Source organism: Megalops cyprinoides, chromosome 24, assembly GCF_013368585.1.
Source record: "Megalops cyprinoides isolate fMegCyp1 chromosome 24, fMegCyp1.pri, whole genome shotgun sequence".
NCBI classification, from domain to species: domain Eukaryota; kingdom Metazoa; phylum Chordata; class Actinopteri; order Elopiformes; family Megalopidae; genus Megalops; species Megalops cyprinoides.
Genome location: NC_050606.1, coordinates 1,568,048 through 1,638,854, shown reverse-complemented (window position 1 = coordinate 1,638,854; position 70,807 = coordinate 1,568,048). Strand labels below are relative to the sequence as shown.

The 70,807-nt window shown below is 46.7% G+C and overlaps 4 protein-coding genes across 6 annotated transcripts; 2 read left to right on the top strand and 2 right to left on the bottom strand.

The window, feature by feature from the left end:
- Window positions 1-16,794: 16,794 nt before the first annotated feature.
- On the top strand, window positions 16,795-24,870 carry c24h5orf22 (chromosome 24 C5orf22 homolog). Of its 3 annotated transcripts, none has more exons than XM_036518926.1 (9): window positions 16,795-16,918; window positions 17,399-17,544; window positions 17,941-18,090; window positions 18,931-19,360; window positions 20,756-20,818; window positions 21,263-21,384; window positions 22,626-22,692; window positions 23,127-23,266; window positions 23,976-24,870. In XM_036518926.1, exons 1-9 carry the CDS (start codon window positions 16,850-16,852, stop codon window positions 24,115-24,117), a joined length of 1,329 nt encoding a protein of 442 aa, XP_036374819.1. In that variant the 5' UTR covers window positions 16,795-16,849; the 3' UTR covers window positions 24,118-24,870. The 3 variants fall into 3 exon arrangements, with proteins under 3 accessions (XP_036374819.1, XP_036374822.1, XP_036374821.1); XM_036518928.1 differs by having other exon boundaries at window positions 16,852-16,922; XM_036518929.1 differs by lacking the exon at window positions 17,399-17,544 and having other exon boundaries at window positions 16,851-16,918.
- A 9,023-nt stretch (window positions 24,871-33,893) lies between these two features.
- LOC118771070 (melanocortin receptor 4-like) lies at window positions 33,894-38,336 on the bottom strand. Its single transcript, XM_036518943.1, has 3 exons — window positions 38,294-38,336; window positions 35,531-35,628; window positions 33,894-34,978 (listed from the first exon to the last, which is right to left on the bottom strand). Exon 3 carries the CDS (start codon window positions 34,887-34,889, stop codon window positions 33,894-33,896), a length of 996 nt encoding a protein of 331 aa, XP_036374836.1. The 5' UTR covers window positions 34,890-34,978; window positions 35,531-35,628; window positions 38,294-38,336.
- Window positions 38,337-44,035: 5,699 nt separating this feature from the next.
- gad3 (glutamate decarboxylase 3) lies at window positions 44,036-54,509 on the top strand. The gene is made up of 15 exons (XM_036518888.1): window positions 44,036-44,152; window positions 44,573-44,713; window positions 45,892-46,131; window positions 47,406-47,496; window positions 47,730-47,842; window positions 48,389-48,504; window positions 48,606-48,685; window positions 48,948-49,002; window positions 49,642-49,758; window positions 51,893-51,957; window positions 52,216-52,294; window positions 52,418-52,567; window positions 52,806-52,913; window positions 53,136-53,225; window positions 53,504-54,509. The coding sequence occupies exons 1-15, from the start codon at window positions 44,128-44,130 to the stop codon at window positions 53,675-53,677; spliced, it is 1,644 nt and encodes a 547-aa protein (XP_036374781.1). The 5' UTR covers window positions 44,036-44,127; the 3' UTR covers window positions 53,678-54,509.
- Window positions 54,510-61,357: 6,848 nt separating this feature from the next.
- On the bottom strand, window positions 61,358-64,612 carry LOC118771092 (E3 ubiquitin-protein ligase RNF152-like). The gene is made up of 2 exons (XM_036518971.1): window positions 64,502-64,612; window positions 61,358-62,649 (listed from the first exon to the last, which is right to left on the bottom strand). The coding sequence occupies exon 2, from the start codon at window positions 62,493-62,495 to the stop codon at window positions 61,956-61,958; it is 540 nt and encodes a 179-aa protein (XP_036374864.1). The 5' UTR covers window positions 62,496-62,649; window positions 64,502-64,612; the 3' UTR covers window positions 61,358-61,955.
- Between the last annotated feature and the right edge of the window lie 6,195 nt (window positions 64,613-70,807).

Genomic DNA, 70,807 nt, shown 5'->3' with positions numbered 1-70,807 from the left:
AACGATTCTGTGTTAGCCCGCTTAGCACAATCAGGCTGCAGTAACCGTTTGCCTTGTCCAGCCACGCAGTCTGGCATGAAAGCTACGGTCACCCATGAATCTGCCATGACGCGTGTGGGACGCTTCAGAGATTTCCAGGCAGGATGTGCCTCAAGGTTCCCAGAATGCAGTTTGTTTATTTTCAGAAAAGCAACAAGCACACACCCCAGATCCATTCCAAATGAGAACATCGACACTGTGACAAACAAGTCCACGAGAGACGTCTCTCCTGTGCTCACACAGGGCGCGGTCACATAAAAGACACTCACAGAGCGAGCGCCAGAAAATCAATCAGCACTCAATATTAAACACAGAAAAAAAACGATCCATGTTAGACATCGACCCGCAGTTAAGAGGCACGGCGATTCTACCGTCAACCGTTAGCGTGGGGCTCGTCCTTTTTCCCCCTCTATCAGAAGAATCGATGAGCTTTTGCTGTAATTATCGAGGAAAAAAAAATCCTTTCAAACTTTGTGTCCCGGATACGAGGACGTCTACAGCTCTCCTCCTCCTCTCAGGCCAGCGTGCTCCAGGGGAAATCCACTTTGTAGAAAATTAATGGGAACAGACAGTTTTAGACGTGAAGTCCTGGTTTTATACGCAGGCTGTTTTCCTCCCCTCCTAATGGAGTGTGCTTTTACCAGTCCCATCGGAAAGCGGGGGCAGGAGATACACGGGCAGGTGGGCGGGGGTTGCCCCTCCCCACCCCACCCCCCAGCACTGTGACGGGAGGGGGGGTGCGGCTGCGTCCTGGGCGACCTGACACTGCTGATCATCACCGTGCCTGAGAGAGACGGGGGTTTGCGGTTCTGATTTCACATGGAGATGAAAAAGCCGCCCTTTCTCCCTTTGCATCTGAATAATGTATCCGAGCGTCAGAGCCGGCCCCAAGGGTGACCCTGCACTGCTGCGCCGCTTTGACCTTGAGGAACCTGGAGGCCGCTCCCGTGCACACCCGAGGTCTGCGGAGGGATAATTATTATTTCCCATAATCTTCACATTTACATCCCCCCCTCCCCTCCTGTGGACTGAGGCGTTAAGGCCCGGCGGCAGAGGCTGGATTTCTGGATTACAGGGGTTGGGGTGATGATGAGAAATAAAATGAAATTGAAGAGTACACTGTGAGACTGTTTTTTTTTTTTTTGTCGTTAATCCCAATAGTTATTTTTGTTTCTTTTTTTTTGTCACACTAACCTTGAGGCCGACATTGCTGTGGCTGTCTGCGTCATATCGGGTAATGCTTTCAAGCGATATCTGCCACCGAAAAATAATGAAACTCTTTAAAATGAGTTTTTTATTTTTTTTGCAGTGGGATTAAAAAGTTTGAAAAGCAGGTTTCATGCATTTATTTTCACAGCTCTCCACCCCCGAATGGAAAGGGACCTCTACCCAATTCAAATTCATGCCGTATACAGTCTAGCCCACGTAGATCAGATTATATCGGATCAGATTAGATTGGATTTCTCTATTGTCCTCGCATGAAGGCATTGTTGGCGTGGCTCATGCACTCAGACGGTAAGGAGGCGAATCAGGGCATGGAGCTGGAGCACAGTGGTGCGGTGCCCTCAGCAGCACACCGCGGTACTGACCGAAAGCCACGCTGTTCTTCTCAGCCACCGGAATATAACTGACTGAATAACTCCTCACACTGCGGAAGGTGCTTGAAAAGGTCTTTAAACAAAGATGGGCACCACTTTGAGCAGTTGCCTCTTTAGGTAGTGCTCTGTACCGGAGGTGCTTAGATCCATTAACCTGCACTCAGAGTTGTCTGCTGCCTCTTATTGCAGACCGAGTGGCACGTCCTTCCACTGAAGAGGAGTGAAGTGTGGAGATGCGAGTGTGTGTGTGTATGTGTTTGTGTGGAGAAGTGTGTTTGGAGAAAGAGCTGTATGGAGAGGTGTGTGTGTAAAGAGGTGTGTGAATGTGGAGGTGTGTTTGGAGAGAGGGATGTGTTTTGAGAGAGGTGTGTGTGTGAAGGTGTGTTTGGAGAGAGGGATGTGTTTTGAGAGAGGTGTGTGTGTGAAGGTGTGTTTGGAGAGAGGGATGTGTTTAGAGAGAGGTGTGTGTGTGTGAAGGTGTGTTTGGAGAGAGGGATGTGTTTAGAGAGAGGTGTGTGTGTGAAGGTGTGTTTGAACAAAGAGATGCATGAGGGGAGGGATGTGCGGATAAAGAAGTGCATTGATCGGGATTTGAACCCATGACCTTCCGGTGTGGACGCAGTGCCCTAAGAAAAACCTCAGTCCCCCATGTGCTCTGCAGCTCTGACCTACTCACAGAGGCAGGCTCTCAGAAACAACACAGAGAAACAACCATGCGCTTAACGCAACAACACGCTCGCACCACTTACATTTTACATATAAACTATTCATAAAGCTGTGATTCAGTTTGGTCTGTGCTGGTGTTTAATTCTCCAGCAGCAGCTGAAACCTGCGGGTTTGTGATTTGCCCATCTGGCCCTGCCACTCCCATCTCTCACTGCCAGTGTCCTCAGAGCCCCTGACATCACAGCCACAGGGGATGCGATATGGGTGGAAAGGCTCCAAGCTTAATGTGTGCTTTTAGTGTGGTGGAAATGCACAAACAGCTGATAATAGCCCATATCCAACCCCCCACAGAGGCCCTGTGGGTCACACACAATCATTTCCATCCTTAGGCCGTGTGTGTGTGTGTGTCTGTGTGTGTGCGTGTGTGTGTGTGTGTGTGTGTGCGTGTGTGTGCGTGTGTGTGTGTGTGTGTGTGCATGTGTGTGTGTGTGCATGTGTGTGTGTGTGTGTGTGTGTGTGTGTGTGTGCATGTGTCTGGCTGTCTGTCTGATTCGCCTCCTTCTTTCCTTCTTACTGACTGACTGCAAAAAGCGCAAGCAACATAGCTAACTGTAGCTGAAAAGCTGCAGGAGGAGTTAAAATCGGATGCAATAAGAAGAAATATTTTCAGAACAGCAAGTTGGCTTTTTCAAGCCAACTTATTAATAAAACAAGGAAACTGTAAGTAATGCTAATGTGCCAATTCACGCATTAATCAGTTTCACTCCAATGTAACTGATTAAAATGAACTTCACTGAATGGGAGGAAATTATATTTCTATTTTCAAACATTTCAAACATGATAAAGCATAACAATAACAAGTCAATAACAAAGCAAAACACCTGCACTGTACCTTATACCTACAATAGCTGCACATAGTTAGCTTCGATAGAATGATGTCACATTCTGTAGGAAAGCATATGAGGTGTGCTGAGTTGAATTGTGCTTTGTGTTTAACTTACACACATGCCAAAAACTCCCATTCTAAATGAAACTGAGAGAGAGGAATTTTTCTGTTTCAATGCCTCAGAGCGAAACCAGGAAAAAAGAAACAAATATACAAAGCAATATATAATAACCTCTGTTACAATATTAGTAAAAAAATAATCCAACAAATGACTCTGAATGCAGCTCTCGTGCTGCCTGTTTAGAAAGATCCTGTATTTGTATACAGCTGATGATAATCCTGTTGCTTTCCAAAGGCCATCTCAAACTGCAGGAGATGGAATAGAAAGCTGTTCGGTACATGGCCCACATTTCAGACACTCCAAGAGCTCAGCTTTGTAAATATTGTATGCATTATGCTTTCTGTAGCAGAGAATGCATTTGAAAGCATTTCTCTAATCCTCACTGTCCGGGTGCCTTGTTCGTGGCACATGTACAGTAGACCGGAGGCTCTGCATGTGTTAAACGCACGTCCTCCGTTCTCTTATAAACGGAGCGTCCAGCTAACTGTAACGAGCTTAGTGCAGAACGCACTTGAAAAATGCACCGCTCAGTGAAAACCGGCTCATTAAACTACCCAAGTGTAGTCCTGAATTATTGATTTATTCATTTATGCGATGCCCCTCCCTGTTTTAATATTGGTAATGTTTCCATTTAAATACAAATCAGTGGAGCAGAGACCCTGGCACAAGGGGACCCAGCAGCCAGCCTGGAGAAGATGCTAGAAGCTAATTTGTTTGAGGGGTTCTTTAGCATGAGGTCAATTGGGCATTGTTAAATGTGTTTTGAGATGAAATGGGCAGAGAATTTTGATGTATTTTGCAAGGACTCCCATCTTAATCATTTTTATTTTCATGTATGAAGCATTTAGAAGATGTACTGTCCACTATGTTACAGTAATAATGCCATATTTTGAGGCTGAAGAGTATGTCAAATGAAAAGGTTTGACAGTTGGATTGAGGGGTTGAGATTTTACTTTATTCTCACAATCATTTTTAACCTGCAGAAAATTAAGTTGCCCACAGAACTGCATTCTTGAATCATGAATTCTGTTTCATTGCAGCTTCTGTTTTTAAGACTGGCCTTATGATGATCACATCAAACAATCAGACTTTACTGGTCAGTGTCTGTTCTGAAACCGTTTGTTTTTAAAAACGGAAGCATTCTTTCCGTCCATTAGAGGAGACGCAGCAAAGCCTGGCCGTGTCGATCGGGATAATGAAGAAAAAGAAAACAATGAGAACAGCTTCAAACGGCACCCACAGTCTATTCATTAGAACGGAGCCATGCTCTCAGCTTCACTCATAAATACCCACCATCTTCACTTGCTATTCTCCACCTCCAAGTGCTCATTGATTCAACAGAAGAGCACTTCTCACAGGAAGCGACTACCTGTTGAGTAAATGACCTCCAAACGAGGGAAGGACCAAATGCTCACGAGCACTTCAGCTGCCAAGTGGAGGGTGCGAAACGGAGAGAGTAGTCAGCTGCTTGGGGAAATGAGGGAGGAGTCCACGCTTGATTAAAGAAGATGGCCGGGAGTGCGTTTTGATCCTTCAGCAGAAATTCAGGTGTAAAGATAATGCGTTGACACAAAGCATTTCAAACTGATTTCTTTCACACAAAACAAATGCAGATAGATGTTGAAACGGATAGTGGTCTGGGTGTCCTACCACGGTTCAGGACACTGACCATCTTCTGCCGCAGACTAAAGACCCACCTGCTCAGGTGGGTCTTACCTTCCCACGGGCTAGCACACTCGTTGCTTTTTAGCACTGTACCACAGTGTCAAAGCCTCAGACACGTGGGTAAAATCTTTCTTTTAATGCATGCTACTTCGGTTACCACAGTGATGAATTATGCATGAACACTTTTGCGCAAAATGTGACATAGATACAGAAACAGTGACACGTTTGGACTCCAGCGTCACATTTGCCATATTATATGCACTGCTTGCTTCCTCAGAGGCTCGGAATAAGAGCATCTGCTAAATGACTGAATGTAAATGCAGAAACAGCTCCTCTCCCCCCAGGTGTGATGTACCTGTGATCCTCCAGCCTGGAGGAGCTCAGTTTTTCAGGATACTTCAGTCGTTTTTTTTTTATTAAATGATATATGGCTGACATGCAGTTACCCCGTTTTTGATCGTCCTGCATTTTTGGCTCAGTATCAGGGGGTTTCAGCTACTTAATCCGTTACTCACAAATGATAACCATTTTTTTTTTTGCTTTTCTCTTCATTTGTTCAGTGTTTCGTGTATTTCTGATTTTCAGACCTCTGCAGGACACAGTTCTAACAAAAATGCTGATAAGTTTGTTCCTTTCGAGTGTTGGTCCTGGTTCTGTTCACTGAGTAGTTCTGACTTCAGGCAATCTTTCTGGTATGTCTAGCAGGACTTACATATTGGCAATGCCCAAAGACTTTAGCTAGAGACTAGAGAACATAGTCTGGTAAACTTTCACCAGAACACACCTGTGACTACCCAACCAATGAACAACCAATGAACACACCTGAACCTGGAGAAAAACACACCTTTACCTGCAGAAAAACAGATGTCATTACAGGCTAACTGAAAGACATTTTCTCCACCACAGGCAGTTTCAGCCCAAACATCATGAACCAGGGTTGACCCTTCACAGGATCTGGAATGAAAGTGCTGACATACTGAAGACATGATAGTTCAGCTCATCCTTAAAGTTAAATGGTATCCTCTTTCAAAGGCTGAGCACTCTCTTCTGTGTGACCCCGTAAAGTTTTTCTTCTCACTTGGAAATGTTTTGGAAAAGCAGCAGAATATAGCCTTATTTAGAGCTGGTGGCAGGAGGGCCACACTCTTCAGAGATCTCTCTCAAAAGGCTTTCAGCGTTCTGCATCCCAGACTCTCCAGCGGCTGTCTTCCTTTCTGAGTGTGCACCACGGCATTGTGGGAAACACACACTCCAGCTCTCCCTGGCGACACAACACTTCAGAAACATTGTGTCTCACTCCACTTCCATCTCAAAGTCCCTAAGAGCACCACATAATAAGTTCAAGTCATAGGTGGGGCACAGCTGTATAAAAAGCTAATGGGCGAAAAGGAGAGAATCTGTGAGAGACATCAGATACAATCATCTTCTTAGCACAAAGTAATGAACACAAATTAATGGGTATGCACAGAACCAGGACTTCCAAAAACAGGCACCTTAGATGCATGCAGTGTATTTGCTGTGTTCAGTTTTCAATGGAATCATCGAGAAAGAACATTCCGTAATTCCGCAGGGCGGCAGAAGTGAGAAAGATGTTGGCTGGCAGGCCCCGCAGGACGTCAGAGGAGTCGAGCAAAGCGCCGGCAGCTGGCTGCACTGGGGGTGGGCGTACCGTGAGGCCGGATCCAAAGCCTTTATCCCGGGCTGCCTTTGATATGAAACGCCCCCTGCGGGGTGTCCTTGGACGCCCAATCACGGGGGCAGCAGGATCTGTTTGCTTTGCCACGATCGCTCGTTTTCCAGCTCCCTCTGCAAGCTCCATCCACTAGAGAAAATACAGAACCTTTTCCCTCCTGTCTTTCACCGGCACAGCATGGGCCTGGTCTGGGATGTGTATTACACAGCACAGCGCCCTCTGAATTCAGGGGTATCAGTTACACAGGCCTCAAACCCCAAAAACAACCCGCTAACAGTGGGAGAACAAGGGGTGAGGATTCACTCAGGAGACGTGCTGATGTCACTGAAGACGTGCTGATGTCACTGAAGACGTGCTGATGTCACTGAAGATGTGCTGACGCCATTGAAGGTGTGCTGATCTCACTGAAGACATGCTGACGCCATTGAAGGTGATGCGTATTTCAGTGCCACTGCTGACCGCATGGACAGTGTTACTCTTATTCATGTGCACAGCGTATCCAAACATATGAAAGTGTTCAAAATAAAGATGCGGGTTTACCAGTGTTTCTCACAATGGCACGATAGTGCAAGGATGACTAACAATAGAGGATCTGTTCAGCTACTTGCCCAAATCCACTGATGCACTTAGCAAGTCGCAGCAGATAAAAAGATGGCTGCTAAATGAATAAATGTAAATGTAAGTACAGAAAGCTTTAGCGATGTGCCCAGAGCACCTTTGAAATGCAATACTCCTATACTCGCCTTCTCTGTCCACAGTTACCAAAGGCACTAATAAGATCACCGAGTCAGTGATTCTCAGAGATGAAGGCAGTTGGTCGTTTGACTCTGAGTCGGAAACGGGCCATAATCCGGTTTCCTGGTGCAGGTCTGTGTTCGGGTCCTCATGTGACGTTTCAGCTGAAATCCTTTTACAGAAGCTTTGATCTGAGACTCCAGGTCTAAAACTCAATTATTCTGTGGATTGCAGGGGTGTCTACATAAGCAACTCATGCACGGTGAGGGTGAGAAAGGAGGAGAAAGAGAAAGAGAGAGATAGTGTGTGAGAGAGAGAGAAGGAGAAAGAGAGAGAGTGGGGAGAGAGGAGAGAGAGAAATAGTGAAAGAGATAGAAAAGGAGAGACTGGAGAAGAGAGAGAGAAGGAGAGAGATGGAGAAAGAGATAAAAAAGGAGAGAGGTAGATAGCGGAGAAGAGAGAGAAGGAGAGAGAGAAATAGTGGAAGAGGGATAGATTATTTTTTTTCCACAGAAGCTAACAGCACCACCCTCACAGCATGAAGGACAGATTGAACTGCATTCTCCCCAGTTCCCAGCCTGCAAGCTTCCCTTAAAGTCACTGCCGCCAAGTCGATGCAATTAACACCACATTGAGTGTGACTGGCTGAGTCTTTTTTTAAAGTATCTGCATGTTGATTACTACCTGCAGCAAAGAGCTGAGTAATGCGTATGAATCACTGCTGGGTCCATATTCATCATGCTGCCCTCAGCTCATTGGCCCACACTGACCTTTTGACCTGAGGGTCATGGGTCAGGCCGTGGCAGGGGGCGGCGTTGAAGCTGGTCACCCCAGCCACGCCCACACCACGTCACTCTGAGAACAGGCATCAGGTGCAATGGCAAAGGAGGAGGCGCCAAGTAAGCTATACACCCGCCAGCAGGGGGTGCTAAAGCACACTCAGACTCATTTCTGTGCTCTTATTCAGAAGATGAAACGCCAGAAGATGAGCTGGTCAGCCTCCTGTTCTGATAAAAGGCCGTGCTTATTGGCATTAAAGATGTGCCGGGGTGGGGTGGGCAGCTGCCAGAGAGGAGCACCCATCAGTCCATCATAAGCTGCTCTTCTTCTTTTCTGACAGAGGGGTACAGCTTTCATCTGCTCGCTGTCCGTCTCACCCTTCCTGCTCGTTATCTCGCACTCCCTCACCCCGGCTCATCAAAGCTGGGGCGGGGTCTCTGGAGCTGGCTGTGTGATGAGGTGGAAGATCAGGTCTCTGTCAGAAAGCTGCCAGCAACACAAACTGGCTGACTGTCAGACGGGCTGTCTCTCTGTTCTTACAGAAGGCAGACGTGTGGATCTGAGGCCTACAATCCCAGGAAACGCATTCTGGCCATGCTGTAGCTACAGTGACACAGATGCACCCTTATAAACACTCACATAAACACACACACACAGACACACACACACACACTCACACACACACAGACACACACACACAAACACACACACACACACTAACACGCACACACAAAATGGGAGGCATTTTGTCACCTGTGATGCAGAGCAAAGTGTCTGTTCAAACTCCAGCTCTGGTGAACATTACGAGGCAGTCTGCATGCTAAGCTAGCAGCTTGTGATGCATATGCCAGCCCTCATGTTATTCAAACAGCACATCCCAGAATGTAGCCTTAGCACTCTCTGCTAACCTGCTGCGTAGTGCTGCTTTTGGATGTGTGTGTGTGAGCATGTGTTGTGTGTGTGTGTGTGTGTGTGTGTGTGTGTGTGTGTGTGTGTGTGTGTGTGTGTGTGTGAGTGTGTGTTATCAATGTGCTGCTCTGAGTGTGCTTAGGTGCTGCTGGGTGGTGAGATAGTACACACCGCGGGGGTGGGAGGGGATCCTCACGGCGACCAGATGGAAGGGGCAGCTGGGACCAAGTGCAGAAAGCAAAAAAAAAGAAAATAGTATTTCACTGCCCGAGGTTTTAATCAGCACTGTTGTCACAGCAACCGGTAAACAGGACAGGCTGGCCTTGTGGTGGCCACTGAGTGTATCATTACTGTTATTAGAATGTGACACGTGCACACACACACACACACTCACACACACACACACCTACACACACATGCCCACACAAACACATATACACGCACTCACACACACACACATGCATGCACACACATGCCCACACAAACACATATACACGCACTCACACACACACACACACACACATGCACACGCAGGCACAGGCACACACACACACACACACACCTTTCAGCATTTAACACAGGTTAGCAGGAGAGAGGGCCACAAAGAGAGGATTACAGTCATCTTTAAATAAAAAGCAATGCTTAATCTCACAGCGTACCCAGATCTCGGATAATCTGTCTGTGGGAACGTGCTCAGAGGTTTCCCATAATGCCACGCTTTGTCATATCTGGGTTTTTCTGTTTTCGGAGGCACAGACACTTAGGCTTGCTGCTACACTCACTCCCCGTCCCATGCACCACACCAGAAAGGTGCAGTGTCCTTGTGCCTTGTGCTTTTAGTGGCAGCAGTAGAGGCAGTGGGTGGGGTTGCAGTGGTAGTGTTTGTAGTAGCAGTAGTAGTAGTAGCAGCAGCAGCAGTACCAGTAATTATAGTGGTTGTAGTTTGCTGTGACGGTGCTGCTCAGCCCTTCAATAAGTCATTTGCATTGTGTCTGTAAATATCAAGCTGTAAACTGGCGTGTAAGAGAAAACATCAGGGGTAAGTACTCAGTACTGAACAACATAAATACGAGAGCGCCGTTTGACGGGAAATTGGCCGCAGCAAGGGTCCTCTCCACTGATGTGACAAATCAGACCTCCTTCCAGCCAAATCAGTTCTGCTATCCTCGCCGTATGGTTCTGGACTAACTTTGCAAAAAAGAAGTGTGGAACAATATGTTTCAATTGCTGTTTCAACACCACGGCTATCACATTAAAATGCTGGCCCTTAGAATTTGGTCTTTAGTTATTTTTCAGATAAAGCTCTCGTAAGTGACATTAAAATAATAGCGATATGTGGAACACATTTCAAAACACTGTTGTAGTGTAAGAGCTAAAGGCGCGCTTCTAGCGCACTGTTTCAGGAATCCGCAAATAGGAGCGCAACGCTCACGCAATGAATAAACAGTATTGTAAAATTTGATATGCATTGAATCAAAGATAATCCCCTCTCTGACCTCTTTAATAGGAGGGTATACAGTGGCAGACAACGCTCGACCATCTGCTTCGCTGCTGCAGACCGTAATCCGGAGATAACGCGCACATGGAAATTAGCGGCGTAATGCCTTGGCGAAATATTGGCCTGCGTTATTATCATTATATTTCCCCTTTTCATATTTAATAAAAATGGAAATAACGATCTTAACGGTGGGATGCATCGCCTTAATCGAACACACGTGCGCGCGCACACACTCAGCTGTAAAACCGCGGATGTTGTGCGTCTGCTCTCATCCTCGGTCATCTGTTTCCTTCAACCCAAAACGAAGGCTTGGGTGGAAACTGAGTGTTTTGCACTCTCTCTCTCCCTCTCTCTCTCTCTCTCTCTCCCTCTCTCTCTCTCTCTCTCCCTCTCTCTCTCTCTCTCTCTCTCTCTCTCTCTCTCTCCCTCTCTCTCTCTCTCTCTCTCTCCCTCTCTCTCTCTCTCTCTCTCTCTCTCTCTCTCTCTCTCTCTCTCTTTCTCTCTCTCTCTCTCTCTCTCTCTCTCTCTCCTTCTCTCTTGTGTGTGTGTGTGTGTGTGTGTTAAATATATGCATGGATGAAGACACGGGCAAATATGAAACATTAACACAGCAATCTTTACACTCCTTCCCTAAGACAATAAGATATTTACTTTTTAAATATCTTAACGTTTTCTTTAAAAGCACATCAGTAATTGTGTTTTACATGTGCTCTTTACTATGACAAGGCTCCAGTTGAGGGCTAAGCAGATGCACTTATTCAGAGCAGCATACATACTGTCATCTTACAGTCTGTGCTTACTAGGATGGATATCATACAGAGACAGAACAGAAACAAACACAGAATTCTAACACAGTCAGAAAACCGAGACAACACAGACACACATTACAGTGATGGAACAAAGAGAGACAATGCAGACGGAACATGTCCACAGAGATGGAACAGAGACAGAACACAGAACACAGACATTAAACACAGAGATGAAACAGAGACAGAACACAGAACACAGACATTAAACACAGAGATGGAACAGAGACAGAACACAGAAATGGAACACTACAGAACGCAGGGATGATGCACTGTGACAGAGTTCAGAGAGGGAACACAGAGATTTAATACTGCGAAAGCACACAGAGACAGAACACCGGGGGAAGGTGGGGCTGAGCTCTGGAGAGGGTGATTATTCACTGAGCACAGCTGTGGCAGAGGGACAGAGGCAGTAATGCAGAGTGATTCAGTGTCGGGGGCCAAAGAAAGGCAATGTGATCCACAGCAGATGGGCACAGACACGGCGGAGATTTAGAGAAGAGCTGTCTCTCTGACTCTCCCTCTCCCTCTCTCCCTCTCCCTCTTTCTCTGTCTCTCTCTCTCTTTCCCTCCTCCACGGCACTCAAAGTTTGGAGCCGAGATCCGCCGACCTGAGGAATAATTCAACACAGAATCCTCAGCGGTCTGCCCAGCTCGTGCGAGGGCTTTCAAACTCCCCCAGAGAAGCCCACACGAGCCCTGCCTCACCCAGCCAGAAAGACAAGCTCCAGCCAGGCATTGATGTGCGAGGGAGAGTCACTGCGTGCACAGCAGGTAAGGCACCTGCAGACTCCTGAAGCCCAGGGCACTGCTCTGCATTTGATTATCTGTCCTAACTATAACAGGCCTGTGCATTCCTGCAGCACTCACTTTAGCAGGCTTTCTGGTGTTGAATGGGCTGCTCCAAGTACACAGCTCTGGCCTCGGCACACTCTGAGGTAATCAGGGCTTGGAGTTAGCTGGCCTCCATTTTCCCACACGGGGGGGGGGGGGGGGGGGGGGAAATGCCTGGTGTTTACTTACAGCAGCATGCAGGGGCAGAATACACAGTTAGAAATACATACAAAAAATCTGCTCAGTAATAGATGACTGTTAGAGACTCACTTCGGCTCATGCTACGCCACAAAGGGAGGAGAAAAGATGCTGCTGGCACAGCTCAGCCAGCTTCAGTTATTACACTCAAAGCGGTCACAGTGCCTTCACCTTCACAATCTGCTCCTTTTCCAAGCACCTGAAAAAGGCTGGCTTAAACGCACGTTTCTACCGCCGCGGGGGGGGGGGAGGCCCAAGAGGATGTCACGCCTCTGCGCAGCGGCAGGAAGGTGAGCCGCGTGCGGGAGGGGAGGGATCAGGGATCGGCACGTGCGACACCAGCGCTGTGCCACAGCAGCTCATTACCGCTGCTAATGTGTCAGAGAGTAACAGATGAGCCCCATTTGCAGACAACGCAGTAACAACGCAGGCTGTGTTCTGTGCTTCCCGCACGCCTCCAGCAGCACACCTTTTGTACGCTAAGCTCCCGGCAGGCTGCTGACAAAAGGATCATCGAGCGGCGGCGTTCAGCCAAAACATCAATGGGGTGGAAGTCCCAGAGTTCCGCTGGGGGAACGCCAGCGCTGGCAGCAGGAGGCACACACGGGGAGCCCTCCCCTCTCAGGCCGAACCAGCGGCACACCCACGAACGCGCAGCCACCTCTAACGGGCCCAAGGGGAAACCATGAGGAGAATCATTCAGAGCGGCGGCGATGTTGTCCGGACCGTTTGCTGAATTAATCTCCCCGGTCCTGCTAATCTCCGCAGCAGCTTAATTATACATGATCCATCTAACGCAGTAATTGTGACACACAGCGGGAATGATAACAACAATAGGGGGGAAAAAACACATAAATAAATAATGGCCACACCACTTTGAACCTGGCATCAAAGCGAGCGGGAACGCTTCCGCACACTGTGAGAGGTGTCTGGCAGCATCCAGCAAACGTGACTTTTTATGCTCGGAATGGACACTTTCATTCACACAGCCAACCTTTCCCGTGTCCTGCTCACCTTTTTACTGAGGCGGTTCCTGGGAATCGAACCTGGAACCCTTTCATCCCGTGACAGGTGATCGAGCGAGCCAGGGGGTCTCTCTGTCGCTCAGAGTCTCTCAGCTCGACAGGTGTTCCCTTCATCAGTTTTACAGGTTCATCCTCCAAGTGCACGAGTAAACATTCGCATGGATGTCTGCCAGTGAAAGTGGCAGTGAAAGAGATCTACTGATTTCCTGTGAACGAGGATGCTCAAACGGCTCCATATTAAAACAAGCAAAATACTGTAGCATTTCTAAACTGCATTCACAGGACAGTATCTTTGCACCCTGTGAGCTCAGTTATGACTGTTTCTGGTCATTTGTTGAGTATGTACAAACATAATAAATTATAAGTACAAAGAACACCACCCGGATCTAACCTAGTGATTCAGCTGCCTTCATTGCAGGTAAAAGCCGAAGGTGCTGCTACTCCTCCCTTTAATATCAGACCTCCACAAAGAGACCGAAGCCCCATGTCCTGGAGAATCTATCGAACCCTTCACCTGTGGCAGTAAAAGGATTTTCTTTCCATCACATTTAAACTGTAATGGAATGGTAAGAAAACAAGCCTTATTTTGAGTCCCTTGGTCTACAACATACAGTTCTTAATATTTAATCTGTTTTCCTAGCTATCTAGGCTTTTTCGCATTGATAAAAAAATTTTCAAAGGCATTGGATTGGACCTTGGATCCATTACCTTGGATTAATTTACTAGTGGATGCCTTCGTCTGATCTACAGACACCTGCAGCTGACAATATCTGCAGTACACCTTTATTGCTGGCATCTGTAATACAACAGAAGATATCTGTTGCATTCAGTATAAATATATCCAAGTATTAGCAGAAATGACAGATATTTTAAATTGTTTGTAATAACTGCAGATATTAAAACAAAAAGGCCATTGTGAATGACAGATCATTTGAAGCGTTTAATCTGTTTTTGATAATTGATTAATTAAAATTAATTAATTAAATAATTGATAATTCAACTGCAGATGGCAACCCAATTATTCCAGAATATATATAAAAATATATATATATATATATATATATATATATCCAAAATTCAAAATTCAATTCCGAATATTTACAGTACAGACTCGGTTGCAGGCATCTTTATATGAGCTGCAAAGATTTGCAACAGATTGCGGGTTATCTCCAGCTGTTTAATTGGCTCATCGATGTGAATATTTAAATGGCATATCGACTTGTTTTACCTTTGCTGTTTTGGTCAGCAGATGGCGCTATTTCACTGAACTCCGCTAGTACTTCTCAGCCAATAAATACTGTAACGCTACGGTGAGTTTTTCAGAGCAACACATCAATATTTCATCCTCACTCACCGTTATTAAACAACATAATTTATTGGTACCCCCAGGCTATTATTCAGTTGGTTTTCTCTCCGCGGCCTGGGATCGCTCTATTTTTTCTGCTCTGCCAACTTGGCAGGCGAGAGACAGCCGGTGCGGGCAGCTTATCAACACCGGCTGCTCTGTCACCGCGCTACGGACAGGCGCACTTTAGTCATGAGAGGTAAAAAATCAATTCTTTATATTTCCTGCGTTCCTTCTCATCCACCTCTCCCCCCACCCCAGCTGTTTTTGGGAAGTGTAAAAAGCCCTTGGCAGACCAAAATTAAAATATTATTACCGTGATTGTTATTATTGCAATTGTTATTGTTACCGTGATATCTATTTCATCCTCACATCAGGATGTTACGAATGCAGATAGAGTGATATAGTGCATCTGAGTATATTTCTCTAACCATCGGAACCATCGGACTATGTAGCTGTCAAACAGTAACTCCTCTGTGTCCGTGTTGTACACGGTACCTCTGTTGGGCGCAGCGGTGTGGCCTCCCTGGCACCGTAATTAGTTTAATTACAGCTTTCTGCCTCAGAAACGGACTGTGGCCTGTTCGTTAATAAGGTCCCTGTTCGTCCATGAAAGTGTTGTAACATGACAGGCGGGACTGCTCGGAGCTGTGACGTCAAGCAGCGGGGCAGAGCGCGCACTCGCCGCAGGACGGCACCATTCCCATAGCAACAGGTCTGGCGTGTGAATATTGGTGGAGTGGCATGATGTTCCTTCCCGTAGGGGTAATAAACCTCCTCACCAAGACTGCTGCTCTGAACATTGGAGACGCAAACACACACACACACGCACGCACACGCACACGCACACACACACACACACACGCAGGAATGAGATCTCTACAGTGTATGAATGAATTATGTGGTTGATGTTGGCATAAGAGATAAATGAGGGTAAGACTCAAGGGTGCAGAATTTACGATTTTTTTTTTCCTTTTTAGATATTGGTTTGTAATCCTAGCAAAGTTTTGGTCAGGTGTGCAGAGATTTTCCTTTTTTGTGAGGTCTTGGTTTGAAAATGTCCCCTTTCTTGGTAGCAGACCCCATCCAGTATGATCCGTTATCTAGCAGAACGTTCCGTCATGACTTACAAATGATCTGAGAAACAATGATGCAGCTATCATTTTTCACCACGAGAGGGAGTGTAATACTCTTTAAAATGAAAAAAGACACGACTGTATTTATTGTCCATTCACTTTTAAAGATGTGGTACATGTAAAGCATCTAATATCTATTCTTTAAATATTGAAATTGTCTAAAACAGCGTTTCCCAAACCTCTCCTGGAGGACCCCTTGTCCTGCATGTTTTAGATCTCTCCCTGCTCCAAAACAGCTGATTCAAATGACCAACTCGTTATGAACTCGTTATGAATAAATGTAAACTCCTGAAGCTGCTTAATAACAAACTGATCATTTGAATCAGCTGTGTTTGAGCGGGGAGAGGTCTAAAACATGCAGTACAAGGGGTCCTCCAGGAGAGGTTTGGGAAACGCTGGTCGAAAAAGATGTTGAGAGCCTGACAGAGGTTATAATAATATAATAATACCTCTGCGTATAATGTAGATCAAACATCGAAGTGGGAACGTCTTTTTGAAGGCAACTGGTTAGAAATTACTGCTCAGGTACGGACTTTAGTGATGACACATTGACAGGAGCAACAGTTAACCATAAAAATTCTATAATATTTACACTTTTCAGTTATGTCTTAATAGGGATTTTCATAATATACATAATATTCATTTCATAGTATACATATTTCATAGATAAATAGTATTTATGCACTTTGATGTACCTGCCTAAAAATCTCCCACACAAAGACAAAAAATACATAAGCGTGGGTTTCCAGCCGGAAAACTAAAATATGATGGACGCGACTAAACCAATCACAAACTAGAGAGATCATAGCGAGCCAATGGAAGCTCAGTATCTTTGTGTGTCAGAGAAAATGTGTCCTCAACAGATGTTTGAAAGATGAAACTCATCCGGCATCTTAATTAAAACACAAAATAAAAATGAACAGTCAAGGATCGAAAAGGATATACGCGAAGTTACCTGTATGGATTGTAGAAGACCACAACGATGTAGGTACAGTGCAACCAAGCGGTATGAAGCAGGACATTTAAGATAACAAACGTAGTTGCCTTGTTGGCTACACAGCTAGACGAACTAACGGGCTAACTTGCTTAATAAAATGTGTATCTATTTGCAAAAATGTGTGATATTCGAAGAAGACATTAGCTAAAATGGGAAAAGTTTATTTAAAATGTAACGAACAAGTATGTGTCGGGTAGCTTTCATCGATTATTGCGTATGTTCTTGGGGAAAAAAACACTAACTGCCCTCTGTGTTTAGTCAGCAATCTAAATTTAGCTGACGTTTTAGTCGACAAAAGATGGATAGCAGGCAATGTAAGCATTACAAATTATTTTCAAAATCTGAAATGGAAGGATCGTGCGATTTTCTTGCAATGCGAACCACGTGCTGGTATGTGTTAGACTGATCCCAAAAAATGCAAGCAAAACAGCTTAATAAACTTGTTTTCGGTTCGTTTCTTCTTCTAGGTCGTGCCCTACATATATCGTGCAATAGCTTCCAGACATCTTCCGATGAAGAATATAAAAATGGTCCACCTGGACTCGCACCCCGATCTCTTGATCGCTGTTAACATGCCAGCGGACACCGTGTTTGATAAAGAAGCATTGTTCAGGTGAAGTAAGATGAGCCCAAGTTCACATTTTTGTGGGATGTTTGAAACTCAAAAATGAACTTCGATTAAAGTATTCTAGCAAACATGTGTGGCGGCTCTTTTAAAGGGTTTTTGTATTTAGCTATGAAGAACGAGATAGTGCCTGACGTTGTTAAAGGAGAAGACTGGATCTGGAAAATATTTTTCACTTGTTATATGCCACAGGATATGAGCTGTACCCACTGAGACATGACAAAGCTGTGCCTTAGTAACGCAAGTGAAGAGGCTTGTTTTGCCTTTGAGTTTCAGTCACTGTCATATTTATTGAAATCATTTTAAAACGGTATTCTGTCGGGGTCGGGGGACAGCCTTGGTTTATAAAAGTTGTTTGTTTTGTGATTTTTGTTATTTTCGCAGTGAGCTCAGCATTGAAAATTGGATCATGCCCATGGTTTACGCTGGACACGTCTCCCACGTCATGTGGCTCCACCCCTACTGGGCTCAGCAAATCAGGGAGGGGGAGCACAGCATGTGTGTCGGGAGAGACGCCTCCACAACCACGATCAGGTAATTAGACCCTCGCGGGCAGCGTGATGCAGCAGCGACTCTGCCGTATTTCACCTGATCAGTGGGCTAACATAGCTCAACTAATCCGTTCTTAGGTCCCAGCATACTCCAAATCAGAAGATTCATTTTAACAAACACTGCTTTGCTGGATGGCTTTCTTTATCACAAGCTGTCCCAGGTTGGCAGGATGGATGTGTCTCAGTTTGCAGCCTTTTGGTAAATTTGGGTCTGTGTCTTTTAGCAGTTTAAGGCAGCCACTGTGCTTTAACATACCTAGAGCCAGAAACTGGTCATGAGCTCAGCAAAGGGCCACATATATACACGATATAGGATTTTGTGAAATAATTTTTAGAAGTGAGTTTGGGTTACTGTAGTTTGTGCAGTCTATTATTGAGAATAATATTAATTTGAGTGACTTATAGTTTACAAAAAATTATTAACAAGGCAAAATTTAAGTGGGACATTAAACCATTAAACATGTAATATTTCTTAATTCTGCACCTATAATGATTATACTTTTTTGTCCCAGTGGGACTTATTGCAGTGTTTTCCACCAACACTCTTCTCCGGCTTGTGTTCAGTTTAGACCAGTGGAAGTAATCTCTTCAGGTGTGTTTTGGTATTTCTCTGTGCCACGTAGCCAAAGTGAATTCTGTCTCTCTCTGTCTCTGTCTGTCTGTCTGTGTCTCTCTCTCTCTCTCTGTCTGTCTGTCTGTCTGTCTGTCTCTCTCTCTCTCTCTCTCTCTCTCTCTCTCTCTCTCTCTCTCTCTCTCTCTCTCTCTCTCTCCCTCTCCCTCTCTCTCTCTCTCTCTCTCTCTCTCTCTCTCTCCTGTGTGTCAGGGTTACGAGCACGGACGATTACTTCCTCAGCGACGGGCTGTATGTGCCCAGCGATCAGCTGGAGGAGCCCAAACCCCTGCGTCTGAGCGTCATCCGGGTGACCCCGGCGGAAGAAGAGTGCGGGAGGGGGGAGGAGACGCAGGAGCGGCCAACTAAACGCCCGCGAACGCAGACCGTGAAGGCAGAGGAAGACGGTGCTGCTGGGAGCAGCCAGGCCGCCTGCGATTGCAGACTCCAGCCACCAGGTGGCAGCAGAACCTCAGCTAGCAATGGCTTTGGAAGCGGAGAGAAGCTGCAGACGCAGGCAGACTCAACCACAAAAGCTGTGGCCGGCCTCAGCTCTGCGATCGAGCCGACCGACTCCTTCATCCTAGACATCGACCTGGACTTCTTTTCCTGCAAAAACCCGTTCAAGGAGATGTACTCTCAGGTAGTCAGGAGGAGGGGTTAGGGGGCTGGGCCTCTTGCTTCGTTGACAGCCGAGTTAGTTGGCTCGGCAGAAAAGCTCTGTAATGTATGGGAGGTGTGCTTCCTGGTTGACCAGCTGTGATTCTGCAATAAATTTTAAGTTTAAATTTAGTGTCATATATTTGAAGTCAAATGGCTGGCATAAGAAGATAAGTGTATTGATGTGAAAAGGCCATCCAGCCCAACGAGGCTGGAGCCCAACTAGCCCAAATGCCCACAGGCTAGAGCAGCGTTTCCCAACCCTGCTCCTGAAGGCACACCGTCCTGCATATCTTCTATCTATCCCTGCTCTACCTACCTGACTGAACTCATCAGTGAGACTTTTGATTAGCTGAGCACACCTGATTTAGTCAAGCAGGAAGGATACATAGAAGATATGCAGGACAGTGTGCCTCCAGGAGCAGGGTTGGGAAACACGGGGCTAGAGAGTATGTAGCACTCTGTGAAGCCTGGTCTGAATCACTCTAAATCTCTTCTTCCTCCACTTATTCCGCTAAGCCATTCCATGAACTTATAATTCTCAGAGTGAAGAAAAGAGGCTCTGTAGAAACCTCTACTCATTCTTCCATGCTTTTGTAACTCTCTGAGTGAAGAAGAGAATGCTTCCTAATGTCAGTGGAAAATTTACCTTTAGTTTCCACCCTTGTCCTCTTGCCCTGCTGACAGAACTGTGCTTGAAACAGCTTCTGCAGCCCTCTTTCCTGGTCCCCTTTAAACACTGAAATACCTCAGTGCAATCCCCACAGAGTCTCGTTTTCAGGGGCTGTGAGAGAGAAATGAATCACTAACCTGACTGAACAGACATTATCAATCAACCGCAGAGACAGGGCCTGAATGGACCTGAGGATATTGATTAGGGGTGACTCAGTGGTGTATCCCCGTGAGATTTCCTCACGTGTGTCTGCCGGTGGGCTGAAGTCTCACTGGCTTAGTGTTGAAAGGTGTGAGAGCCTTGATGTTTACCCTCAAAAGGCCACACAGTTGTTAGAGGTGAACAAAGATGGTGTACCCAGGCATTGACCCAAGATCACTTTAGTCTTTTTCTTCCCGTAATGGTATAGGTGAGAGTTAGAGCTAGCCGAGACCAGCTGTACTGAATGTTAGGGGCAGAAAGGTGCAGTCAGATGTGGTCTTCACCACAGTCATTTCACACACCTCCCTTCTCACTTTCTTCATCTTTTCTACACAGTTCTCTTTGGCTCTCTTTAGCCACACTCCCTCACAAAGGGCTACTTTTTTACTTTTTTTGTTGCTATTGAATGAGGAGTGTGTTGGAGAGAGAGGGGTGTGGGCAAAGGAATCCTCTTTCTCTGTGCAGAATGTGTGAGAAAGTCTGTCTCTTCTGTTTGCCTTTCAGGAGGAGTACGCTATTCTACAGGAGCTCTACAGCTTCCAGAAACCCAGCGAAAACGCAGATGAGGTATCGTGTGTCGTGTGTGTGTGTGTGTGTGTGTGTGTAGATATAGTCCAATGGCTGAGGTCAGTTGAGTAAATGGCATCTTAATGTATTGTTGGTGATTAGAAATGCAGTCACTCATGAGGAGTATGACCAGTGCTGTGACTGGCTGTTGCTGTTATAGTACTGATGACAAAAAACCTTTTTGTGTAAAGTAAACTTTCAGAAACCAGCTCTGAACACCAGCATAATTCTGTTTGATTGATTGAGTGTTGAATGAGAGAAGGTCTTTGGGATATGTTCATGTTTGTGTGTGTGTGTGTGTGTGTGTGTGTGTGTGTGTGTGTGTGTGTGTGTGTGTGTGTGTGTGCGCGTTTTTGATTGATGCAGTATTGTTAATGTCTGGTCTCCAGCAGCATGTTATGAGCGTGTGTGTGTGTGTTGTAAGCGGTTTGCGTGTTTCCTCAGGACGAGTTGTCAGACTGTGTGGAGAGACGCGTTCGCCAGCTGGAGGACCTGGAGGCGGCTTTTGCCGACCTGGTCGAAGACGACGGTGAAGAAACGGTCAATCGATGGTCAGCCAACCCAGGGTGAGAGAGAGGCCACAGCCAGACATGGCCCCACACAAAGCTCTGATGAAAACAGGCAGTGTGCAGCCGGCCCCGTGGGGTGCGTCACTCCACAGAAGGGACAGTCGCTGGGGACCCCTGGGCCCCTAGGCCTGCAGTCACACGTTGTCTCAGACAGCCAGTGCCGGCGTGGAGACACAGTGCTTATTACTGTCTCATACACGGTCCTGGAACAGCCCTGCTTTTCAAAAAGCTGCCCTCTGATGCAGTGTAAAGTTTCTGGCAGGGACTGGGTGTCAGGGACGGGACGAGCAGACTTTATTTATTTATTTGCTCCCTGCATTACGGTGAGGAGTGCAGGAGCCCAGGGGCTGGCTGAGGTGGAAATCTGTGCAGGGATGCTGAAGCACTCGGCCTTGTGTGACGGGCTGCCGACGTGCTGCCAAACGCTGACATCCACAGTGTGGAGGGCTACCGGTGACCTCATTGTTTTTTTCGTTTGGTCATTGTGAGCACTATTCCTGTACTAAATTGACAGAAGGTGATCAATTTTCAAGAAAGAACCTAAGTTGCCTTCATAAAATTCCTGTTTCATTTGATGTTATTATTTTTCTCTCCTAAAAGTGTGCATGAATGCAGATCTCCTCTCAGCAGCAAATTATTAATATTTTGTCTTGGCAACCACAAAATATTTGACTGTCAGATTATTGGAAATGTACTTCCATTGCCCAGATCTAGCTCCTGGGCTCCCAGTGTCCTCCACACAGAACTGAATATGTGTGAGTCACGCTTTGGTATGTGGAAGTGTGATCGCTATGCAGAGACTACAGTACTTTTTAATCAAAATTTAGACACAGATAATATGATGATGTGACTGTGGAAACATTATATGCCTTATATTTTAATTCAGATTGATTGATTCAATTTTGATATAAAAATATAATAGTCAGATGCAATTTAAACATGAATCCCTGTAATGACATTAAAACTGCAGTTTATTTTGGTAAAAAAAGATGTGATTTACTGGGGTACCTTTGACACTTGGCCTGGACACTTTCTCATGATTTTTGAGTGTATTTAGACCGCAGTCTTTAGATGACAGTCTTAGTGCTGAGCTGAAATTCCTGCTGTCACCAGCAAACCCCATGTAGAAAGAAAGGACACGTCAGTCTTTCCCTGCTCTGCTGTTGGGCCTTGGGGAGTGCGTTCTGTGCTCTCCGCACTGCTGTGGTCACAGAGGCTTATGGTTGTGTGTTTTTTAGGATGAAATCCCTGGCCGGACTGGTGCAAAGCCTGAGGAGTCGAACAGAGTCTCCTGACTACGGGATGGTAAACAAACTTCATCATCATCGTCGTCATCATCTACACTATTACATTTGTAGACAAAGATTTGCAATCTCATTCTAAAAATATGAATTCTACCTGGATAGCATAAAAGATTGTGCATGTGCATTCCCTGTCTCTGTGTTCTCTGACTCTGTGTTTGAGTCTCTGTGTTTGAGCCTCTGTGTTTGAGCCTCTGTGTTTGAGCCTCTGTGTTTGAGCCTCTGTGTTCTCTGACTCTGTGTTTGAGTCTCTGCAGTCGCTCGCTCTGTACTGCAGGTGTGTGGGTGTGTGTGTGTGTGTGTGTGAGTCTCTGTGTTTGAGTGTGTGCGTGCGTGCGTGTGTGTGTGTGAGAGCGTGCGTGCATGCGCGTGTGAGAGAGAGAGTCTGCGCTCTCTGTCTCTGCTTGAGTCTCTGCGCTCCCTCGCTCTGTACTGCAGGTGCATCAGGCCGGGCTGACGTGTGACTACTCGGAGCTGCCCCATCACGTGAGCAGCGAGGGGGAGATCCAGCGGCTGGTGAAGGCGGTGCATCTCATCCTGCAGGCTCTGCCCAAACCCACGCTGGTCACCATATCCAGGTACCCCACTGCAGCTCCTCCCAATCCAGCGCCTGTTCTGATCCTAACCCACTCAGTGATAGTAGCGCCTTCGCTCTTGTGTGATTGTGTATGTGTGTATGCGTGTGTACATACCTGTGTAGGTACATATGTGTGTGGGCATGCTTGCATCTTTGTGTGTGTGTGTGTGTGTGTGTGTGTGTGAGAGAGAGAGACTGTGTGTGTGTGTGTGTGTGTGTGTGCACGCGCGCGCGCATGTGCACATTATATGTGTGTGTATGCGCGTGTATGTGTTTGTACACACACGTATACGGCAGTTTGGAACTGCAGAGCTGTTTCCATGATGCTCCGCTGTGATGGAAGTGAGCCCACGCTCCCCTCCCGTATCTCTCCAATATTCCAGCGCTAATTGGACACAGAATGGACAGATTGACTGCACTTTATGCTAAGCACGTTGACTGAGCGCTAATTCTGCTGATATTTTTACACAGCTTGCTCAGTTCTCTCCATCACTCCTGTCCTTATATTAGCTAAACCCTTATTTCCCGTTTGACGTAAGGTGTTTTACCAGGTCTAGGAAAACATATATATATATATATATTTTTTTTTATATAATTTTCGAATCTGTTCCTTTAGTGATGACCCTGTTCTTAAATGCAAAACTCTGCTCGTGTGTCATGGGTCTGAAGCCAATGGGTTTTTGAACTTTTGTGTTGATTTGCTTTGGTAGATCCAGCTTGGATGAGTACTGTCCGGCCGAGCAAGTGGACTCGATCCAGCACCAGGTTCTGGTCATCCTGGAGACACTGTACGGCTCACTGGATGTCCACAGAGAGTACGCGGGGGCGGAGTCTTTGGTCACTTCCTCCTGAGAGGGGATGGGTGTCCTCCCACGGGAAAATGTAATGCTCTTTAAAACACACAAAAGACATTTTTAACTAAACTCTCTCGGTGAGAACCACTTTCAAATATATGTATATTTTGCATATATTTTAAAACACTGCAAAATGATGTATGATGTATACTATGTAAGATATGCCTGAAAGTGCAGACATGAACTCTTCAGTAATTGGTGCATCTTGACCTATATTGAAATATAAACCCTTTATATTTTGAAATTGGTATTTTACTGTATTATGATTGCTATGGAGATGACCCTGGCTGGTTTCTGTCTGCATTTGCCCGGAGCAGAGGCCTAAATGTAGCACAGAGGACACTTTCTTTCAAATGCATCTTCACTGGAGACTCAGTGGAACTCTGTCCGAAGCTGCGCATTCTAGAACCCACCCTGGGAACAGAGGCTATCGCCGCGGAACGGCAGAGTCCCGGAGCGGTGTGGGGTTCGAGACTATCGCCATGGTGATGACGGAGCCCAGAGTTCCTGTTGTCTCCCTGGCCTTGCTGCCGTTCCTGTCTGAAAGCGTTCTGCCTGGGGCTGCGTGCTGGTTTTCAAAGGGCTTCTTAAACAAGACAGTGGGCTCCCCGCCCCGAGGGAACGGGTTTTAATTAAACACACAAGCGCGGCTTCATCAGGCCCTTAATGAAATCATTTTGCAAAGCCTTACCCTGCTGTTCAGCTCTCAGCGGTGTGGAGAAAGCAAACTTCCCCTGAAAGGATACACATCCTGGCCCTCAGCTTCAGAGTCGTCCTTGACACGGGGAAAGAGTGAAACCTCTGCCTGTTGGGTTTTTTTTTTTTTGTGAATTGCATAAAAAGTTTGTTTACATGATTGATTTTACAAGATCCTCTCTGATATTTCTTCAGCAGGACATTGGCTGCTTGTAGTATCAGCTCCAGTGTATCTGCTGACAGTGAATGTGAACTGTGAATATTGAAACTGTGAGCTTTGATAATTCTCCTGTATGTGCGAGTGGATTTCACCTTGTCTGGAGTGCATATTAAACAAAAAGAACAGTTGCAGTGTGGCTGTTACTGATTGAAGTGTACCTGGTTCTTGGATGGCTTGTGATTGCATAGGGAAGCACATTCAGAAATGTGTGTGCAATCATTCAGTGCAGCATTCACAGTGTGTGTGGGCCTCCTGTTTATCTGGCAGGTGGCACAGTCAGATTCTGACGTTTCTGGCAGTGTTGCAGATGTATTTGTCACCGTTCCTGGAGCTGGCCCGGCTCTGTGCTCAGCGGTCACGCCTCAGATCCGATGCCAGCCCGCCAAGAGAGTAAACCGCTGCAGTCCTCAGGGGCAGCAGAGCTTTCACAGCGGAGGTGAGCTTTCACAGCGGAGGTGAACTTTTCACAGGAGTGGTGAGCTTTCACAGGGGTATAGAACTTTCACAGGGGAAGAGAGCTTTCACAGCGGAGGTGAGATTTCACCGGAGAGGTGAGCTGTCACAGCGGAGGAGAGCTTTCACAGCCATTTTTTTTGCACACTCTAGAGCCCTCTCTCCCCATGCAGGGTGGAAGCTCGGACAAGGCCAGGACGCACCAATACTTTACACATTGTGCTGCATCAGGTTGCTCAGCAACCAGACATCAGGGAGCCTAACTAGAACTGTGTGCGTGCGTGTGTGTGTGTGTGTGCGCGCGTGTGTGTGTGTGTGTGTGTGTGTGTGCGTGCGTGCATGTGTGTATGAGAGCATGTGCCTGCCTGTTCCAACTTTAAAAGCGTTCTTGTTCAGGGACTTTGGACACTTACGATTAGGATAGGATTTCTGAACAGTAATATGTCCTTTACCAGGAATATTAGTGTTGCCAAAAACGCACTTAGATCGTTGTTCCTTGTCATGACCTGTTACACGTTTGCTTAAGCTGTGTCAGGCTAACACCAGCGTTACAGGCGTGTTAGAGGTGTGTTAGACTTACGCTCATGTTGCGGAAGTGTTCTGAACATTTTATTTAATCCTGATTGTAATTCTGTGCATTTCGTTACCACAGAAATTTCTCATCAGTTTGGAGTCCGTTCTCCTTCCCTGTGGCGTTCTGGGTTTCCTTCTCTGCCCTCAGCATGCGCCAGGCTTTTACTGCATCATTAGTGAAGCTGAGCAGAAGGACTGAAGGATATCTGGCATTCCTCGGATGCTCTGTATCACTGAGTCCTGGACCACTAGCTCACCACTTCAGGGCCAGGGCTACACAGCGCTTCCAGGTTTGGAAAGTCAGCTATACAAATCACGTATTCCTGTGATAGTAGATGTTTGTGAAGATGAGGTACTGCATATGTATTGTGTTTCTGTCTCTCTGGTATGTGAAGGATGTGTAGAGAATGATAGGATTGGCTGAGGTCAGTAAAACAGATTTGACATTTACGTTTCGCAGATGAAATCAAAGGCAGGTCCTGGAGGACTGATTTCGGCAGGCGCGGCATTAAGGCCCTGTAACGTGCCTGCCTCCTGCTTTTTGATACTCTGATTTTCTGACCCTTGGAGATGACAGTGCCTCAGAATATTCATGGATCGTGGGTTTGCATACAAGATGTTGATTGTCAACAGGGACCCCAATTAGCCGTGCGTGTTACCTGAGGCTAATGCGCAGCTGAAAGGTGTCATGGCCACAGGCAGCAGTGACTGAAACTTCCCAAAGTGGGGAAAGTTAAAGAGGCCGCACAGGATGCCGGGCTGTGATCACAACTGAAGAACAAACAGCAGTTAAAACGCCAGCTCACAGAAAGTGTGTGTGTGTGTGTGCGTGTGTGTGTGTGTGTGCGTGTGCGTGTGTGTGTTTTGGGCGAATACCGGCATGGTTTCCATGATCTGTCTCATTTTCTCTCCATCTTTAGATCATCAGCAGAGAGCTCGTATCCAGAACTTTCCTTCTGGCAGTGTTCCGGAACACTTCAGCGCCTGTTGGGGATGAGTACCCCCCCCCCCCCCCACCACCACCCAAACCCCCCCCCGCCCTCTGGATGGAGCGTGAGTCGTGCTCTCAGCTTCATCCTGCTTGTTTGCCTCCTGCTTTCAGGTGCGTAAGCATCGCTTTCGAGAAACCGCACGAGGTCGCTTCTGCCATTACGCCTGTTTGATTCTGGGCGCCGGCCCATTAGACCCAAACTCAATAAACTCTCAGTAAAGAGAGGAATATGATGCAATGGTTTTCTTTTTTTTTTTTTATTAGACTCTGCAGTGGAAAGGATTATATCTCATCTGACGCATCACACCGCATTTTGAATATATCCACATCTTTTATGAGTAAACCGAGCCCCATTGATTAGGGTTATATCGTTAGGCAGGCCAGCCGTCAGGGAAGTCTGTGTGCAGCTCACCAGCCAGCTCACCAACCTCCGCGAGGTTCTCTGTGTGGCTGTAGAGGATGTGGCGAGAGACGTTTTGGAGGCGTTTTTTTGAATCACGGTCACGAGTTGCGGTCAATGCGGTTTCTTAACTCTGCAGGTGAGAGTAACAAAAGAAGAAGAACAGAAGAAGTTGCCCTGTAGACGACTGCTCAGTCCGACCTCGCCGGAAGCGTGTCCGGCAGCGAAGGCGTTGAACCACATCACTGTTTACTCTGAAAGGGGCATGTGCATTCATTGTCAGTCAGAGAGGGAAAGGTAGTCGTAGGCTTGACATGTTCACAGGTGTGGATTCTGAGAACCCTCTGATCTCATTGTTTAAAGCTGCATGGTATTCGAATCGTCTCCGTCTGCTGACAGCCAATCGGGTGACACACGGGTCAGAGGACTGTGACTGTGCTGTCTAAATCGCACCGAAGCCTTATTTAGCCGTTAGCAGTGGTGTTTTTGCAGGGGAGATCCGACACAGAGGAAAATAGAAACGGCAAGTGGCTGACAGTTTGTCGTGTTGAGTGGTAGTGTGGCATTGGATTTGTAACCAGAAGGGCTATAGGCTCAAAACCCCAGTTAGGTGGGGGCAGTTTGGTTATACACAGGACAAGCAGGCAGAAAGGAATCCAGACTGAGTGTCTTTCAGAAACATCCTGTTGTTCACATCAATGAAGGTAAAAAGATAAAGTCTGTAAATCACCTTTCATAGACATATGGGCCAGGCCAGATATTTCAAATAAGAGTAATAACACTTAACCTTAATAGGCTCTTTTATGAATGTGTCTTGTTTTGGGAGAACCTGTGCATGATAATTATGTCCTGCTGTTAAAGGCATGAATCAGAAAGCAGAAAAATTACACCCTTTGATTGAAATGATGAATAGATTTGCAGTATTTGGTCCAAAGACAATAATTAAATGAACAATTACTGCAGATTCATTTAGCTCTTCTAAAGATTAATATCTCTCTTAATTACCTTCAGAATCTCGAAGGTAAGATCTAGTGAAGTACTCATTTTCTCTCAAGTATTCTAAAATATTGTGTGGGTGTAAATAATTTGATCATTATGTTATAAAATATTGTAAACGCATTTCTTGCCCGATAATTATAGATGAAGAAAGCAGAAATTGACAGAATGTCAAGCAGAAATTTCCCGTCAAAGCAGTGTATTTTAGAAGAATAACTTTCTGCCGTAAGTTGATAGTCAAATGATATGTGATATAAATGTGTAATATATTAAGAGGACTTCTGCAATGCTGTCCCTGAACAGAGACTGTAATGAGAAAATTGGATCCCATTTCAGATCTTGTCTTTGCTCTTTTTCCCACTCAAGGTGAGCAGCATTGTGTCGGCTTGGCTTTGTACTACCAGAGTCATGCTTCTCATCATTTTAATTATATGAGTATGAATACCCTGTTCTGAATCTTCCTCAGCATGCAAGACATTGAGTGCAATTAGCAATGCGTGACAGTTCTTCTGAAAAATGATCCTTCAGCTTAATTGGTTATGTAGTCTCCTACAAAAGAAAGCACACACATATATGAATATGAATGAGTATATCAAAAGCTCACTCACCGTAGCTTAGAGGTTAGTGCAGCTTTCCACGTCACACCATCAGTGGGAAATTCAAGAAAATTTCAAATGCAAAGACCATAAAGACTTATCAATTCAAAAGTCAGGATGGATGCAGTGCAGAGGAACTGGAGATGGATTTGAAGAAAACTGACCTTCTCAGAAGGCTGGGGGTGAACGCTGCTGTCCTTCACAAGCTCAATGGACCCAGATGTGTAATGCATCAGTATTTAATGAACATCTTCTGCATATTCCTGTATCTGTGGCTGAAAGGACAGAAAATATCTCACTCTTCTTTGAAATGCACAGTGAGGTCATGGTGTCCATTGCAGCGTTTTGCCTCTTTGCTGTAAATTGCTCTGATTAACCTTTGGCCCCCCTGTGCTTTGAATGTTACTGTTGTTTGAACATTCCTGGGCAGAGCGCGTGTCATGGGCTTGCTTTGCACATCCGTGAGTGTCTCTCATCCCTCTTGAATCCAAATCTGAGCTCCTGCAGCTTTCCGTCTCTGCTGAGCTGCAGCCTGCATATGCATCTGTTCCCTCCACCTCAACACCAGCTCACTGAACACCTGATCACTGAACACCCGATCACTGAACACCTTCCCACTGAACACCTGCATATGCATCTGTTCCCCCCACCTCAACACCAGCTCACTGAACACCTGACCACTGAACACCTTCCCACTGAACACCCGATCACTGAACACCTTCCCACTGAACACCTGCGTGTGCATCTGTCCCTCCCACCTCAACACCTTCCCACTGAACACCTACCCACTGAACACCTGCGTGTGCATCTGTCCCTCCCACCTCAACACCTTCCCACTGAACACCTGATCACTGAACACCTGTGTATGCATCTGTCCCTCCCACCTCAACACCTTCCCACTGAACACCTTCCCACTGAACACCTTCCCACTGAACACCTTCTACTGAACACCTTCCCACTGAACACCTTCTCACTGAACACCTCCCCACTGAACACCTGATCACTGAACACCTGTGCATTGAATGATGGATCATGCTAATCCACCTGTTCATCTCCACATTCATCACTCATATGGTAAAACAGCAGCATTAGCTAGAGTATAAAAACCACAGACGTATATACACCTCTCAATATATTTTGCATGTATTATATGTTTTATATATATGTATATATATTTGGATGTATGTTCCATGTGTTGCTCTGTGTTGCTTTTTTAAATTAATTTTGTGAATTTGCAGATGTAAATGTCTTTATTCAAGGCACAGCTGATATATGTGCATAGTATTGATTTATATGGATAGATATTTACTGGACCAGTGTGTTGTTAGTGCTTTTCTCAGGAAACAGTGGCCCATCCCAGGAGCTGAGCCTACAGCCTTTTAGGATTAAAAGACCAGCGCGGTAATTCACTCCTTATGAGTAGATACGCTTGACTCTGTCATTTGTGGTATTACTGCAGGCACTTAACCAGAATATGCACTTAGCAGGAGTAAGTAAATTGATTGGGATCACACTGTCACCACCACCACCAGTACTGTAAAATGCTCTGTGAGTTTTCAGTCAGCTGTATTCCCAAATCAGTCTGAATTTTGGACCTTTCTTGTAATTCTGTATGTGAGGTTTGTTCTTTGTATGTGCACTGCATTTCTAGCTGTAGAGGGAGGAACACGCACACACACACACACACACACACACACACACACACACACACACACACACACACTCTCTCTGTGTGGCATAATATTCCATGCATCTGTGGGAGCTTTGAATAAATGAATGAGAATCAGTCACTGGGGTGGAACTGCATGGCCACCAGGCCCACTTTGATGGGTAAAGGACATATGAGTCTTTCACTTCACTTTACGCAAACAAACATGATTAGCATAATCAAGACAGAACATCTTCAGAATGTATTTGTGACTCATTCTGAATGGAGCAATCAGTCTTTGCCAGAGCGTTCAGGGCAGGAATATAAAAGGGGAAAACGTAACACTGGGGAAAACATGTTAATAAAAATGACTGGAATACATTAGTTGACTTTACATGAGAATTGAATTGAATGATGCACTGCATTTACAACTCAGTTTGACGTAAATTCAGTTCATAAATGACCCCAAATAACAGTGCTGCAGGTACTCGTAATCTAAAATATTCTGAAAGGATGAAACGGCGTCAATTCGCAGACCTGGAAGCCAGTTTAATGCAAATTAATGAGAAAAGCACTGTTTTTAACCACTTTTTTTCATTTTTTCTTCTTTTAGTTATGACATGCCACAACAAAAAAAAAATAATAATTACAATAATATTAAGATGCAGGAATATTTTGATGTCATTGCAATTCCCGGGATGCAAGTACTGGTATCAGCAGGGACACAGAATACTTTTTTATTGTTAATACAGAACTGAATCAGAAGGTTGTGTGTTCAGATCCCTGCGGGGAGCACTTCTCTGGCACCCACGATCCGCGACCTCATCGTAAAAGGTCAGCTGTGCAAATGGCCTTAGCGAAAATGCATGCCGTTGATATTGTGTGCCACAGCAGGGATTTGAACCCGCAACTTTCCGGCTGTTGGCATCTCCAGTGTGTTGGAGGCACTTCTCATGCTGTGTCAGAGACCATGGGGTAAAACGGACGATGAGGAGAGACCGACTTCGCTCTTTCAGTCCAGCTCTTCGTCTCCACTCCAGACGGCGTCACACGGCACCGTTCGCCATGCTGACATCAGAGTGTTATTGTTTGCCAGGGTGCTTGACGATTAGATTAGCACTCTGCTGCTTAGCACACGTCCTTAAACGTGACAGCGTGTGCAGCTTGATATGTAAATCTTATTCTGCAGTGCCTCCGAAAAGCGTCCGTTTTAATTTGTTCCTAATCAGCAGGTGGCGTGGGAGCCCTTGAGCTTTGCGTTCATGGCTGCGCGAGGCTCACTTGCCGTGTTCGGTTTAACGGCTTTTCGTCCTTGTGTGAGTCTTCATTCAGATTAATGTGGGAGGTGAGGTGCAGTGCTGGCATTGAGCGGCCAGAGAGCTACTCTGCAAGCCAAGAGCCGACGGTGACGATAGTACACGTTTAAAAAGCGCAAGCTGCAGACACGCATTTATAGTCCTCTAAGTAATCCTCTAGAACTGTGTGAAGGTCTGTCTGCGGTTTGGGTTGTTTACAGTGAATAGAACCAGATGCTCGGCCCCCTGGGCTTCCAAATTACCCAAGATCTAATCTGTACTCATTAAGCACACCGTTTTAAACTGGATAGAGATATGCATCGCATAGTGAGAGTGTTTGCAGCGTGAATGAATTTGTTCAACTCTCTTAATTTCTTTGAGGAGCCACAGCAGTGAGCGGCGGTTTAATAATGAAATCCGCTCTGAAGTCATGAATCTCCTTCCAGTGTTACTGTCTCCTTCCCCCAAAGCAGTGATCAGGTTCAAGGCATATTCAACCATATGAAAATAACTGCAAACTGGGCAAACCTCTGGCTAAACAGCACAACCCTAGGATCCAAACCTACAGTACAGAAACCTTTGAATGAGGGGGGGGTGTCTGATTATGTGGAGAAGTGATAAGAATGCCATGCTGAATTCTCCTCAGGTCTCCGAAAGCTAAATACCGGAGAATTTAATCAAATGCAGGTTTTCTGTGATCCCTGCTTGCCCTCTGAGGAACGATTCCCCACTAGGCGTGGAACAGAATGAAATCAGTCAGCAATAGAGGCAAACAGAGGCGTGATTCAGCGCAATTAGCCACATGGGCAGATACCCAGAAACCAGGATGCCCAATAATGAGGACAGCACTTCAGACACACCAGGTAATGCGCATCGTTTATTTAAAATATATTACACTTAAACACTGTCTGCCAAGTAAAGGCTTTTTTTTTTTACTTCACAGTCCAGTCATATGCGATACATGGAACATTTCTGGATCAGAACATTCTAAACTGTGAAAGTTCCACAGCAGAACTGTGTAACTGAAGAACCACACACACCACAAAGGAGAGCAGAAACGAACAGAGCAGTCAACGACGGGCATGGATAGCAAATTACACAGCTGTTGCGCCGCACAAATTCAGGTCATTACCACGGCTCACTTTGTCACATAAATACTGCTAATACATATTCATTACCCAAACGAAGGCAGAGCACCACAGGACACAGTAAATTTGCTCACTTAAGCAATTTTGCCAGACTTTTGTTGCCTGAGTCCACAGTGGGCTTTTGCTTATAGAATGAGGACGTGCATCGCCTCCTTAGTTTTAAAGTACAGAGTGGAAAAACACAGGCGTATCATTGGGATTCATCTGTTGCCTAATCCAGACTGCTGGGCCATAACGTCCTCCTGCACAAAGACAAATGCCTGAACCTAGATCAGCTCCATCTGCTTTAACACCAGAGATTTCTTTCTGTGTTTTTCTTTTTTTTTAGTATTCAAAGTACACAGTTTTATTTGAATGTGGTCACATTTTTTGTGCAGTTGTGTTGAATATTTCTCCGGACAGCAGTTTTCACTCTTACCCCTTCAAACAATGCTGGCTGTGCTGTGCACACCGGGATATGAAACTGCTTATTCCCTCATTTGTACACACCCCCAATGCATTTACCACTCTACTTCCTGACATTCAGTGGTGCATCAACATGTCCTTCTCTGGCGAGGGGTACGAGCCCACCTCCTCAGCAAACCCCAAAATGTCCAATTGGACTAGATCCCCTCTGAGCTGCTGTAGAGTCTGGATTTTTTTTGGGGGGCGGGTGAGAGAGGCGTGTCACATTCTCACCCCTTGTGGTGAACGATCAGCAAAGCGGGCATCATATTTGCTGGCTGGTTGAAAGCGCCCCCCCCCCCCCCCCTCCCCCCTCAGTACTTGCTGGGCAGCTCGCAGGAGCAGACACAGGGGCTGGGCAGGCCCAGACAGCAGCAGAAGATCTCCTTGAAGGTCTTGCGCATCTCCTGGCTGCGGAAGGCATAGATGAGCGGGTCGATGACCGAGTTGCACATGATGAGGATGAGGTACATGTTGAAGTGCGACATGAAGCAGACGCAGTAGGGGTTGCGGGGGCAGGAGATCATGAGGATGAGGTGGAGGAAGAAGGGCGCCCAGCAGACCACGAAGACGCCCAGCAGGATGGTGAGGGTGACGGCGCCCTTCATGTTGGCGGCCTGCCAGACGGGGGCGCCGCCGGGCAGGGCGGCGATGCGCTTCATGTGCAGGCGGGCCAGCAGGAACATGTGCACGTACAGAGAGGCCATGAGCACCAGCATGGCGAAGAAGGTGGTGATGAGGCAGATGAGCACGGTGGTGCTCTCCGAGTGCACGATGAAGAGCACGCCCGACACCGTGCACGACGCCCAGATGCAGCCTATCACGCCCGCCGCCCGCCGCACCGTCATGATGTTGTGGTAGCGCAGGGCGTAGAAGATGGTGACGTAGCGGTCCACGGCGATGGCCAGCAGGCTGCAGATAGAGGCCAGCAGCGAGCTGCAGATCATGGAGTCGAAGACGTTGTCCATGCTCTTGATCAGGCCGCCGCGGATGGCCAGGTGGCCGCCGGTGATCAGCGCCATGACGACGGTTTCCGTGGCGTTGGAGACGCTCACTAGCATGTCGGCGGCCGCCAGGCTGCAGATGAAGAAGTACATGGGCGAGTGCAGGTTCTTGTTCTTGACGATGGCGGCGATGACCAGGATGTTCTCCAGCAGGCTGACGATGCCCAGGGTGAGGAAGACCTCGGTGGAGACCAGCAGCTGCTCGTAGCAACCTGAGGAAGAGTCCTTCCCCCCCGCGGGGGTCTTCCCCACCCCGGAGCTGCAGTTCCTGAGGTGGATCAGCCCATGGTGGTGTGTGCTGTTCATTTCCGGCTCGCGCTGCGGACTCCCTGCTCTCTGCAGCTGTCGTCTAATTGGCCGCTGAGCTTCTCGGACTCCTCACACTCGCTCCTATGCTGCAGAATTTGACTAGCGTTAAGCGTCGGCGAGCTCAGCCGACGGGAGCTGTCTCATCTCCTCCTGAGTGCTTCCCGCTCTGGTCCCCAATTCAGCACCTCCCTCTACTCTATTCTCATCAGTAACACCAGCCACACAGAGAGGGAGAGAGAGAGAAAGAGAGGGGGAGAGAGTGACCGGGCGGGAGAGAAAAAGTGGGAGAGAGAAAGAAAGTAGAGAGACTGAGAGAGGGAAGAGACAGGAGAGAGTGAGGGGAGAATGAGAGACAGAGAGAGAAAGCGCGTAGGGGTTGGAGTGGAGCAGACGGAAAGAAGGGAGAAGGAGAGACAGAAATAGGGAGAAATGAGACAGGAGAGAATGAGAGGGAAGGTTGAATGAGAGGAGAGGGAAGGGAGGAAGAAAGAGAGGAGCAGTCAGAATGTTAGACGGACAGAGGGAACGCACAGGAGGGAGAGAGAGAGATGAAAGTGAGGACTTACAGCGCAGCCTTGGAGAGAGGATGGAGAGACCGTGGCGCTCTGAGGACAGACCATCACAGCCGTAACACTTACTCATCATCGGCTCCGCCCTCTCCTGGCTGACCACGTCCACTGCTTTCACTCTCAGCCAATGAGGAGACGCAGCAGTGTGTTGGGGAAAGGCTGTGGAGCTGTAAGTATGAATGGGATGTAAATATGAATGGGAAATGCAATAATTCTGACATTAATGTGTCTTAATATGCACTAATATTATCTGTCAGGATTGTGTGCCTACATCTATCCATGTCTGCAAGCAACAATCACTCCTTGCATACTGGCAACACTACTCTCTTCTGCAACTTCAGAACAATGTTATAAAAAACTATAAAAGGACATTTTCGTGTCTGTTGAATGCCCCCCCCCCCCCCCCCCCTTTAAACTATATCTTTTGGGTGGAAAAAATCCCGCATTGTGTTTGGACCACTCTGGTATGTAGATAACATAGCTAATTTGCTGTTATTATTGCTAAATCAGCTTGCTGTGCCTGGTTAGTATCTGTGTTTGGCTTGCCTATAATTATTACGGAAAGTCTGAGTATGTGTGTGTAGCTGGGGAGACATACTGAAGGTCCATTATCAAACCTCTGAGACATGCAGAATCTTGTTAATTACACTGTTCCAAAATTGAAATTCATAACTGCTTTAATTTGGCAGCAATTTAGGAAACTAGACAATCTCATTTTGGCAAAGCTCCATAAGCTAATTTTTGCAAACATTGTTGCTGCCCAGATCTCTGAAATCTGAAATCATCCATATAGTTCTCACAATTTAGCAACAAATTATGCCAAATTTTTCATAGCCTCAATGTCCCTGAGTGAATTGTCCTCTTCTGCACCGTCCGTGCTGGCCTGAGGGCTTAATGTCAGTCTCATCTGGGCAAAGCTAACAGTCGTGTTTATGCCCCCAAGCTTTGCTTCCTGGTTTACCACATGTGCAGGGTCCTGTTCCTGATCCTCTGATGAGATCGACCGCTTGACCAGGTAATGTCTACACATCTTGCCGTTTGATCGATGAGCTGTTACGAGCAAAACCTTTTCAGTTAGAATTGGCCAATTCATCCATTCTGTGCACCGTGAGCCTGTGTTTCATCTGCCAATATCAAGGTGTGCAAACCTGACCTCGTCTCTGGTGCGCCTTGCTTTATTCTTTCCTGGCTGCTGTGGGAGCATTTTCGCGTGACGGACGTGACTAAGGTAAGTTCACCCCGATGTTTCCGCTCGCTTTCGCTGCATACGTGTGCTGTTCTGCGCTGAGCTCACTGCGTTTGTGCACAATGTATCCTCTCTCCGGTGCTGCCGTTTATTGCCCTGTGAGCTGAAACGGCGTGTGACTACATCAGGGGTGTAGGTGGGCGTGTACACTGGTATGTGCTGCGCGGTAAAAATGGAAAAGATGTCAGGCTCGGTTGCCTAGCACCCTCGTTTCCCTTCGCTGGTGAGCAGCTGTGGGGGCCTATTCCAGGGTCTGGGTGACCTCCATGTTCGACCGTGTTTCCAGGACAACCTCCACCAGGGCTCCTCCCTGACCACAAACAAGCAGGAGTCCAGCATTCAGATGGACCGTTCGCGATCACGGTCACAGCCACCTTAATCTCCCAGGCCAACATGCTCGCGTTCTGATGGACTGTTCGTGGTCACTGACCAACAGACGTTTTATTGCCAGGTATTTAATTACAATATGTAATGACTAACAGTGTAAGGACATTAGAAATAGCTCAGTGGTGAACCAGCTTCCAGTTCATAGCATTTAGTGAGCAGTGAATGCGTGAGAGTGGGGCAGGACCCAGCCGCATTGCTCCGGTCTGCATGCATTAAAAAGCACATTAAAAAGCGTTAAAAAAACAGGCAGTAATGAGCACCTGTGTTAAACAACCCATGCTTGAAAAACAGCATGCATTAAAACACATCACGAAGCACATGAGTAGGCTATGAATCCTTCATGTTTTGGTTTTTTATGGTTTATGTTTTTAATCAAAGTCAGTGTCCCTCACGGTGCTGCCAATGTGATGTGCATTAGCATGAGGAAAATTGCAGTTATGTATGTATACTAAGTAATGAATCGGCTGACGGATGGCAGTCAGCCAGTATCAGTCAAAATAAATCTGTCGTGTGCGTGTGTGTGCGTGTGTGTGTGTGTGTGTGCGTGTGTGTGTGTGTGTCACACCTAAGTGATTCATCAGTGGGCAATGTGCTAGAACCAGAACATCAGATGCGAGAGGGCTCTGAATGCAAATATTAATAAACAGCATTGATTGATAGTCCCTTGGGTCTGCCAGCACAGAAGAATGAAGATTCCCACAGACGCAATCAGTTAGCACAAACACACGGAGATGAGGGATTTCGGCATCAACCTGAAGTGACTCAGTGTTACGCTTCCATTCATAAAATTAATTACTTTTTATTAATTTTACTTTGTTTCTGGAGGAGAGAGATGTCATCTAATTGAGCTGCGAATCTGAAGACATTATCAATGAGCCATGCACACTCAAAAACAGATCTGAACCATTGGGAGAGCTAATACTACAGACTTCCTGATTTATTCAATATTGACCTGATTTTACCCTGGACACTGTTGTACATTTCTGGCTATACAATTTCTGCTGTTTAATTGGCATCTTCCTCTTTCATTTTGACTGAGTTATTGTTCACATGCTGGAAAGGCCAGCAATGTTTTACCACAGGAAGCCAAGAGAATGTGCATGCATGTACCTTAGTGTTGGTTTGTTTACTCTTCGTTAAAAATTCAGTCTGACGCCCTGAATTAAAATTCTGACACTATTTAAAGTTCTCACACTCACCTGCCTCTCAGTCACGTGCGGAATGTAAGGTCGTTCTGTAGATTTTTGTACCAAGCGTAATTTTTTTTCTCCCAGCGCAATGCAGGTTTTGGAAATCACCTGCAAACAGCACAGGCTCAGGGGTAAATGACAGTTGTATTCAGGCGGTTGGAGCCCCACGTGCAGCGAGCGCGTGGGGAGATACAGCTGCCGGGTGAGACAGGCAGCAGGCACAGGCCGAGCGATGCAGAAGGCCTGGAAGCTGCGTGGAATTGTGGGATGCGCCCCCCTCTGCTCTCCTGCTGCCAGATGGATCACTCCCGTATCACTGTGATGATGCTGGCCGACCTGCAGCACAGTGAGGAGGTGTCGTTATAAAAACAACTAATTTATTTAAAACATGCACACACACACACGCACACGCACACGCACACACACACACACACACACACACACACACACACACACACATACACACACACAGTTCACAGAATGGTGTGACTCCAGCTCAGACACACCTGTGTTTCCCGAGCCTCTGATCATGCAGGTGATTGAATGCAAAGCATTTAATGCAAAACATCATTATTTTTGGGGACGGGTGAAGGCTCTCCTTCATGCCCTCCAGAAAGGGCCGAGGCTTTCCCTGCAGGGCTCCTCTGTGGCTGGGATGCTTTTTTCTCAGTGCAACTCAGGTGCACTCTTCCACATGCCAGACCTTTGAGGAACACAGCATGTGATAACCTGACAGGCATGCTGCTCTGGTGCGGCTGGCGAGCACGCTCAGAACCCTGCAGCCTGTGGACTCTGTGTTCTCCACACTCACACTGCAGCCTGTGGACCCCGCGTTCTCCACACTCACCCTGCAGCCTGTGGACCCCTCATTCTCCACACTCACACTGGCAGTGATCCCAGAGGCGGAGACAACAGGCTGCAGATCGGATCAGCAAACCCAGTTCATAACAAATGCAACGTACCTGACAGATAGGATAAAAGATAAAAAGATTAAAAAAGCAGAAGATAAATAAGGTGCCATTGATTTCTCAGCCATGAAATCTGTCCTTTTTTTCCGTTCTGTTGCTCACGGTGGAGCAGATGGAGGCTCCAGGTACCCTGCTGTCAGTGTAACGAGTCATTTCGACTTTGAGCGTGATGTACAAGCACCCATTCACCCGACATGACATGTCATGTCATGACATGAATGACATTCTTTCCTGTCATTTCCAAACCATCTCTTCGTTCTCTCTGAATGTTCTCCTGTTCCTTTGTGCACACGGATGCAGTTGGGGCTGGCCTCGTCTCCAAGGAAGCTCAAAGCGAAGCTCTTCAACGTACAAAGAAACTCAGTTCACCTCCAGCTTGTCTCATTCGCTGCGTTTACGACCCAGTTTGATGCCAAAATCCCAATGTTATTTCTGAGGAGTGAGTGCCATCACCTCACCACGATCATAATCACTGAAACGTGTGCAGTTAACGCTGTGCAACGGCATGCTGGGTAATTGCATGTTCCTTTATACTGTGTGATGTGGACCTGTTTTCCTCATACTGTTGCTACTCCACTTGCATGCAAAATTCAGGTCAGGTGCATCACAGTCCAGAACATGTGCAGCTATCACGAGTTCACTGTCTATCCGATCCATATCTGTATCTGTTTCTGATGACTACGAAGACAGCTGGACGGAAGCTGGACAGAAAGCAAGCGAGGTATCTTTCGTCACTGCGAAAAGGCACAGCAGTTTTGTGGGCCGATTCTCGCTGCTTACAGAGCCAGCCTTGTCAGCATCACCCAAGCTTGCTGTTTGTTTGTTAAAGGTGCTCAGCATTGCGCACGTTGTCTGTTTCTTAAAGTGTTTGCCAGTCCTCTGCCTCCTCACTCCTTACCAGGGGTTGCGAGGCCTGCCAGAGTTTCCATCCTTCTGACCACAAACCCAGCGCTCTCCTTTCAGCTGCTGCAACTGCAGGACCTGCTTCAGGTGATTACTTAACACCCCTGCGGAGGTCCAGAACGGTGTAGGGTCCTCTCACAGTCTAGGGGCTCTGTGTTAACAGTTCTCTCCTGGCCGAGCAGCTCTGGGTTTATGGTCCTCTGCGTTTACGGTCCTCTCATGGTCAAGCTTAATCAGAAAATATTTTGCCCTAAGAGGAAAATAAATCCTACATTTTTTGTTGCAGTTATATGCTGGATTTCCATGTCTGCTTTTTGCTTTTGGGAAATTTTGAATGTGGAGAGTCTGTAGGATATAATGATACAACACATGACTTTTTTCTCTCAGTTATATCCTGGAGGACCAAATAATAAAATGGGCAGTGATGTAGCTGTACCATAAGAGAGGTATAGTCCAAAATATGTGAACATTCTTTTCTACAGTTATGTAGCTGCCTTCTCATAATCTGTATCAGGGTTCCCCGATGGGTGCACTTGACTGTAATTCTCAACAACTGTGTGAAAAGGCTTCTGTGGAGGCCTATACATCCATGGCCTGTGGGACGTAGGCTTCAATGAGTGTTACAGTTGTCACTCCTCCCAGATTTTAAGTATTTTCAGTCAGTGCAGATCTATGGAGTTTTGAAGTATATAGTAGTCTCCAGCATCTGCAGTGAGGCATAGTGGTTAAGCAGCAGGACTAGTAACCAAAAGGTTGCTGGTTCAATTCCCTGCGTGGGCACTGCTGCTGTACCCATGGGCAAGGTACTTAACCCACAATTGCCTCAGTAAAATATCCAGCTGTATCAATGGATAACATTGTAAAAACCTGTAATTGATGTAAGTCGCTCTGGGTAAGAGCGCTTGCTAAATGCCAATAATGTAATGTAATGTAATCTGATTGGTGCACCAGAATGCAGTTTGGAGTACAGCCTTGTGCATATAATGTCCAGCTATATGTTTTCCCTGGAGTTTGCTTTCAGGTATACATTTACTTTTCAGTGAGAAACTTTCAGGTTCAATTAATTTCAGGTTCCAGCTGATAGTTCATAATGTTGCAGGCAAGCAAGAAAAAATAAGGCAATACTGGGTTACTTATGGAGTACGAAAGCTGACATTTAAAAATAAATAGCTATTCTCTCCCTGATCTCTCCACTGTACACATTGCATGAGTTATGATGGCTTGTCCCACTTAGCAACAGTAACTAAGGGCTGGACTTAGCGAAGAGTCTATTCTCTCTTCACTTATATGACAGGCAGCAAAGATCCTGCAGCATCAGTGTTGCTGTTTTGGAAGTGGGAGACATGTAGCTATGAGCTGGATGGAAAAACTTCTGTGGACTTCTGGTTCTTAACAGGTGGAAAGGTTTTCACAGTTTTGTTCAGAGACGCAGGTGAATCTGCCGAAAGGTATGCGTTTGGCATACCACATGCACCTTTCACAAGTGCACCAGGAACAAGGTATGAAAATGGAAACCAGATGAACTGGTTTTCATAGAAAGAGGAGGAAGGGCACATTTACATGTAGCTGGCTCTGCGGAATACTCAGGCTACAGGGACGGGTTTAGGTGACTGTCGCTAATATGTGCTAAAGTATACGGTATATACAATCTATACAGTACCAGTGAAAAAGTTTGCACACACCTACTCATGGAAGGGTTTTTCTTTATTTTTACCATTTTTCACATTTTAGAGTAATAGTAAAGACATCTATTCTGGTGTTAAACAAATCAGATCTTATATTTTAGATTCTTCAAAGCAGCCAAAAACATTTTTTAAAATTAACATTTTTTTGTAAATAAATCTATACATAGGCATCAACTTCACTGTTTATATTTGTCTAAAGAACCAATTTCAAACATAGCTCTTTAGATCAAAATGTCTTTGAATGCATGTTTCCTATTACCTTAATCAGGTGTGTCCAAACCTTTGACTGGTACACACACTCTGTACTAGTCCTTGCCCCGACCTACGATAACCTGTGTTCTTGTGCATAATTTACTGTCAGTCAAATTTGGCTGGAATTTGCCACGTGAAAGTTCAAGTGAGGTGGAGAAAGAGCGCAAAATCTGTTGTGAGTTTGCTTCTCAAGGGATGTTCATTTATTTAGTAAATGTCACACTGGAAAATGTTTTTAGATGAAACGTAAGCCCTTGTTTTTGTACATTTCATGCTGTTTTGTTAAACGCACTCCGTATTTGTACATCGGAAGTCGCCCTGGGTGAGAGCGTCTGCTAAATGCCAACTGTAATGTCCTGTAATGAAGTGTGGCCAGGCAAAGGGCAAGTGACATCGTCAGTCAAAATAGTTATTTTACTCGTCTCCAACCTCACAGTCACCACGGCTTGAATTCATCTGTGGACTGTGTTGTGCACAGAAATAAGGCCTTTAAGAATGAACCACGGAGTTAATTTAAGCATGTCACTGCACACCTACTGTGGGCAGTATTACCCAGAAATAACCTGTGCAATTGGTTTTCTCTTTTGTCTTCACTGTTTTGGGTGTGGGATTTGGAGATAGTTACATTGAGATAATAATGAACAGGTACAACAACTGCTGTCGAAAGAATAAAAGTCTCAAGGATAAAAGCCGTTTCAGCTACTTACAATAAAATTTACAATTGAAATGTTATGCCCCCACCCGCACCAATTCTTACCCTGCCCATACAACAATACCCCCCACTCCCCACTCCCCACTCCCCAGACTACACTGAGAATCTGTGAAAAGGACATTAGCAGACTCTTTCAGCAAAATAAGATCAGGAAAGCACCAGGCTCAGATGGAGTTTCACCTTGCTGTCTGAAAGCCTGTACTGACCTACTGGCTCCTGTGTTCACAAAGATCTTCAACAGGTCATTGGAGCTATGTGAAGTTCCCTCCTGCTTCAAACGCTCCATAATTATACCAGTCCCCAAAAACCTTGTATCACAGAACTTAACAACTGTTTCACTCACCTCTGTAGTCATGAAGTCCTTTGAGAGGTTGGTGCTGGCCGACCTGAAAGACATCGCAGACCCCCTGCTGGACCCCCTACACTTTGTGCACCGGTCCAACAGATCCGTAGATGACACAGTCAACATGGGTTTATACCACATCCTCCAACACCTTGACTGCCCAGGGATCTATGCAAGGATTTTGTTTGTGGACTTCAGCTCAGCGTTCAACAGCATCAAACCAGAACTGCTCCACTCAGTCAGGAAGACAGGAAGCAGCTGGGACTGGGGAAAGTCACATCCACTACCCAGACAATCAGCACTAGCACCCCACAGGGCTGCATGTTCTCCCTATTGCTCTTCTCCCTGTACACAAATGACTGCACCTCCTCCTCGGTCAAACTCTTGAAGTTTGCAGGCAACAGAACAGTCATCAGTGAGCCAATTCCACACCCCTGACTCCCCTCACCATACTAGGCAGCGCTGTCTTGGCTGTGAAGACCTTCAGGTTTCTGGGAACTACAATTTCCAAAGACCTGAACTGGGAGACCAACACTGTCTCCATTGCAAAAAAGGCCCAGCAGAGGATATACTTCCTGCGTCAGCTGAAGAAGTTCAACCTGACTCTGATAATTGTAATTCGTATTTCTTACAACAGAAGCCTGCATCTGCCTCAGAACATTCCCTGTATTCAGTCAGCACCACGGAGGGACATACAATGGCCTCTTCAGGAAAAGAATACTCAATCAAAACCAGTGTGAGGAATGTCAATAGACATTTTCTCCTTGAGTTGCACAAGGGAATCTTTTCTCCCTGGCTGATTGGGTGTGTGGTAGAGGTGGGGCCCCACCCACTTTTCACTGTGTTATTTAAATGTTGGGGAAACGGCACTTGGGGCACGAGTGCGGGTCTGATATCAGCAGCTGGAGGAAGAGAGGCATACAAAGCGAACCGCGCAACGGCAAATCGCACCTGGTTTTACCGTTGATCACATTCTCAGCATGGACATGATGCAGTCTCTCACAGGTAAGCCCTCACACTGTTAGTGTTTCACCTGGATATGACACAACCTCACAGGTGGAGCCTGACAGTTTTGTCTAAAATGGGTTATAGGAACACAGGAATGCTCTATATGCTGTCATTTACCTGTGCAACATGTTAAGTATATGAAATTACTATATTTTAAATTATAAAAGTCCATTCTGGCAAACGCATTTGGACTTAATTTTCAAAAGGGTCTGTCTGCGATGTATCCATGGTTTTAATTTAATTTTTTAAACGAAAAAAAACAAAAATAAAGGTGCACTCTGACTTCATAATTCTTCTTTGAGGGGCACCAGGTGTGAGAGTTTTTGCAAAATGCAAATCCCCCCTCCCCCCCCCCCCTCTCTCTCTCTCTCTCTCACTCTCTCTCTCACACACACACACACACATTCTTCTCTCCAGATAACTCAGAGGAGATCCTGGCCCAAGAGCACAGCAAAGCGGGGATTGTCTGGACAGGGAAGCCAGCTGAAAGAAACTCCTCTTCCCAGAGTGCCCCTGGCAGCTGCAAGCCTCAGGACTTCAGCAGTGTCTACAGTAAAGGTGATCCTCTCCTCCTCCCAGCAGGGAGGCAGCTGGTGGAGCAGTGTGCTGTGCTGTGCTCCCTGTGGGTATGGTGGGAGTCGTCATCGCTGTGGTGAAGCCGCTGCGGCTGCTGCGATGCTTTCAGATGTCAGCAGGTCTTGGGAAGCTTTTTGTGCGCTTGCTTTTTTTGTGTGTGAGTGAATGTGTCTGTGTGTATACAGAGGAGCACACTGCTGCCATACATGCTATATTCCACGGACTCTGCTGACGTTTACCTTTGTACATTTGTTTATAGACTAAATAAAATATTCAAATGGATCTTAATCTGTTTCTAGTGTTGATAGTGGGGTTTTTTTCTGAGATTTTGAGATGAGCTTCAGAATTTATGATGCATTTAGTTTGAAGTGGAAAAGGGCTGGCTACTTCACCTGGCTACAGGAGCCTAACACTTGTGGAGTATTGTTAATATTGCACTCAATTAACACATCGTACCAAAAAAAAAAAACAAAAAACAAACTGCTGTCGGTGGCAGAAACAAACTGCTGTCGGTGGCAGTTTCACTGTGGCTGTATTATATTTCCTTAGGCTATGTTACCAGAGGTTGCTGGCATGTATAAGTAGTGATTCTCTAATATTCACGCATACCCCTATCTAAACAGGAACCAAAAACATGCCATCATATCAGCATAAAATTGTACACATTAATCTTAGCATCATTGTACAGTACAGATCTCGATTTTTATGTATTTTTTTATATAAATAATATTCATATTCACATCCCTGTAAGTATTAGTATTTTGTAAATCCTCCTCTGGCGTGGATTTCACCGACACGGTGCATCCTGTAGTGTTTGGTGAGGCTCTGGCCCCTCTGATTTCTGACCGTCCCCTATCACAGAATTGCTCTTGCTCATTCAAAGGTTTTGGTTTTCGTTTTTGAACTGCCTTCCTGAGTTCGAGGCACAAATTTTTGTTTTGATTGCAGTGAGGAGTTTGACTCCTTCTTTCTCCAACTCCAGCACCCATAAGTGCCAAATATGAAAAAAATGTTATATTTCACAGTGGGTGCGGATATGGAAAAAGATTCCCAGGGAAAGAGTTCATTTGGCCAGGCCCATTGGGCAATGCAGTGCAGTCTTGCCTATGCGGGTGTCCGTCTGCACACACAAGTGACATGATCTCTCTGACTGTCTCCAGAATTACTTCCTCACTGCAACGGCGAGACGAGCAGACGTTTCCTCCAGGAGCTGGTGAATATCCTCCTCTCCTACATCGATAAGACCTTCGACAGGAGCAGCAAGGTGCTGGACTTTCACCACCCTCACCAGCTTAAGGAGGGCCTGGAAGGATTCAGCCTGGAGCTGCCCGAACAGCCTGAGAACCTGGAGCAGCTCCTGGTTGACTGCAGGGACACCTTAAAATACGGAGTCAAAACGGGTAATGGGGGCTCAGACCTCGGCGGCTGGGGCCCTGGGTGACTCTTTCCTCAGTGTGCTTTGTGTAATGAGTTTTAATTAGTGTTACCTAATTCATACAGCTGCCAAATGCCCTCATGTTTTAACAACATATGACAATATTAACTCCTGCTTCAGCTCATTACTGAAGGTTAAAGGCAAAGTGCATTGTGGTTAGATTGCATGAAAGCTGTACCTATCATTGGGTTATTTCATGTCTTTAGGCGTAGCGAGCAGTTCAATGAAGTTATGAATTGAGTTGTATTTGTTATAAAACATTTGTAGAAAAAAAGGTTGTCACAAAGCACTGTACATAGTGTATTTTCCAGATGAAATAAACAAAAATAGAAAACCCAGACTAATTGGGGGAAAAAAATGGAAAATTATTCCCTGACCCCAGGAAAAGGCGGTCGAGAGACTCCTGGAAAATAATAATAGAAAAGACAACATTGGTGTAACGCAAGGCATCAGTTCATCTCAGCAGGCAGGTCCAGGCACCATATTCATCCCGGCCAATCAACATAGCTGCTAGCAGTGCTGTAGAGGCGCTTATTGCTTAGATGGATGAAGAGAGAGAGAAGGAGGCACAGAGGGGAAGATGGGGGCAAGAGAGAGGGAGGAAGGGAGGGAGAGAATGTAGTGGTTAGAATGGGATGATACACCCAGTGTATTTGGGTGCAGTAAGTTATGAGGCCATGCGACATGCTTCAGCAGCATGCAAAGGGGTGGTGAGCGCTTACCTCTGTCACTGTGTGAAATGAAACAGTCAACTGTTTCTTTATCGTGCACCAAGTCAATGATAAAAGCTCTTATATGCTACTCGCAGTGCGTTTGTCCCTCTATGTGCAGCGAGGCTTTATCTTTCCGTTTCCCAGGGCAACGCGACAGGCATCTGAAAGGAGATGATTACAGGAGATGACTGTGTCATATTGCATCCAGTACATATCAGCAGTTCAGTTCTACAGTCGCATTCAAATAAGTTTGTATCTGCAGTTCGGTTCCCAGAACTTTTCACGTTGCTTTCAGTTTCAGTTCATATCTGCAGTTAAGTTCTGGATATCTGCAGCTAGTCTGCAGCTGAGTGGGTAGCTTTCTTGAAATGCCATTGCAGATATCGATATCTGAGTTGCATGACTTATGGACACCTTGCCAGAGTATGGCTGACATGTACATTTGCATTATCATTGAAAGACAAATGGGTTGAATGTTGAAATGGCGTGCTACACGTAGCTGATGTTCGTTGCTGTCGCTGCTCAGGGCATCCGAGGTTTTTTAACCAGCTCTCGTCTGGCCTGGACATCGTTGGGCTGGCAGGAGAATGGCTGACGTCCACCGCCAACACAAACATGTAAGAGCTTTTGACCTCTGTAGACATTTCCTAGAAACAAGAGATGCCAACAGCAGGCAGTGCCCTGCAGTGACACTGATGTGCTCTCTCAGCCATGTAATTAGCGTTGATATGAACAGCACATGTTATTTTTTTTTAGATGATCAAATAATGGAGCACAGAAGGATAACATGTGAAGAACCTTGAAAAACTTTCGGCTGTATCTGTCTTCTAAGTGTATGTGTTTCTTACAGGTTTACGTTTGAAATATCCCCGGTTTTTATCCTGATGGAGGAAATTGTTTTGAAGAAAATGCATGAAAAAGTGGGCTGGGAGGAAGACAAAGGCGATGGCATTTTCTGTCCAGGTGCGCGACTCAGCCCTCCACACCTGTTCCAATGAAACGAGCACTGCTCTTCCACACCCACCTGTTTCACAATGAAGCAAGCGTTATTCACTCCTGTATTCACGACCTGTATTCACCTGCATCTCAGAGCAGGAGATCGGTTCCAAGCACTCGAAAATTCTTACAGTGACATCAGTTTTGTCCTGCTCTTCTTCCTAAGATAATGTATGTATTTAAGGTACCCCAGCAGGTATTCAGGACACCTCTTGCACTGTCCTAACCCATTAAGATATAAATAGTCAATTTTTTGTTCTTGTAACAATGTTGAGTAGCTACAAGATGGGAAAATAACCTTCAGAATGGTCATAAATTTTGTACGCAGGTTATGATCGGATGAGTGTCTGTTTGTTTGTGATTCACTGGGAGTGCTTGGTTTCGGTAAACCTGACCCTCCCATCAGAATCCGATCTGAGCAGAGGTAGCTCCAGGCATCGAAATGTAACTAGCAACATTCTACTTTGTCAGAGCAAAAAGGTGAGCAAGAACTAGCTTTTGGTTTCCTTCCAGGTGGTTCTATGTGCAACCTGTACAGTGTGTTGCTCGCCCGGTACCATCACTTCCCTGAGGTGAAGAAGAAGGGGATGGCTGCCCTCCCCAAGCTGGTCTTATTCACTTCCGAACAGGTAAACCACCTGCGTTCCTTCATAACCATTTGTCAGAAACAGCGCCTGGTGCTTGATATCGCGTACTTGACCTTATCCTCCTCCTCTGAACCTTTTTCCAGAGTCACTACTCCATAAAGAAAGCCGCCATGGTTCTTGGCATCGGAACAGAAAATGTTTTCGTGGTGAAATGTGATGAAAGGTAAAAAAAACTTTACTTCTCCGTCTTCTTCTTCTTCTTGGCGAGTCCACGTACAAAGCTGTGATTCAACCAAAACTGAAAACATTCTGCAGCAACATTATTGTACTCTGTGAGATCCTGTGCCGTGCACTGGTGCTCCAGTGACGTACTGACATGATGACTGATATTGACTTTCAAATATATTTGCATTCTGTTGAACACAGAGAGAATACAGCATTTTATTGCTGATTACTGATTGTTTGTTGTGTTGTCTTTTTCCCAGGGGGAAGATGATCCCAAGAGAGCTGGAGCTCTGCATTAACAGAGCCAAATCTGAGGTGAGTTAATCCCAGCAGTTTAGTGCTGATAATCCATAGTCAATCATATAAGCATTTCATTGACACTAAGCAAGAGCAGAGATCTGTTTAATTGCCATAATTAAAACAGATTAAAAAAAAAACTTCAACCGTGCAGAAGCATTTGCATCAGAATCTAAACCAGGAACTAATTAGCTTCAAACTGATGATAAGAATGTAGACTGAGATTTAGTCTAACAGTAACTTCAGGCTTTATATATGAGTTTGACTGAATGAAAATCTTATTTGCATAAATTTGAGTATCATATGTATATAAGAGACTTGTGGCTGTCGCGTATTGTCATGTGTAAGACAATAATATATATAATATACATGAGAATAAGACACTTATGATTACATGTGCATAAGAAACTAACAGCTGTTGTAAATTACATGTACCTACAATCATCATGGATATGATGTGTCATATATAACATGTACATCAGACACATGTCTGATATATCAGGCTCACATGTTTGTAACAGCTGTCTCTCTCTCTCTCTCTCTCTCTCTCTCTCTCACACTCTCTCTCTCTCTCTCTCTCTCTGTCTCTCGCTCTCTCTCCCTCTCTCTCCCCCCCCCTCTCTCTCTCTCTCCCCCTCTCTCTCTCTCTCTCTGAAGGGCTACACTCCGTTTTACGTTAACGCCACAGCTGGCACCACCGTTTTCGGGGCGTTCGACCCCCTGCCCGACATCGCCGACATCTGCCAGCGACACGGCCTGTGGATGCATGTGGACGTACGCGCCCTCGCCTCGGTCACCTGTCACCTTTACATACCCGCCCTCTCACCCGTCACCTTTACATACCCGCCCTCTCACCCGTCACCTTTACATACCCGCCCTCTCACCCGTCACCTTTACATACCCGCCCTCTCACCCGTCACCTTTTACACGCCCTCTCACCCGTCACCTTTACATACCCGCCCTCTCACCCGTCACCTTTACATACCCGCCCTCTCACCCGTCACCTTTACATACCCGCCCTCTCACCCGTCACCTTTTACACGCCCTCTCACCCGTCACCTTTACATACCCGCCCTCTCACCCGTCACCTTTACATACCCGCCCTCTCACCCGTCACCTTTTACACGCCCTCTCACCCGTCACCTTTACATACCCGCCCTCTCACCTGTCACCTTTACATACCCGCCCTCTCACCCGTCACCTTTACATACCCGCCCTCTCACCCGTCACCTTTTACACGCCCTCTGTGCTTCCGCCCTCTCACCTGTTCCACACTATGCTGTCCTCTCACTCACCTGTGCCAAACTACACCAGCCTCTGTCTCACCTGCAGCCTTTTACTCCCACACTGTGCCATGTGGGCATACAGGTGTAATTACACAGGTAACGGACCTGCATTCGAGCTACACTTGTCTGTGGAGCTACAATAGCCCGTGCAATACCCTTCAGTTTCAGTTTGGTTTTAGTGCTGTCAACCAGAGTTCTTTATCCCCTTATAAGAGCAAGAGACATTTAGAGCCACCAAACTTCTTTACACAAATTTATTTACAGCCTGAAGTTGAAGTTAACAAAAATGTCTGGGCAGCTGTTTATTGCCGAGAACTTTTTACGGCAAGCTGGTGACCCTAAAACATGGCAACACTGACTGCTCTGATGGGTAAGTGCTTAGGGTTAGGGGTTAGGGATTAGGGGTTAGGGTTAGGGTTAGGAGTTAGGGGTTAGGGTTAGGGGTTAGGGTTAGGGGTTAGGGGTTAGGGGTTGGGGTTAGGGTTAGGGGTTAGGGTTAGCTAGAGCACATGGGATTGGCCTATTGCACATTCTGGGTAATTATCACTCCAGTCTGGGGCAGCCGTGTGGCGTAGCAGTAAGGAGCAGTTGGGGGCTGGGAAGGCACTGATGTTGTACCCTTGGGCATGGTACTCAACCCAGAATTACAATATTAAAATATCCAGTTGTATGAATGGATGGCGTGTGCAATGTGTAGGTTAGTCTGAATGACAGGGTCTGCCTTCATAATAAATATACTCAGTATCACTTTCAGTAAGGAGTCCTGAGTAATGCTGTTACAGTGAGCACCACACCCTATGACGTGGTAATTCTCTATGAATGGCATACGTCTTTTATCCCAGCAGATCAAAGCAAAGCAGCTCCGCCTTTTTCCCCTCCTCCCCCTGCTCCACGAACGCTGTCATACTCCAAAGCACCTGAATGAATGATTGCATACCGTCCTCCCACTGACCGTTCAAAAGGGCGGGGCATTAGTGCAGAGCAACCTAGAGGTTGCAGTTTCGATTCTGGGGTCATTCCTCCTAACTGAGAGTGTTTAGCTAGAAGCATAGCTTGAATTGCTTAAATACATATCTGACCATAAGACTGACTGCTATGAAAAATATGTAAGTCACTCTGAACAGGAGAATTGTAGTGTATTGAACATTTCGTGATGAAAAAGAACATTTGGGCAGGTTTTCATCCTGGTGTAGTCACAGTGGTTATTATTGCAGTCTGATCTTGCCTAATGAAATGTACCCACTGTTCATAAAATGAGTAAACTGATCTGATACATAAAAAGTCTGCTACTGAAAATTACCGCTAAAAAAGATCAGGATGAGAAATGACCCATCTGACATAGTGAGGTCAGGGTCACATTTATATACGTTGTCTATTTGTATGCAACATTATCTGAGATCATTTATATCACTTGTTGTAGTTATTTATAGATATGTTATAAATATGATATAATCATATTTTTAACATATCTATAACATATCATTGCAGATACAAACCAGTTCTAGTTAGGTGATTTGATCATTCCTACCCCTGCAGGGTCACATCTAGGATCTGACCCTCCAACCTTCTGATGTCACTCCTGGATGGCTAACCGCTGTGAATCTTTTCCCTGTGTCTCGCAGGCGGCGTGGGGGGGTGGCCTTCTCCTGTCAAAGAGACACTGCACCAAACTGCGCGGGATAGAACGGTAGGCGGGGCCTTTGACTCCTCTGCCGGCTCCTCCACCATCGCTGTGTCAGAGGTTTAATTCGAACCTTTCACCTGCCTTCTGCTCAGTGTCAGTCATAAACCCACTCCCTACTGAGGTAGGGTTCAGTGAAAAACAGAGTTTATATGCTCAATAATACAGACGTTACGGTATGTTATCCCCGTACTGAACACATGTGGTTTACAGACATTGACGACCAGTATTTTATTTTCGTGTCTCTTTCTTTTCCAAAACTAGGGCATCGTCCGTCACCTGGAACCCTCACAAGATGATGGGAGTGCCTCTGCAGTGCGCCGCCCTGCTGGTGAGGGAGAAGGTGAGCCCAGAAACATCAGGGCAGCTGAAAGCACAGTGTGTGTGTGTGCGTGCCTGTGCGTGCCTGTGCGTGTGTGTGTGTGTGTGTGTGTGTGTGTAATTATCAGACGTCTCCGTGTCGCAGGGATTGCTGCAGGAGTGTAACCAGCTGAGAGCGGATTACCTCTTCCAGCCGGATAAGCACTACGACGTCTCCTACGACACCGGAGACAAGAGCATCCAGTGCGGCCGGCACGTGGACGTCTTCAAGCTGTGGCTCATGTGGAAGGCCAAGGTGACTGGAGCCGGCGGGGGAGGGAGGAGCCCCAGGGGCAGCTCACCAATCACGTCACAGCTTTGCTTCAGCTTCTGTCAGGACCCACTGCAAGCAGGGTCAGATCCTTCTATGGCTGCAAATGGGGTCATACCTTCTGCCATCAGTGAAAAGGGTTCTGCCTCTTTTTTCATTCTTGGGTTCTTTTAACATGATTTCTTCCACGTTTCGTCTCGCTCACGTCGCGATGCGGTTCCAGGGCTCCGAGGGCTTCGGGTCGCAGGTCAACAGGTGTCTGGAAAACGCTGAATACCTGTTCACCTGCCTGAGGAAGAGGGCGGACTTTGAGCTGGTCTTTAAAAGCAAGGTGAGCCTGACCCCCTTTCTCTCCTCATCTGCCTGCTCCCTCAAAAAGAGCTGTTAGATATTACTATTATTATTATTATTATTATTATTATTATTATTATTATTATTGTTGTTGTTGTTGTTTTTTCAATGGGGGAGGGTTGAAGATTATGTTTATTATGTTCTGAAAATGATCACCAAGAATATTTATAGATATTTTAATTTTCTTCATTTCTTTTCAAAGCCGGAACACAGCAACGTCTGTTTCTGGTACATTCCCCCCAGTCTGAGAGGAGCCCCTCGAGGCCCGGACAGGGACCGCAGGCTGCATGAGGTCAGACACAGCCACGCCTTTCTTGAATTAAACCCTTACTTAGTGGGAACAAGTCACTTCCTCCAGAAAACTACAGCCTGGAATCCTCTCGTATTAATAAGCAAAAAACTAATGTAAACTAATGTAAAAAGCAGCACTGTGCTTAAGTAACAGCTGCAACTGCAAGGTATGTAATCCTCTCCAGGACAATAAACATAGAGCAATATTAATATGTACAGGAATCAAAAGCCTGAGAAAGCTCTCTTTGCTGTAGCTCTGTCTGGATCGCTCTTCTTCAGGTTGCTCCAAAGATCAAAGCCAAGATGATGGAGGAGGGGATGGTGATGATCGGCTATCAGCCACTTGGAGAGAAGGTCAACTTCTTCAGGTGCGTCTTCTCCAACCCAGCCACCAAGGAGGAGGATGTAGATTTCCTATTGGACGAGATTGTGAGGCTGGGGTGTGACCTATGACCTGTCGGATTGGTGGCAGCCAATGAGAACAGTGTTAATCTGCGCGCTGGTCAGTGGAATTACAACCAGGAAAACAACCGTCATGCAGAATGTGGGTAAATGAAGGGGAAAGGAATTCTTACATCCTGAATGCATCTTTTAAACTGTTTGTATGTTTGCACCTTCAAACCATTTAAGGCATGTCACAGTAACAGCTCGTTGCTGGTATTTTTCAGCATCCAAAAAGTTGCTCTCTTCTTAGACCATAACCAAAGTTATTCTCTTCTTTGACCCGTCTGTCTTAAATTATGGGCAAACTGCAATGCTAGAGGATTGAAGAGAGCCCTAATTTTCTGTGCTAATAGCCTCTATCTAGTCTAAGCATAGTTTGGCCATATCTGATATTTGAAATTATGTTATGTGGAGTTAACATAAAAATATAACTCATTTAATTCCCCTAAGACAAAGCGCATTTCAGTCATACATTACATTGCAATAAATTCATTTAGCAGATACTCTGAAGTCTAGAGAAGTCTGGAGCGACTTCAAACACAATTGAACAGAAGTGTATCAATCCAAGTTAAATGAGTAACAGTGTCAAACCAGGCTAACGACACTCCCAGACCAGTGAGTGTGAGCACAACACTATTCAAGCCCTACTACAAGTTAACTTAAGTACATATACTACCATATATCTCAGTGTCACTCGATCACAATATCCACAAAACATCATGATACTACAAGTAAATAAGCAGCAAGTATTACGAGTAGTGGGTGCCAGGGGGGTCTGCACTGATGTGGAACTGAAATGCAGTCTGAAGAGGTGGGTCTTGAGTCTGTGTCGGAAGATGGCCAGTGATTCTGCTGTCCTGCCCCCCGTGGGAAGTTCATTCCACCACTGAGGGACGAGTACAGACAGGGATTTCGTCTGAGAGGAGTGACCCCATTGGGACAGGGCAGTCAGCTGCCCCACGGCTGCAGAGTGCAGTGATCTGCCTGGTGCATATGGTCTCAGTCATATGCATCAATCAGACTGAATCCCAGCTTGTGTTTCCCACACCCTCAACATAGACTCCATAGTGTGTTCAAATGTCATTTTGCTTGTGTTTTTTTCTCTTTTATTAATATTATTTCTTAATATAATTCTGTTATAGGTTTTATTGATGTTAATATTATTTCTAACTATCATACTCTGTTTTCTTAATATTATCATTATTTATGTATAGCTGTTCAGCTGCCAGGTTTTGATATTTGTTGCTTTGAGGGGGAGTGGAAGAAATTTACAGCTAAAGATGAAAAGGTTTTATTTTTCATATCACGACCGGATCTGTGTAACTTTAAGCATTAGCCCATACATGTTGGCCTGTGTACGCTGTATTTGTGTGCAAGAAAGATTCTCGTGAGAATCATTCTGTTTATTTCCATGGCCATTTAAAAGGGTAAAGCCTCATCTCTTTGTGTCACTGTATTTTTGTGCATGTCAGAGTTATTTCTGACTTCAGAGGGAGCAACAGCAGATTGGAGGTATTATGAGCCGAGCCGGCCGTGGCTCGTCTGTCCAGCCAGGGTAAACATGACCACACAAAACTGGGTACAAAGGAGCGAAACTCTGCTCAAAGAGACTCACCTGACAGGGGGACACACCCACGAAACCCGCGAGGCAAACAAACTCATGCAGATCTAAAAGACAAGAGCAAAACGCTACGAATAGCTTTCAGCCTCATCCCGAATCATCTCAGCACAGCTGGTCCAATCCGGCTAATGTCAGATTGACACGGGAGATTTTCAGACTCAGTTCTTAATTAAAATACACACACACACACACACACACACACACACACACACACACACACACACACACACACCACCCACACCACCCACAAGAGCTTTGAGATCCTTGACAGAGGTGAAATGCAGGTTTTATTTTCCAGTTTAGTCATCGTTATCAGATTGGCTCATCCTCTGGCAACAAACTAAACATAGGGTCCTCTGTATACTTCCGTACGCCTAAAGATTCTGAAAGGTAAACTCAGTGTATGTATCTGAAATCTGAAGGTGAACACACAACAAACTCCATCAGAAGGAAAGCGGTTTGTGTGGGGTGCCCTTGGACCAACAGCCTGTGAAACAGTGACATCTGCAGGCAAACAGCAGAAACTGCCACCCGGACTGAAGAATGGATCTGCGCATCTTTACTTTACATTTATTCATTTAACACTTTTATCCAAAGCAATTTACAAGTGAGGTACAGTACAACACAAGAAAAAAAATCGTGAGGAGTCAACAATATTAGAAGCAGAGAAAAAAAAAATTAACATTTCGGTTCTGTCAGTGGCGCTGTGGTACTGCATCCTGACAGAGTTCTGAAGGATTCTGCATGTAAGTGTACAAGCACACCTCCAGGGGGCGACATTCTCCAGTGATTATTATATTCCTAACTTCCATTCCTGTACAGTGTTTTGAAGAGAATACCTTCTGAGTACTGCAGACACCACACACACAGACACACACACTCACTGTCTTACTCTAGGGACACTCAATGGGGTCTTGTGCCTCTAACAAGATCAAAATGTGTGTATGTGTGTTAGGGTGTGTGCATGCGTGTATATGTGTGTGTGTGTGTGTGTGTGCATGTCTATGTGTGTATGCGTGCATGTGCGTGTGTGTTAGGTTGTGTGCATGCGTGTATATGTGGGTGTCTGCATGTCTATGTGTGTATGCGTGCATGCGCGTGTGTGTTAGGGTGTGTGCATGCATGTATATGTGTGTGTGTGTGTGTGCATGTCTATGTGTGTATGCGTGCATGCCCGTGTGTGTTAGAGAGAGCTGACTTTTGTTCAAAAGGCACAGGTGTGTATGTAATACAGGTCTGGCTCCTTTCTAGACGTATGTGTGAACAAGGGTCTTACTCTTGTTTTCTGTTCGGCTGAATTCCTGTGCAGTCTTGCTTTTTCCAGCCATATCTGGCTGCAGAATTTGTTCTGTGTTTCCAGCTCTTGTGCTGTTCTCTGATCTGTGTCTGAGGGTTCAGCTCCTGCACAGTTGAGCTGGAATGTCATTTTAAAAAGTTTCAGCCTTTCAGCACAAAGCTCTAGTTTCTGCCAGTTCTCAACCCACACCCAGACTCTGCCACAGAAAACAAGGAAACAAATGATGAGGAACTAATTGATGCGAGGACTCATGTATACAGACACACACAGGTGAGTTATTTTTATTCTTTATTGAACCAAATAATTCTACGTGTAGAGGTAAATATTCCAATAAAGAGTAAAACAAAGTGTCCTGTCAGAGTAGAGTGGCACCGGCGCTGATCCCAGATCAGTTTGTATTTGTTTCAGATCTGGCCTCCTTCCCCGTGAAGCTAATGTCTGCCCATGCATGAATTCATTACATTCCTGGTTGTAGTGCACACAGATCGATGTTCATAAGCAGTGTAGGAATTGGGTCCAGGACACATGAAGGACTGTGTTCCTGAGACCACCTGCAGGGGGCCAGGGTAGACCCTGTGACCTGTGTCTGCCACCTGTGAAGTACAGACCACAGGGTGGGGTCAGGTCTGTGTGTTCAGGAGCAGCAATGCAGGCCAGAGCCACTCAGCTGCAGGATCTGAAAGTTTCAGTGTCTGCAGGGCTACTCTACCCTGGTCCTGGAGGGCCACAGTGCCTGCAGGGCTACTCTACTCTGGTCCTGGAGGGCCTCAGTGTCTGCAGGGCTATTCTACCCTGGTCCTGGAGGGCCTCAGTGTCTGCAGGGCTACTCTACCCTGGTCCTGGAGGGCCACAGTGCCTGCAGGGCTACTCTACTCTGGTCCTGGAGGGCCACAGTGTCTGCAGGGCTACTCAACGATGTGAAGTGCACTAAGGTACTGTTACCACATTAGATGCGATCAGGTAGAGACAGAATCCACCACAGATGTGGGACCCTGATGTAAATCTGACAGTTAGCTATCTGAAACTACACTTTTAGCTTCCCCTGTTTTGAGATCTCAGGACTGTCCTGCCACTGTGTGTGGGAGAGAGAGAGAGAGAGGTATCTTGACAGCACAGCACAGCAAGCATCGGGAGAAGCTTGACCTTATGAAACCACGTCAGAGGAGATGCCACGCTCGCAGTCCGGAATGTTCTAGTTGACTGCGTGTATCTCCCTCAGTAACCATGACATCAGAGCTGCCGCACGCTATGCCAGGGTTCCGGTCCGTGTCACATTCCGGAGTCTGTGCCCTCAGTGGTGCCGCTGTCACAATGCCACAGCTGTGCAGCTGAGGTTCCATGACAACAGTCTCCTCCGGCAACAGGAAAACCATACGGTAGCTTCCGCGAGACAGCTGTATTATTGGGCGTGTTAAATGACTGTTGGAGGGATTAGTGATCCATCACAAATGAAGACCGTTACAATGAGTTTGTGGGTTGGTTGGTGAAATGCAGTGGTCTGTCCCTGGGGGACAGAACTGGAAAACAGATGTTTTTAAAATGTAGCACAAGAAAGGATGGCCCTTTAACTGACCAGTTTATAAACCCTGAATTCTGAGGCGGAAGAGGAAGCAGGGGGGGCTTCTTCACAGGTGTGATCTGTGGGCTCCATCTGTGTCTGATTTCGCCATCTAATCCCAGCAGGTTTTTCAAGGACAAAATGAGTCATGAGCCTTTCGTGTAGGAACGCCACAAAATCTTCTTTAAGTTTTTTGTTTTCTTTTCCCAAGGGGTTGAGAACAGTTCAGACCTTGGACTCCCAACACAGCTGATAAGTTTTGGCTGGTTCTCGCCAACCAGAGAGAGAATCCCAAGCAACACAACGAAAGGAAGATGGCATGCAGATAGCAGGTACTCACCCTGTGCATGTTAAACTTGCTCATCATCATTATCCAGTGACACTAGCGTCAGCAGTTTTAACGTCTAAAAATCAACTACCTCTGCGAAAGGCCAGAGGAATGAAAATGTGTCTTAAATTTCATCTGTACTGACTTTCAGCTGTGTCTGTATTGACATCTTCTAAAGCAAGTTAACTAATCAGATTCGATTTGATTCGATCCGATTTGATTTGATCCAATTAGATTTGGATGAGATTCACTTGAGAGGTGTCCTTCTGGGGTCCCTGCATGGCAGAGACAGATGCTGGCTGTGCCTGTATTGGCATCTGCCAAGACAAATGTAGAGATAAGCCTCTGTCTATCATGTATCAGTCCAGTATAACCGAATCAAACCTGAGCCATGGCAGCCGATATGGACCTCACAACACATCAAGCAATAAATCAGGCAGCCAGAATATTGCTGGTATTGGAAAGCGATATTCACACACCCTCCACAACCTCAGGAAATGACTGTATTGGGGTCATTTTCATACTGTTGAAATCAGCCTTTATTTTCAGGTGACCTTCTGCACAGTCGTAGACAGGGATGATATTTTTTTTTCCAAAGCAGGGCTCTCTAATCTGGAAGTGTGATGAAGGTACTCATTATGTATGTTTGTCAGTATTACCTGGGAAGCATCGCACATGCTGTTCTGTTTAAACTGTTTCAATGGTAAGAGATGCTGGATCTCCTGCCGGACAGAAACAGGGTTCGAAAGGCGTTCCTCCTCGCAGGACTTAGCCGCTGCGTCTGAGAGGAACGCTGTGAAATGCGAGCCGTTGAGTTTCAGCGCTGCAGATCCGCCTGGCCTTTGAAATGCGGGAGCTCCCTGCAGGGCTCCTCGGTGCTTAATCAGTTGTCTCTGAGCGGGCTCTTTAGCTGAGCTAAAGCAATCCACAGGAGCAGGGAGGAGAGGGCACTCTCCACCGCTAATTAAGAAGGCAAACAGACTCTACCAGGGAGTGCCCTTAGTGTAGCCAGAGAAGAATTAGCCTGTGACAAAGCGTGCAATTAAGCACTTAAATCCTCACTGAAGAGAGAATCTGGGAGCAAACAGAGGGATTAGCAAAACGGTCATATTTTTTTTCTGTTTTTATTCCTGAACCTGTACTTGGAGCCCTCTGTTTTTAGAACAGACTGAATATGGGTTTTACACCATGAGAAAACACAGGTATAGACACAAAGTGGATTAAGAGGATCCTTACCTCATAGCCTCATTGGTGAGCAAGTCATGGCTTGTCTGAAGTCCTGCTCTGAGGCTAGTTCAGTTATGTTTTTTGTACCTTATGAAGAACAAGTGTTCCTTTCTTAAGATTTTTCACACAAAAAAATCCTTTTTAAGTAATAATTTGAATAACATCGTGCAATAATTCTACCCATGACATTGAGGAATAGTATGACAACTAGAAAAAACAGTTGATACACCAGTTATTGACAAACTGTCACAGAAAACCCACTCTTTGTTCAGTGGTGCGCCTTGGTTATTTACCTTAGTTACCTTGGAGCACTCTTTTTCCAGGTCAGTGTGTGTGTGTGTGTGAGACCTTGAATCCACACACACCTATAAAGTCTGAGAGGAGACACATGACCTTGGATGAAAGAATGGCGGTGTCATTACAGCCACTTAAGATATGATTCATCGGTCCACAATGTCCTATAAACAACCCCATCTTCACATCTATCATATGAATCATTCCCCTGGGCCTGCGCTGAGGTCACGACCGCAGTGAGTGCTCACCCCTCCAACTCACTGCCTCACTGCGGAGCGCTTAACCTGCTATTACAGGCCCCCTCTGCGCCTCAGTGTCCCAGGAACCAGAGAGTTAGAGAGAGGTCCAGAGAGAGAGGGGTGAGAGAGGGTGGGGCAAAGAGGGAGAGAGAGGAAAAGAGAAAGAGACACAGATAGAGAGGATGCAAGGGGCAAAGATGGAGAAAGGAGAGAGAGTAAGAAAGGGGGGTTAGAGAGGGAGGCAGAGGGAGAATAGTATAGTAGTGAAAAAGTGAGAATAGTAGTGAAAAAGGTGAGTAAGAATTCCATTACCTCCCAGTGAGTTTCCAGTCATCTGAACAGGAATGTTCCACAAAACAGGATCACTTTGGTGCCATTGTCTGTGTGCATTCCTAGGCGTGAGATGTTTTAAACAAAGCGTGAGTGTTTTAAGCTTGAAAGCTGTGTATGGGTGCAGTTTATGTGCATATTACAGTACAGTGATGTTCATCATGCGACGGTCACCTGACATTGCATGTTCTGGGGTCAGTGTTAGTGGGAGGAGGAGGTTAATGAATGAAGAGGCATACTCAGTCCTGTCGGTGAAAATAATCTCAGCTTCTGTTCTCCCCCCGACACTGACAAGATTTTTATTTTACTTCAGTTTCTTCCTTCCTGCAGGAATCTGACGGTCAGATCCCGCACCAGCATCGGAATGCTTTCAACCACTACAACTGAATGAAAGATGCTACAGGACGATAGACTGAATAATTTACATGAAATATAATCACAGCTTTTTTTATTGCAAATCAACATAATACAGCAACACAGCAGTATAACCATTGATTGAGCTCTTTAATGTTGAGGAAACACCGTGTTCCTGTCCCCTCCTGACACAAACACAGCCGACCCAGGGTGTTGGACAGGTCTGGGTTGTAGTGCTGGTACGACACTGAGACCACTGTCTGACAGGCCCTCCATGTTGGCGTTACCACCGGGATTCATTTAAACATTAAACTCTAAAGGCCTCTCTCTAAACAATACCAAACTTTCTCTAAATCCATCTTCAAAAGTGAAGATTACAAAAACAAAAAAAGATACAGAGAAATTACGACATTTTTTTTTTTAACAAATATCCCCATAAAATAAGCGACACAACATTTGAGGCCATTATGAAAAAAGTGATTACATAAAAGTGTTTGCATAGAAATGTAGACATAAGCCCACTCCTTGGACCCAGTCACCAACAGCAAGAGGTTATTCCTGTTGCATTAAGGAGAGGCTTTGTCCACTAGTACGGCCCCTTTCACTACAACCAATAAAAAGAGGTGATTTATTAGTAGCCCTAAGTAGCTCGTGGGGCAGCCATGGAAACTTGACCCTCTAATGAAACACCTAGGAGTTCAAAAAAGAGACACCTTCTGGACCTGAACCTGAGCCTCTCGGCAAAAAGAGCAAAAAGAGCCTCATTCCCCAATAACCCGAACACCCACAGCCACCCCCCCATCCCTGAGCCATCTCTCTTTTTTCAGCTGCTCACTGATCGGGACCCACCTGTGGCATATAGGAAATGAGGATGTGCGTGTGTGTGTGTGTGTGTGTGTGTGTGTGCGCATGTTAGTCAGTGGCCAGTGCCAGCTGTCCAGTACAGCCTCAGATCTCAGCACTGGGTCACAACACAAACACCCTCCGGTCGCAGATGTGCCTGTCCATCCGGCTGCCCCGCCCCAGGCCACGCCCCTCATCAGCCGCAGGAGATGACAGCGAAGCGCTTGGAGACGCAGGACATGTTGTGCATGACGATGATGAGGAGAAAGAGCAGGAGGCAGGCGGCCAGCATTACGGTGCAGACCCCCGACCATGCCACGCCCTTCCCGCGATCCCCCCGCCCCTCCCCCTCCCCGTCGCCCTCGGGCACCACCACCACAGCCACGCCCATCTCCCCCAGCGTCGCCTTGGCGACAGGCGTGGGCGGCACGCTGCGATCATTGCTAGGCAGCCGGATGAAGACGGGCATGTGGGAGGGGGTCGGCATAGCGATGGCGGCGATGACGTCGGGGTCGTCAGGCAGCAGGGTGACGGAGCGGCCGGCGGGGAGGGTGGTGACGCGGCGGCACCAGGGGCAGCGGAGCGCGTTCCCAGCATCCCCGGCGTCCCGCATCTGCGCCAGGCACGTGCAGCAGCAGGTGTGTCCGCACGCCAGCCGCTTCGGGCTCCGCCGCGGCCCATACGGGTGGCAGCAGATCTGGCATTCCGGAGCGGAGTCCCGCGAGCGCAGCTCCATTCCCGGGGAGAGCGCGGCCGTTTCGGGTCGGGGTGGAGACAGGAAGCACGAGCAGGCCTGAACCCGGGACTGCTGAGGGGACGGGGCTTGGCGCTGGACGTCGGACTCACGGGCGGCTCGTCCCACACTTACTGCACCTTACATCCCCTGTGATCTGCCCAATGAGGGAGAGGAAAAGATGAGCCACACACTGCCACTGAGACCGGCACCCCCACCACGTGCGTGTGTGTGTGTGTGTGTGTGTGTGTGTGTGTGCGCGTGTGTGTGTGTGATGGAGGCGGAGTGTGGGGGTGGAAGTAACACCTGAAGGATATCTGGAGGATAAACACCTTAGCTGGGGGTAGGGAGGGGCAACTATTTCCATTTCAAAAACCTGCATCAGCAGGGAATTAAACAGCATTCAGACGGTTTAAAACAAAGAAAAACAGACGACCCTGGGACTGAAAAGGGTGAGGGGCCCATAGACAGGTATCCTTGAGTACTCCACTCTGCGTTTCAAAGGCCACAATAAGGGCTCCACAACCTAAAGGCACCTATTGCCAAATGCGTGAAATCCCTGTTTACCTTTACATGTGATATCACTGGTTTCAGTACCCCACAATACCAAACAAGATCTTTGAAATCGTTTGAAAAGACATCCAACAAAACACTGCAGTCACCTGACCTACAGCTGAGGCAGTTCAGTGAAAACACCTCAGGTACAGCCAGCTTACGACGAAGGTAGTGCAGGTAGAACTCGCCTACAGCTTCAGTGGGTCAGAGGAAACACAGCTAGCCCTGCTGTAATTACATGGGGCTGGTACAGCGTCAGCCGCAGAGCTACATTCCTGATGCCGGGAAGGAGAACAGGCTCATACATGCTCTTCTGTCAGTGCCGCAGAGCTGACACAGTGCTCAGAATCCACGTGCTCCATCGCTCCTGTGTCTCTCAGGACCAAATGCGCAGGAGGGGGAAAACTCAGCTGACACAGTGCTCAGAATCCACGTGCTCCATCGCTCCTGTGTCTCTCAGGACCAAATGCGCAGGAGGGGGAAAACTCAGCTGGGCATCAGTTTTTATTCACCTGCCTCAGCTAAAGGTCACCTGTGCCTCAAGCATTTCCATACGCCCTAGCAGGATATCATCTATACCTGAAGCTTCACTACTGATACACCTTGGCAGTGGGTCACCTATACCTGAGGCATTTTGATACACCTCAGCTGTAGGTGAACATAAAGTACATGAAGTGAGCCAACCGGCCCTACCACTGCAAAATAACCCAGCAATGTTTGCTAGTGCATAATACAGCAGCCTGGAGCCAAGTCAAGCAGAAGTCATGGGCATCCTGTCAAAGGTACTGAGGTGAGAGAGTCAAAGATTTCACCTAGTTAGACCATGCAGTCTTAGTTAAAGCTCACACCAGAAAGTACACGTCTAACTTGTAATGCTGCATGACAGATTAAACAGGCATGTAATCCAAGCACTGGCAAACTATTCCATTTTTGTAATTATGCATTATTGACGCATTAACTTCTCTCTCCTTCCTCTCCCCAGTTGCAACACGATTCGCAAACTACACTGTTAATTTAATAATAACCGATGTATTATCAAATCACGCAAGTTATGATGTAATTTACATTCTGTAAACGATCGATGGTGCTTTCGGTAATACACTTCTCTGCAATGCACTTTTCTTTGCGTAACTGTAGCACACTAACGTGCATCATCTCCATACCGCGCAGAATGGTAAAATGCAAGTATGCTTTTCCTTTGAATAAGTTTCTTATTGACAACAGTTAGCTACTCGCACATTTCAGTTCACTTCCAAGTAAAAAGCAGGAAGCAAAAAAACAGAAGCTTCATGTGATACCATCGACATGTGGATTGCGACACCGACCCAAACCCGTGCAATGGAATATGCAACATTATTAATATCACTGATTTGAAGATTACCCAGTTAGCTCATAGTTGCGTAGATTAATGTAACAAACTATCTCCGGATAAAGAATAGGATTTGCAAGCTCACCTTTATCTCAGATGTAATCATTCCAGCGCTTACAGCATTCGCACAGCCTTGATGTTGTAATCACTTCCTTCTCTGCGGTGCCATATGCACGTTTTCAGCATTGCCTCAATGTTTGTGTCCTTCCGTACATTTTAACCACTCCACTCAGAGCCCCGCCCCGCAGTGTGGCCTCACCCAACCGCAGCTCGCTCCGACAATGCAAAGCCCCGCCCACCCTGACCACGCCCACGGCGCGGACCGAATTCTTCACTGTGATTTCGAGCTATGGAACGGAGCGATGTGATGGTAATCTTAATCTACAGTATAAGGTTATGATGCTAAAACCGCTGCAAATAAGTAAAGCTAAAATGAGCTAAAGAATGGACCACACAGCTCTTGATTTGACCAAATTTAACCAAATTTTAAATGATAAACGTCATATTCATTTGTGAAAATTTGTCTACACAAATTGTACGTCCTGTCTATAATGCGTCGAAGCGATGTGGTATGTCGATGACGTCACAAACCGCTGCGCACCAGCAGCTTCGCACGGAACTCAGAAGCACGCAGACGCATCTGTGCATTTGCAAATTTATTTTTATCGCAAACATGAAGAAACACTTGCATGTAAGACGCGCCGTCACCCATTTATCAACGGTTTAATTTAATTATGCAAAATCGGTTTGTCCGTTAGCTTGATGAACTGTTGGTTCGTTCACCATGCCATTTGGACAGACACAACATCCAGTAAGTGAAAAAAAACCTTATCAAAACTCTAACCTTCTTCAGGTCATGTGTCCAGGTTCCATGAACTGCCAGCTCAGGGTTCCAGATGGTAAATCGTTATCATGGCGTTATCAGAACGCTCAGGTGACATGTCCTCTTTAATACTCAGGCCTCTGGCCACAAAGACTTGCTGCCACTAAACCTCCAACGGACCTGATTTTGCTTTCATGCTCTCCATCTTCTCTTTCTGGGAAAAGGTAAGCGGAAGATGCCACACACTCTTGTCCACACTCTGTGAGTGTTTGTGTGTGAGACTAGGACAGACCCAGGCAACTGCAAAAGTCGTTAACTTAAACACAAAGTTATGCAGAGGAGATTTTTAGGAAAGAGTTATACCCACCATGATGTTCTCTGGTCATGCCCATCCAGATGCTCTGTTAGAAGGGAGTTCCCTTTTAACCTTCTGCACCACGGGGACAAATGGTGCTGGGATGGAGTGTAGCTTGCCAAAGGAGGTCAGATGGATTGTTCTGAGGTGTTAGCAGAACCTAATTGGCTCGGCAACCTTAGCAATGTTTTTCTTTTTCCGATTTTTTCATAGAGAGTGAGCTATTTTACACTATGCGTATGCAGCTCGAGGTCCATTCTCCGCCCCTGCTGTTGAACAGGGTGCAAACCGCCTCATCAGAGACAAAACAGAAAAGTATCAGCTGCCAGACAGGAGACGGGAGAGCATGAAGCGCCAGACAGAAACTGCGCTGAGACAGGAGCTGTGAATATTTCACAGGTGCCAACGCCTGTGCTTAACCGCCTGGAAGCAGAAACATTCCCCCTCCCATTAACACGTCTACACCGGAGAGACGGACCGTTTCCCCAGAGCTGAAATACACAGGGAACCTTCTGCAGTCCACTGAGTGTGGCTTTATTTCCTGGAAACCTGGGGAGTGCCTGTGACCCCACTTTGAGAGAAAAGCTTCAGAATTTTACTCTTGTGTTGAATGTAGCAGAAATACTACATATTCTTGCTGATTGCTGATTGGGTGGCAGTGTAATGTAGTGGTTAAGGAGCAGGACTTGTAACTGAAAGGTTGCAGGTTTGATTCCCTACTGCTGTACCCTTGGGCAAGGTACTTAACCCAGAACTGCCTCAGTAAAAATCCAGCTATAGAAATATAACTTATATTTCTATGATATAGTAAATGTAATAATATAATTGTTCCTGTCAATGCAATTGCAAACAACTTATTTTTAATGTACACAGACATTTCCCTTTTTCATACACTTCTCACATTTTATATTCTATACATTTTGTACATATTCTTGCTGATTTTAAGTTGGTGGTGTATGTTATTCTGGCACTGACACAGGGTAGTAATTTTGTTATATTTTATATTTATATATGTTATATTTGTAATTTTGTTGTGCCAATAACACAGGTCCCTCACATTTATTCATTAGGAAAGCGGTCAGCCAGAGGAAAAATGTGAGGCCCCTTGATTCGGGGTGGTATGCTGAAATGGTCGTTCATTAAGTGTGATTCCAAGCAGAAGTCTGTCAGCTGTGAATCTCAGGTGGGGTTCCTGCTCTGCCAAGACTCATGCATTTCAGGAAGAGCTGCCCATAGAGTCATTTAGCAGATGCTCTTATCCAGAGTGACTTACATAGTTTACAGTTTTATCCATTTATACAGCTGGATATTTACTGAGGGGTAAGCACCTTAACCAAGGTTACAACAGCAGTGCCCTAAAATGGAATTACCCTTAGCGCTATGCCACACTGCTGTCCTGCAGGGAATGTGAGAATCACCAGAGAATGTACTACTGGAGTGAAGGTGGCAGCCATGACATCATGCCCCGCCCCCTTTACAAGCTCCATCATTGGGAGTGTGAGGGGGGGGGGGGGGTGTTCCCAGCACTGTCTGAAGCACAGCAGGACATTGGACTCACTGCTGACCTTCAGCGTGATGCAAGGCCAGGCTCTGAGCAAAGGCAGGACTCTGGCGGAGACACAGTGACCTGTGGCCCACTGGAATTTCAGAAAAGCCGGTGTGGAAGCACCGGCCCATGTCACAGGGTTCAGAAGTGTAAGACCATCTGCAGCAGCAGGTGAGGCAGTACCAGGTCTAAAAATCCCTTAAAGTCCCTTTCAGATTGGCAAGGTCAACAGGGCCCAGTTCAGACTGAGGGGAAAACATCCCTGCCCGTTTATACTGCGGATACTGTATCATGTATTCTGTTTATCATTGAATAATAGAAACATGAAACTTAGCTCTAAAAGTTCATGAACTGGGGTTTGGTCAGACTATACATACATTATTGCTCACTAGCAGGCTATGAAGAAACAGTTGTGAGAAATGTTTCATAGCCCCTCTAGATCAGCGTTTCCCAACCCTGCTCCTGAAGGCACACCGTCCTGCATATCTTCTATCTATCCCTGCTCTACCTACCTGACTGAACTCATCAGTGGCACTTTTGATTAGCTGAGCACACCTGATTTAGTCAAGCAGGAAGGATACATAGAAGATATGCAGGACAGTGTGCCTCCAGGAGCAGGGTTGGGAAACACGGCTCTAGATAACCAATCAAAAAGCCCAGAGACGGAAGACAGCGACTGCAACAGAAGAGCAAAAACAACACAGGATTTCAGTGCAGTGCAAAGATTTTAATGGCACAACAGCACTGTGCAGGGACGTGCTTGCCTTCCGCATATCAAACATTGCACTGCCACGCTTTAAAATACCTGCACCATCATAAAAACCAGACACAGACTCCGGACGACGGCGTCCCTCCTCCTCACACCCTCTCCTCTCCAAAGCGGAGGGCTGCATTTCCACCGCCCGAAAAAACACGGCCCATGTCCGGGCGCCGGCCCCAGCGGGTGGGGCACCCCAACGCCAGCAGAGATCCAGACCCCCCCAGCGGGACTCCGTGGGCAGGCGTCAAGGCGTGGCCCGGTGAGGGTGGCGCCGGGAGGTTATAGGGTCGAACACGCTGTCCGACGTGGCCTCTTTCAAGCGGGGGAAATGCAGCTGTAAGGAGGGTCTACGCCGCCTCGGTCTTCACACGGATAAGGATAACGCAACAGTGTCCATTTATTACAATGTGCTTTGTGTGCATTTCATAGTGAGTGCTATTTTTTTTTTTTTTAAATACATGTTTTGATTTTAAGGCGGTGAAATTTCAGGTTAGTATCTTGTGCCTCTTCTTTTTGTGGAGCCTAGTTGAAAGGGAGAAAAAAAGACAAACTGGTTAATGGGCTCTGAATTTCAAATATTTCATTCGATAAAGTTGTGAACATCTGTGAAGCCCTTATAGTCCTGAGCAGGCCCGGCACTATGGGGGTGCTTAGGGGAGCATTGCGCCCCCAGACAGACCTCACTGCACCCTCAGTTGTCTTCTTATATCCAGATGTCTACGTAGCATTTATGACTTCTTGTGTACCCCCGTGGATTGTAACTGCACCTCTCTCTATTGTCTTGTGGCGCCGAGCCTGGTCCTGGGGGCTGAATATCAGATTAAATTAGCGTGTCTGTCGTACCTCTGCCCCGCGGGCAGCGAGGAAAGCCCCCGTCAATATAGTCATCATCGTTACAGTCCTTTCTTCTGGACCTCTTGCAGGAGGCCCTGATACGTGTGGGTCTCTCTGTGGGGGACAAAAAGGTTGTTAAAATTAGAGAGCAGCGATTGAACAAGGTGAAGGAAGGGTAAAAATACAGAGATAAGGTATGGTCAAATGTCTTCCAAAGCAAGGTTAGATTACTTTTCAAAAGTTGCAAGACAACTTAAGCACAAGACAAGTAGCTCTCCATCAGGTTATCACACACCCCGACTGGATGTTCTACCAAACACTAGCCCGCCAGCACTTTGGGTGAGGCCACACTATACCTTGTCCTCTCCGTGTAGGATACGGCCTCCCACACTGGGGTCTGGGTTTCACTCCCAAATTCTCCCAACTCTCTTCCCACTGTTTATCTGGAAAAAAAAATGCACTCTTAAGTTTACAACATCCAATTCAACTTTGAAACTGTACATAATCTGTATTAAAAACACACTTGATAAACCCCATGATGAGAGCTTAGCCGGCTCTACCCACCATACTGTTCCCCCAGTTCACTGAACCCCCCTGTATTGCTGAAACAAATCCAACGTCCAATAAGGACTTTTGCTGGGTTTGAAGCTTTTAAATCGGACACTGTTGGGTACTCCAGACACACGTGTGCAGAGCACTACCTACACTATAGAAGACAGATTTTAAAGTGCTGAATTAAGCTGAGAGAGGGCCTAGGCTAGAGAAGGTAGTAGGGCAGTGCAGGTTGTAGGTGGGAAGGCTGACCTGTGTGAGGTCTGGACTGAGTGCTTCTCTGGCTCCTCCTTGTGTTGGCTTTGGCCCAGGCCTGGTGCTCCTCCCAGCCGAGCGGCTCTCGGGGGAACCCCTGCACCCCCTCTGGGCCAGCAGGACCCTCGGGTACCCTGCAGCCACCTTTCCCGGGCTTCTGCTGCCCGATCGGGCGATGCGGCTTCCTCCTGGGCGCCATCGTGGTCTCACCTTCCTCTTCCTCCTCCTCCTCATCATCATCATCCTCCTCCTCCTCATCGTGATCATAATCATCTCCGTTATCATCTTCATCGTTATCGTCATCGTCGTCTTCAGCCACCTCCTCTTCGGTGTCCTCGTCCCGGCAGTCACTTCCCGTGGGGGGGTCACTCAGGCGCAAACCGCAGGTGGCGCACGTCCTCGCGAGGGGGGCAGGATGCTCCTCCTTCCCGTCTTGGAACGCCGCACCCCGCGGGTCCCCCTCCCGCCCACCACCTGCACTCAGCTGCCCTGAGTCCAGCTCGTCCAGGTCGGTGGAGAACATCTCGTCGCGGGAGGAGAGCTCGTCCAGGGAGGGGCTGAGGATGCTGCGCCGGCCGGCCGCCGTGGAGGGGTAGTAGCTGTAACAGCAGCCACTCCCCACCGCGGGCAGGAAGCCGGGTGGGGCGTCCCCGCTCCACAGGGGGGCGGCCTCCTCCAGCAGCAGGCCGCCCGTTGTCACCCTGTCACAAGGCAGCCGCAGGATCTGATAGGGCGGGTCTTCCACGGCAGGGGGTGGGGTTTCGGGAACCACACCCACTCCGGCATTGTCAGGCGGGGAGCGGGCCACTCCGGGACCTCCCTCACAGTCCCTGTTGGAGATGCTGTTGGAGGGGCAGGCTGCAGTCCCGGCACCGTCCTGTAGGGGGCGCTCGGGTTCTCCAGCAGCATTGGGACTCCGGGTCTCCTCGCAGCCGGGCGGAGCATGCGTGCTGGCAGGGTGGAGCTTCTCAGGCACGCGCTCGCCCGGTGTCTCCACCCTGTCGCTCTCCTCTTTGGGGGAGGAGCCATCGAGGGGCGGAGCCACAGCGTCCAACCCCACGGACCAGGCGTCCTGCCGAAGCAGCTCCTCCAGGCAGTGCGGGTGCGAGCCCATATCACGGTCGAAGGCCATGGCAGGAGGGGGCCGGGACCCGTCCCCCGGCTTCCCCTTGACGGGCAGAGGCTGCAGGTCATCTCCCCGCCCACTGCAGATCTGTCCGTGGCTGGAGTGCAGGAGCAGCGCGGCATTTTGGGAAACGGAGTCCG

Coding starts and splice junctions, on each gene's coding strand:
- LOC118771092 (XM_036518971.1), bottom strand. CDS start 62,495: ATGGAGCTGCGCTCGCGGGACTCCGCTCCGGAATGCCAGATCTGCTGC.
- c24h5orf22 (XM_036518926.1), top strand. CDS start 16,850: ATGAACAGTCAAGGATCGAAAAGGATATACGCGAAGTTACCTGTATGG. Junction 16,919..17,398: donor TTGTAGAAGACCACAACGAT/GTAGGTACAGTG, acceptor TTCTTCTTCTAG/GTCGTGCCCTACATATATCG. Junction 21,385..22,625: donor CGATGGTCAGCCAACCCAGG/GTGAGAGAGAGG, acceptor TGTGTTTTTTAG/GATGAAATCCCTGGCCGGAC.
- LOC118771070 (XM_036518943.1), bottom strand. CDS start 34,889: ATGAACAGCACACACCACCATGGGCTGATCCACCTCAGGAACTGCAGC.
- gad3 (XM_036518888.1), top strand. CDS start 44,128: ATGGACATGATGCAGTCTCTCACAG. Junction 46,132..47,405: donor AAAATACGGAGTCAAAACGG/GTAATGGGGGCT, acceptor GTCGCTGCTCAG/GGCATCCGAGGTTTTTTAAC. Junction 53,226..53,503: donor GGGACCGCAGGCTGCATGAG/GTCAGACACAGC, acceptor GCTCTTCTTCAG/GTTGCTCCAAAGATCAAAGC.